Raw genomic sequence first — 72089 nt, forward strand, 5'->3', positions numbered from 1 at the left:
AGATTCCTATTTTGTTTCTCTCACTAAGAGCACTTCATATATTTTTTTCTACTGGTTAACACGTTACCAAACCATTTTTTTCGTTCCATTTCCAGGTTTCATTCACATGTGCTTGATCTAACACAAGCTTATATATTCTACCCAAAAGGTAACACTTCAAAGATTCTAGTGCCCACTTTACAGTTAAGCATTCACGCTCTATGATGGCATATTTTTTTCCACATGAATCAACGTCCTGCTCTAATATAGTACTTCTCCATTTATAGTATGAGGCAAGATGGCTCCCAACCTTGTGTCTGAGGTGTCTGCCTGAACCGAGAACTACTTTTTTAAAATGTGGTGTAATTAACATGGGTTGCTCACATGGCGCTGACTTAAGGCACTGAAAGTCTTTTTCCGCTTCAAGAGACCATGACACAATTACGGATTTTACGCCTCTTGTCAGGTCCATCAACAGTGCTATCCTTTAAGCAAAATTTGGTACGAATCTCCAATAGTAGCCGGTGATCCCTAAAAAAGCCTGCATTTGCTTCTTAGGTACTGGCCTAGGTCGACTCCGTATGGGCTCAACTTTATTAATTTGAGGTTTCATCCAGCCCCTTCCAATAACAAACCACCCCAGGTACTTGGATTCCTTTATCCCTAAGGCACATTTTTCCGGATTTATTGTAAGACCTGCCACACTGATGACATCTAGTACACCTTGCACTTTACACATATGGCTTCCCCAGTCTTCACTGAAGTCATAGAATCATAGAATCATAGAATCATAGAATCATAGAGTTGGAAGGGACCTCCTGGGCCATCTGGTCCAACCCCCTGCTCAAAGCAGGATTCGCTAAATCATCCCAGTCAGATGTTTGTCCAGCCTCTGTTTGAAGACTTCCATTGAAGGAGAACTCACCACTTCTCATGGCAGCCTGTTCCACTCATTGATCACTCTAACTGTCAAAAAGTTTTTTCTAATATCTAATCTGTGTCTCCTCCCATTCAGTTTCATCCCATTGCTTCTAGTCTTTCCTTGTGCAAATGAGAATAAAGTTGATCCTTCTACAATGTGACAGCCCTTTAGATATTTGTAGACAGCTATTAAGTCTCCTCTCAGCCTTCTCTTTTTCAAACTAAACATTCCCAAATCCTGCAACCTTTCCTCATAAGACAGGGTTTGCAGACCGGTCACCATTCTGGTCGCTCTTTTCTGAACTTGCTCCAGTTTGTTGATGTCTTTTTTAAAATGTGGTGCCCAAAACTGGACACAATATTCCAGATGAGGTCTGACCAAAGAGGAGTAGAGGGAAATAATGACTTCACGTGATCTAGACTGTATGCTTCTGTTAATACATCCTAGAATTGCATTTGCCTTTTTTGCTGCTGCATCACACTGTTGACTCATATTCAGTCTGTGATCTATTAGTACACCCAAGTCTTTTTCACATGTGCTGTCACTTAGCCCTATTCCTCCCATTCTATATATGCTTTTTTCATTTTTATTGCCCAGATGTAGTACTTTGCATTTCTCCCTGTTAAAAACCATTCTGTTAGTTGCTGCCCACTTCTCCAGTTTATTTAAATCTTTTTGAATCCTCTCTCTCTCTTCTCTAGTATTAGCTATCCCTCCTAGCTTTGTGTCATCAGCAAATTTAATCAGTTTACCCTCAATTCCTTCATCTAAATCGTTGATAAAGATGTTGAACAATACAGGGCGAATCAACCACATCATCTAGGTAAGCTGCTGCATAACTATTATGTGAACTCAAATTTAAATCCATCAATCTCTGAAAGGTTGCAGTCACGCTCTGTGTAGACCAAATGGCATGTTCTTGTATTTGTACAAACCCTTCTGGGTGGAAAAAGCAGTTTTCTCATTAGCCCTCTTTGTTAAAGAATTTGCCAATAACCATTGCAATTGTTATGTACCTGGCAATACCAAGTTTTTCAATGAATTCATCTACCCTGGGCAAGGAATATACATCAAATTTAGAGATTTAATTTCCAAAAATCATTGCAAAACCTGCAGGTCCCACAACCAGGCTAAACCATTTACTTCGGAACTCTTCGATCACTCCCAGATCCAATATACGTTTGACTTCAGTCGCAATTGCTTCTCGGCGTGCCTATGGTATTATATAGGGTTTAATGTTTATTTTCTTATCCAGTTCAGTAACTATATCATGTTTTATCAGATGAGTATTCTTAGGCAGGTCTGATAACTTTGTTTTCTTTGTAGGGAGGAAATGTTCAGCTTCCTGTTGTTGGGCAGTCGAGTATCCCCTAATTTCACCTAATTTCACTTGTTGTGGCTACATACTATAGTCACTTAGAACTGGCAGCGCCCTACGATTCCCTATCTTTCCAAGGTTTAAGCAGACTCACATGATACAGCTTTTACAGTTTACATCTTCCTGGTTGATGTACCTTATAATTTACTTCTCCAAAATTCTCTACTACCTCATGTGGACCCTACCACTTCACCAAAAACTTGACCAAGACTCTATCTCATGGGCTGACGTTCCCAATTTTGACCGCCCTATTATACACTTGGCTTTAGGCCTCTTGGGCCCTCTGCATGTGCTCTTTGAAAATTGGCAAAATTTTTTTGATTTGGTCCTTCATCTGCACAACGTGTTCAGTAACAATTTTATACAGGGTGGCCTCAGCATCCAATGTTTCTTTCACTATGTCAGGTAAAGTTCAGGGGAGCCTCCTAAACGCAAAATCAAAAGGGAGAAACTGATAGAAGCCTGAGGTATTTCTCTCACAGTGAACATTAAATATGGCAAAAGATAATCCCAATCGCAGCCATCGTTATCCACTACCTTTTTTAACATGTGTTTCAGCACGTTTAAGCGTCTCGATTAGTACATCGGTTTGGGGATGATATACCAAGGTACGTATGTGCACCTTCTTCAGCATTTGGCCCAGCACCTTTATTACCTTTAACATGAAGGATGTCTGTAAGGATTTCCTTTGGCATCCCCGTCCAAGAGAACATGAAAAAAATAAAAGGGTGATACTTTTGGACGCGGTATTTCTTAGCAGAACTGCTTCAGGATACCGGGTGGCATGATCTACTATGAGAAGGATAGACTGGTACCCCCAAGCTGATTTTACAATTGGTCCCACCAGATCCATCCCAATCGTCTCAAAGGGTATTTCAATGGTAGGCAGGGTTATTATTGGACTGCAAAAATGGGTCACGGGCAGAGTTATTTGGCATATGGGGCAATACCTAAAATAATCCTCAAAATCATTGTACATTCCTATCCAGACAAGCTCTGGAAAATCATCCCCCGGGTCTTCTCGATCCCCAGGTGTTCCCCTAGGACATGAATATGAGCCAGATGAACCACCCTTTCGTCGACAGGCGTTAGGGACCAGTAATTGCTCAAAGATTTCCAGCTCTTTCTTGATCACTCTATACAAGAGCTCATTATTCAAAGAAAAGTGGAAAAACCATTGGTCAGGACCTGGATATTGGAAATTCCATTGATGACAACAACATTCTCACTTGTATATAAGGGTGCCATCCTTCAGTTAAGCCATGCCAAACTTATCTTGTGTTTCCTCTACCTCCAGTATCGCTGAGGAATTAGGGAGAATTTTGTTATTCTCCAGAGAAGACCTGCAATAGAGAATTTGCAACCTCTTCCCTGGGGCCAGTACTTAGTCTACCTTCTGCTTCCATACATTTCCCCCACAACAAGGGAAAATTGCACCCCAAAATAATATTATGCATAAGGGCTTTTACTACCCCCACTTCATAGCCCACTATCCCATATGATGAACCTATTTTCCTGAGGGCCACAGGATACATTCTGGTGTCACCATGGATACACACACTTGTGAACCAGTCGGGTATATGACCCCCGGGTATGAGGCGGTCATGTACTAGTGTCACGAGACTACCTGAGTCGAGTAGGGAGGTGAAAGGGCAACGATTCAGCCACATTTTACACACTTGTGGCTCAGTCTTTAGTCTAGGTGTGGCGATACAGGAAGGAGCTGCAAACAGGGACTTGAGCAGGACAGCGACACATTCCTTAGGCTCTGGGTCTAATGGACATTGAGCCAGGATATGACTGAACTCCCTACACCTCCAACACTGGACCAGCCCGGGGGTTCTAAACATAGAGTCCCTACAACAGCTGAGATTTTTCCTGACAAACCTCTTCCATCATCTCTTCGACAGTGGGATGATTCTGAGCATGGGTCGACGGCTCCCTGTGAGTTACTGGTTGGGGGAAGCATCCTGGAGATTTCCCTCCTTAGCGACATCTCTCCACCATCTCTACTAGATGATCCATACCATGGGGGTTCGCCATAACCTACACAACACTGCATTTAATTGGAAAGACCCAGGGAAAAAAGACTGATGAACACCAACTCCACGATTTGTGCTGGCGTGCAGACATCAGGTTTCAGTCATTTATCAAATGACACAAATCAAACATCTGGGACTTGGGAGATTTGTCCGACGGAGATCCAGAGCCGTCTATCCCGCACCGCGGCCATAACTCCTAGGCAAGCAAGGCTCTCCACTTTCAGTTTAGCATACTGTGAAGGAAATAATTATTTGATCCCTTGCTGATTTTGTAAGTTTGACAACTGACAATGACATGAACAGTCTGAAATTTTAAGGGTAGGTTAATTTTAACACTGAGAGATAGAATATCAAAAATAAAATCCAGAAAATCACATTGTATAAATTATATACATTTATTTGCATTTTGCAGTGAGAAATAAGTATTTGCACGGCTCTCCAGCAACTCAGCATTTAGCACATTTAATCACCGTGCATATCCTCCTCCGAAGAAACACACCACATCAGTCAGGAGGCCATCTCTCTCTCTGAAGCATTTTTTTTTTTTCGTTTTTTCTAATGAGACAACCTCTCGCAGCTGAGCTGGCTAATTATTGGCTAAGTCTAACTACCTGTAATGAAGTGGGAGCGGGAGTGAGGAGTTCCCCTACCAAATCCTCCTCATCATTTCAATAAAAACCTGCCCAGAACTACCATGAATTAAATGGCTCAGCACCTAAGCTGCTGCACCAACCAGTACTACCCGGCTTTAATATCTCACCCAGCTTAACTTTCTGGGAGCGATATACACTCTGTCCAGGATCATCCCTGTCCGCCGCCTACAAGTGTCTAAAGAGACAATTTAGAAAAATGAAAAACTGCAATCTGATGTTAAATCAAGCTCATCTTTTTTTTTTGTTCATGTTTTTTTTTCCAATCTATTTCTAGTTAACACTCGTAGGTCGCATTGTAAAATTTTAATCATCTGACATGCGGCAGAGCTGCCATATGTCATTGCAGGATAAAATCTAAATATAAAAATATACTGTGTATATAAAAATGTAATAATACAATAAAAATAGAATATCTTTAACTGCTTGACGATGCAGCCTATTTTTGTTTTTGCAATTTCATTTTTTCCTTCCCTTCTTCCAAGAGCCATACATTTTTATGTTTGCACCTACATTGCTGCATGAGGGCGTTTTTTTGCAGGACGAGTTGTAGTTTTGGATGACACCATTCAATTTACATGTAATATACTGAAAAATGGGGGAAAAAATTCCTAAATCAGCCTGAGTACATGTACATTCAGTGGAGTACAGATGCAGTCTTTGAGTTTCTAATATCCATCCTCCACAGTGAGACGGGGCAGGAATAGGCGCAGCTCCTATGTAAGCCCCAAATGACTGCGCTGGGGACATGAAGGGGTTTTTTTATTTTGTTTTAAAATCAGGTGGGGAAGGATGGGATTGGTGGTTCAGGGATAGGGGAGGAGAGCTGGGGGTGGGGCGTTATATAGGGTCAAGAATGTGCGGTAACCCCTCACTTCGGCCGGAAGGACAGCAGGAGAAGACAGAAGGACAGCAAGTGAAGACAGACAGAATCAGAGCAGTCCTTACCATGGCGTCCGTGGATGCGCTGCTTGACAGGCTGCGTGACGTCGCCCGTTCCAGGAGGGGAGTGTGACGTCCGCCTGCGGGTCTGGGCTGCAGCCAGGCAACACCCCGAGAAACACTGATACCCTTTACCCCTATACAGGGATCTGGATTTATAGCAGAGCCCAGGAGGCGCTGTCTGAATAGGAGCAGTGACCAGAGCAGGACGGTCGCCAGAAAGGTGTTCCAATACAGGACACAAACGTGGAGATATGCGAGTCTAAACCAGTCGGGCAGCAATGGTACAAAAACGGTAGACAGAAGCAGAGTCAGATTCAGGCCGAGAGTCATAAACCAGGAGAGTAGCAGAGGTACAGAATCGTTAGGCAGAAGCAGAGTCAGATTCAGGCCGAGAGTCATAAACCAGGAGAGTAGCAGAGGTACAGAATCGTTAGGCAGAAGGAGAGTCAGAAGTCCAGGCCAAAGTCAGTCAGTCAGAAAGTAATTCACACAGCAACACACAGGGAAACCAAGAATATATCCGGCGGCTTGCAAGACCAGTCCCAAGGTATTTCAGGGATCAGGTCACCCCTCATAGGTTCCTGGACTGATGATGTCATCAGTACCGCCCCCAGGACCAGGCCAGATGGAGATGCAGTAAAATCTTGATGACTGACAGAGGGGTGGAGCCTGGGTCCACCAGATGCCTGCGCAGGTGCCCTTACTCTGTCAGCACCATAACTCCCGGGCGAGCCATGGCGCCTCCTAGTGACCGCGACAGGAGCAGCAGACCCAGAATTTAACGGCGACGTGACAGACCGGCGCCTCCTAGAGGCTAAAGCCGGGACAGTAGGCTCTGAGCCTGACGTGACAGAACCACGGCCCTGTCCAGTGGCCGAGGCAGGAACAGCCGTCCCTGAGTCTGACGATAAAGTGGCGGTCCGGCGCCTCCTAGAGGCCGCGACCGGAACAGCAGGCCCTAAGTCTGGCGGAAACGTGACAGTGAGGATGGCTGGAGGAGCAGCTCTCCTCCCTGCTAGGCGAAGCCGGGACCAGGGAGAGCGCGGGCAGGAGGAGGACCAGGCCATCGAAGAGGCAGTGACGCGCAGCCAGCACAGGCCAAGGAGCCCCTCCGGGACCCTGCGGGGGCTGGCAGCAGCAGCGCAGCTTCATCTCGCCCTGCGCCGCCCATCAGGAATCCACACAGCCGGCCGGCGGGCGCAGATCGGCGGGGAGAGGCGGCGGCTGAGGCCGCACCGGAAGCGAGGGCCACACCGGAAGTGCGGCCTGCAACATCGAGGAGTGCGGCACCCGGAGTCCACGGCACAGCAGGGAGGCAGGCAGCCTCCAGTGAGAGAGCGGGAGCAGCGGCAGTGCAGGCGCGCAGGCCGGGTAAGACAGCCAGCACCGCTACCTATGTGGCCCCCGGGCGCGCCACCGCAGCAGAGTCACCTGGCGGCGGCCCTAGCGGAGGGCCGGCAGAGAGGAGAACACGGGGGAGAGTTGCAGCGGACAGGCAGCAGCAGCATGACCCTATGTTGCCGGGCCCAAGCACCGATCTGCAGGCAGCTAGAGCGGCGGGCAGAGAAGAGGAGCTGCCTGGCAGGTCACGGGGCGTGGAGCGGACCGGGCTAATCGGCCTGGGTCTAGTGGGCCAGCGCAGTCGAGATCAAGGAGGAGGTCGTTGGTGAGGGGTGCTGCAGGAGCTCTGGCCCCCACTGGTGACGAGGAGGCCAGGGGCACGGGCCAGTGGTGCGGCACTGAAGATTCGGAGGATGACAGCGAACGGCAGCAGGATTCGGGACGTCCGGCTGGCGGGGACACAGCACCCGCGCAGCCATGTGAGTATGAGTCCATGTCTTGTTTGTCACCCACAGGGGCTATAGCACAAGGGGCTGGGGTAAGTCAGAGGTCAGGGTTTGATGGAAGGGAGATAGGCGGAGAAATTGGGGCGGAGACGCCAGGCTTGCGGGAGGTGTTGTGTAGTTTGTCCCAAGTTTTAAAAAGAATGGGGGGGCGTGAGCGAAACTGGGACGTCATCCGTGGGGGCTTGGCTTCTAGGTGTGGGGGTCGGTCCACCTTCGGTCGGGGAGGCATTGAGGCCAGTTGGAGAGATTGGGCCTATAGGAGGGGTATCGGTATCTGTTCAGACTGAGGATAAGGGAGATTCGGTAAAATTGGACCACAGGGCAAGAGGGGAAGTGTACGTGTGCTTTGAAGGACCTTTGGGGGCGCATTTAAAAAAGAGGTGAAGGAGAAAATTTGGCGGGATGAGTACCCCTGGAAAAGTTTAATTTGGATAGGGGGAAGAAAGGCGATAGTAAAAAAGAGGAGGAGGAAAAACAGAGGTGGCGGCTGATTCCGCAGACATTTGTGAACTGATTACAAGCATTTGCCATATTGACAAGTGTGATAGGGGAAAAGGCTCCCGAAAACTGTCCGGGTCTGTTTTGTTACCTCAATGCGATTGGCGAGGCGCACCGTACTTATGGAGGGCAGACATGGCTGCGCTATGCCGAACAGTTTAAGCAGAGGAAGGCGGTGAGGCTGGAGATTAGGTGGGATCAAAAGGACATTAGGCTCTGGTTGAAAGTGATGGCACCAGTCAGGTACGGGCAGTCCTTTCACGGGAGCGGAGGTAGTGGCAACCAGCAGGGGGGCTCGGAAGCAGTGGTCTGGGTGCGCAAGGAGGAAAAGAAAAATCAGGAACGTGCTGGCAATTCAATGAGGGGCAGTGCAAATATGGTAACACCTGTAAATTCAAACACGTGTGCTCCCATTGCAACGGTGGCTCACACGGGGCCTCAAAATGTTTTAGGAAAGCAAGAAGTAAGCCAGCAGTGGGTGCCAGTCAAGGGGGAGACGCCGGTGAGGCTTCAAAAGATGGCCCCCTTTCTAAGTAGATACCCGGATCAAGATAAGGCCAGGGTGATCCGGACGGGTTTCGCAGAGGGTTTTATGATACCCCCTCCCAGCCACGTAGTACCTTTTTCTATTAAAAATTTGAGGTTTGCTGATCTGCACTCTGAATTGGTTAGTGCAAAATTGCGTAAAGAAGTTGATTTGGGTAGGATGGCGGGGCCGTTTGCGACGCTACCAGTTGAAGGGGTGATTGTTTCCCCGTTGGGGGTGGTGCCAAAGAAGGAGCCTAATAAATTTAGGTTAATACAGCATCTATCTTACCCAAAGGGGTTGTCGGTCAACGATGGTATTGCTCAGGAGTTGTGTTCGGTAGTATACACATCTTTTGTCACGGCAGTACAATGGGTTCAGAAATACGGCACGGGGGCTTTGTTGGCAAAAACTGACATCGAGTCGGCCTTTAGATTGCTGCCAGTGCACCCGGATAGTATTCCGTTGTTGAGATGTTTTTGGAAAGGGGGGTATTTCTTGGATAGGTGTTTGCCGATGGGTTGCACAATCTCGTGTTCTTTGTTTGAAACGTTCAGTTCCTTTTTGGAAAGGGTGGTTAGGGATGTTTCTGGTGTTCCATCTGTCATTCATTACTTGGATCATTTTTTGTTTATAGGGCCACCCGAGTCGGTTTTATGTAGGAATACCTTGGCAGCCTTGGAATGGGTTGCAGAGACTTTTGGGGTGCCGTTGGCGAGGGAAAAGACCGAAGGCCCCTGTACGGTTTTGAGTTTTCTGGGCATACTGATTGATTCGGAAAGAATGGAGTGTCGGCTACCAAAGGATAAATTGTCCTTGTTGAAGCAGGAGGTTCTCAGGGTTAGGAGATTAAGGAAGGTGACATTGAAAAAGTTGCAGTTGTTGCTAGGCCGATTGAATTTTGCATGCAGGATAATGCCCATGGGCCGAATTTTTTGCCGCAGGTTGACTGGTGCGACGGCTGGGGTGCGATTGGCACATCACTTCATTTGGGTGACTAGGGAACACAGGGAGGATCTGGCGGTGTGGCAGCGATTTTTGGAAAATTACAATGATAGATCTTTGATTCAACAGGAATTTTTGAACAAATTTGATTGCGAGATTTATACGGACGCGGCAGGCGGGGTCGGTTATGGGGCCTATTGTAGGAGTCGGTGGAGCGTTGGCAAGTGGCCCGATCGGTGGCATCAGAGAGGCTTGACAGAAAACCTGGTTTTGCTAGAATTGTTCCCCATTTTGGTGGCAGTATGGATTTGGGGCTAGATGTTTGAGAATAGGAGAGTTAGGTTTCATTGTGGTAACATGAGCGTGGTGTCGGTGATTAACACTTTGTCCGCTTCCTCTCCCCCGGTGATTAACCTGGTGAGGGAATTGGTGGTACGGTGCCTGGAATTGAAAGCTTGGATTACTGCGGTGCATGTGCCTGGCGTGCAAAACTCTATAGCGGATGCTTTGTCTCGTTTGCAGTGGGAGCGCTTCCGGGAACTGGCACCAGACGCGGAGGCCTCAGGAGCGGAATGCCCTTTGCATTTCTGGCAGATTATTACGGACGTGCAGGAACATTGATCCGGTAGTCGGTTACGAGACAAACTTGGGCATCATACGAAGCAGCATGGAACATATGGCGGGCATGGGCGTCCCGTTGAGGAGCATTGGAGTCCAAAGAAGACAGGACATCAGCGGTGTTGTTTCTGGTTGGCAGGGTGGCTGAAATGGGCTGGTCAGTTACAAGGGTTAATAAATTCCTTGCTGACCTGGCTTTTGGTTTTAAGTTGGAAGGTTCGGTCTATGTCACGAAGAATTTCCTGGTTAGACAAGCGTTGAAAGGTTTTCAAAAAGGGACCCAGAGTTTTGACAGGCGTCGACCTATTTTGTTTAGCACGCTGGAAGGGTTGGGGAGAGTTCTGGAAAGGATTTGTAGTTCTCCGTTTGAGGTGGCATTGTTCAAATTGGCTTTTTCTTTAGCGTTTTTTGGGGCTATGCGGATAGGCGAAATAGTGTTGCGTAGTAGAGACAGGGCTGAAGGTTTGCTGGCGGAGGATTGTGAATTCTGGAATGGGGGGATTATTTTTTGGATTCAGCGTTCTAAAACTGATCAGTTGGGAAGGGGTAAGCGAGTGGTATTGGGGAGAGTGGAAGGGGCTGTGATGTGCCCGGAAAAGTGTTTGGAGTCATATTGGAGCTTGTGGTTGGGTTGAGTGGGACCCTTATTGTGCCACGAGGGCGGCGCATTTTTGTCTCGTTTTCAGTTTATTGCGGTTCTTAAGAAAGGTTTGAGGGAGTTGGGTCTCCCTTCTGGCTCATACAGGCTGCATTCTTTTAGGATTGGTGCTGCCTCTGAAGCACATAGTCTTTTGTTTGGGGGCGGACGAGATCAAGCGTATCGGTCGCTGTAATTCCGATCGATACTTGACATATGTGCGGCATTGATGGGGCTGGGCTGAACAGTTTGAGGGTGATTAACGATTGCTGTTTTGGTTATGTATTTCAGGTCCGGATCCATACTTGGCCTGGATTTTCGGACACTCGTTTGTGTATTGGGGGGCGCTTCGGGCGGATGTGAGGCCGGATGGTAGGCAATTGGGTTTTCGGAGGGATCGAGTTGTCGTTCGATGGTTGGGACTTCGAGGGATGGTCTGGAGCAGGGTTTTGTCGGAATTTTCTAGATTTGCTCATTTGGATAAGGCTCCCAACATTTTGGTTGTACATCTGGGAGGAAATGACTTGGGCGTCAAACCTGTCAGGTAGTTGATTAGGGACATTCGCTTTGATTTTTTGAGGTTGTGGGCATCGTTTCCTGGGGTGCTGATGGTTTGATCTGATATTGTTCCCAGACAGAAATGGAGGGTGGCCCGATCGTTAAAAGAGATTAACAGGGCCAGGGTGAAGTTGAACAGGGCCGTATCCAGTTTTGTTTCCAGAAATGGGGGTATCTGCATACGGCATTTTGAATTGGAATTGGGGGTTGGTAATTTTTGGAGGGACGATGGGGTTCATTTGAACGAGATCGGAATTGATTTATGGGCATTGGCGATACAAGGTGGAATCGAAATAGCACTGGTGGTGTTGGGGCACTCACGAGCCTGAGGTGGTCAGTGCTGTGCGGGGGTGGGGTTCTTGGAGTTAACGCTGAATCAGCGAAAAGGAATTGGAAGTTAAAATTCTGGACAGTTTAAAATTGTTTCGGTGGATCTGGCTTTTGGTTACGGCTCTGGATGGGGTTTTACCCGGGAGCTTTTGGTGGTTGGACTTCCCGAAATGGGATTTTTGGTGCCCTCGAGCTGGTGGTTTATGGCTGAGGGTAACGTGGAGTTTTTGAAGTTCTTGTGTTTTTGACAAATATTTAGCCAGAATTTTTGGGGCTCCAAGAACCCTCCCCTCAGGTCATATAAGATTGTGTACTTAATACTTGTTGTAAATGTTTATGTTATTTGTTAATAAACTGGCCGCTGTGGCCAAAATTACCCAAAGAAGATAATGTGTAGTGTTTTTATTCTAATAGGATGTGTGTTTTCCTAATACGGGAAGTGTATATTGGGGGTACAGGATGAGGGAAAACCCCCAGATTGGCCATACGCGGTCAAGACGGGGCAGGAATAGGCGCAGCTCCTATGTAAGCCCCACATGACTGCGCTGGGGACATGAAGGAGTTTTTTTATTTTGTTTTAAAATCAGGTGGGGAAGGATGGGATTGGTAGTTTAGGGATAGGGGAGGAGAGCTGGGGGTGGGGCGTTATATAGGGTCAAGAATGTGCGGGAACCCCTCACTTCGGCCGGAAGGACAGCAGGAGAAGACCCACCCTCCCCATTTTAATCGCACGGGGGTTGGTCGAGGTTGAGCTGGGAGCATGGTGAAGGCATATTAGCGGTGGTTCAAATGGAGGTTGTTTCGTCACAGTGGCAGAATTGGCGGGGGGTGGGGTTCTTGGAGTTAACACTGAATCAGCGAAAAGGAATTGGAAGTTAAAATTCTGGATAGTTTAAAATTGTTTCAGTGGATCTGGCTTTTGGTTACGGCTCTGGACGGGGTTTTACCCGGGAGCTTTTGGTGGTTGGACTTCCCGGAATGGGATTTTTGGTGCCCTCGAGCTGGTGGTTTACGGCTGAGGGTAACGTGGAGTTTTTAAGTTCTTGTGTTTTTGACAAATATTTAGCCAGAATTTTTTGGGCTCCAAGAACCCTCCCCTCAGGTCATATAAGATTGTGTATTTAATACTTATTGTAAATGTTTATGTTATTTGTTAATAAACTGGCCGCTGTCGCCAAAATTATCCAAAGAAGATAATGTGTAGTGTTTTCATTCTAATAGGATGGATGTTTTCCTAGTACGGGAAGTGTATATTGGGGGTACAGGATGAGGGAAAACCCCCAGATTGGCCATACGCTGTCATGTGCCTACTCAGGCAGGAGCTGTGATCTCTGCTCCTGTCCTCCATACTGAAAGGGGGTCTTTTGAGCAATTGGTGGGGAGGGGAGTCTCAGGACCTGAATCCTCACCTATCTGCTCAGAATTAAAGGGCCAGAAACATATAAAAAAAATACCAAAAGTTTAATTACATCTTTAAGAAAGCTTCTGGTTAGTCGAGGATGGAGGAGAACAGGAGTCCGGATGCAGAAGTGTCAGACAAGTCCAAGATTAAAGCATGTTCATAGACTTACCATGATTGCTGGCATTATGCCCCATTATTACAATCATTTATACAGAGTTTATGTAACCAAAATCTTGCCAAACCTACTAGTGCAACGTTACATACCCTTCTATACCAGGAGTGGCCACTACACCGTGCTCTGTTTACACCCGGTCATCAGCAGACCATATAACAGATGATTGGTGGGGGTGCCAGGTGATGGAACCCTAATGATCTGATGTCAATGACCTATCCAACAAATAGGTAAGCTTTTTAAGATTGAACTCCTCCCCTCCCACATACACCAGGGATATCTGGCGGCAAGTGAAGGTCTGACTGATCGAGCCAGCTGAGAGCTCCTGTGTTCTCCAAGAGAGAGCTGATGCCAGACATCTCTGGAGATGGCTCATCTCATGGAGAACAAAAGGATTGGCCATCCGAAATTGGATATGCTGGATCCTTATCTTCTCCTGCCATCATCTTTCAGGGGACCCAATACATAGTAGACTGTCCACTTAACCTGTCGATATCATCAGGTTCAGCTGACAATAGTCTAATGTACAGTGCCTTGCGAAAGTATTCGGCCCCCTGGAACTTTTCAACCTTTTCCCACATATCATGCTTCAAACATAAAGATACCAAATGTAAATTTTTGGTCAAGAATCAACAACAAGTGGGACACAATTGTGAAGATGAACGAAATTTATTGGTTATTTTAAATTTTTGTGGAAATTAAAATACTGAAAATTGGGGCGTGCAATATTATTCGGCCCCTTTACTTTCAGTGCAGCAAACTCACTCCAGAAGTTCATTGTGGATCTCTGAATGATCCAATGTTGTCCTAAATGATTAATGATGATAAATATAATCCACCTGTGTGTGATCAAGTCTCCGTATAAATGCACCTGCTCTGTGATAGTCTCAGGGTACCGTTTGAAGCACAGAGAGAATCATGAAGACCAAGGAACACTACAGGCAGGTGATACTGTTGTGGAGAAGTTTAAAGCCGGATTTGGATACAAAATGATTTCTAAAACTTTAAACATCCCAAGGAGCACTGTGCAAGCAATCATATTGAAATGGAAGGAGTATAATACCACTGCAAATCTACTAAGACCCGGCCGTCCCTCTAAACTTTCATCTCAAACAAGGAGAAGACTGATCAGAGATGCAGCCAAGAGGCCCATGATCACTCTGGATGAACTGCAGAGATCTACAGCTGAGGTGCGACAGCCTGTCCATAGGACAACAATCAGTCATACACTACACAAATCCGGCCTTTATGGAAGAGTGGCAAGAAGAAAGCCATTTCTCAAAGATATCCAAAAAAAAGTGTTGTTTAAAGTTTGCAACAAGCCACCTGGGAGACACACCAAACATGTGGAAGAAGGTGCTCTGGTCAGATGAAACCAAAATTGAACTTTTTGGCAACTATGCCAAATGATATGTTTGGCGTAAAGGCAACACAGCTCATCACCCTGAACACACCATACCCACCGTCAAACATGATGGTGGCAGCATCATGGTTTGGGCCTGCTATTCTTCAGCAGGGACAGGGAAGATGGTTAAAATTGATGGGAAGATGGATGGAGCCAAATACAGGACCATTCTTGAAGAAAACCTGTTGGAGTCTGCAAAAGACCTGAGACTGGGATGGAGATTTGTCTTCCAACAAGACAATGATCCCAAACATAAAGCAAAATCTACATTGGAATGGTTCACAAATAAACATATCCAGGTGTTAGAATGGCCAATTCAAAGTCCAGACCTGAATCCAATCGAGAATCTGTGGAAAGAGCTGAAAACCGCAGTTCACAAATGATCTCTATCAAACCTCACTGAGCTCGAGCTGTTCGCCAAGGAAGAATGGGCAATAATTTCAGTCTATCGATGTACAAAACTGATAGAGACATACCCCAAGCGACTTGCAGCTGTAATCGTAGCAAAAGGTGGGGCAACAAAGTACAGTATTAAGTTAAAGGGGCCGAATAATATTGCACGTCCCATGTTTCAGTTTTTGAATTTCCACCAAAATTTAAAATAACCAATAAATTTCGTTCAACTTCACAATTGTGTTCCACTTGTTGCTGATTCTTCACCAAAAATTTACATTTGGTATCTTTATGTTTGAAGCCTGATATGTGGGAGAAGCTTGAAAAGTTCCAGGGGGCCAAATACTTTTGCAAGGCACTGTATATGGGGGCCTTAATACTTAATATGCAGGTCCTAAACCCAAGACAGCTTGTAAAATATGCCAAAGGAACTAAAGAGGTGCAATTCCCCTAATAGGTGGTGCATCATTGACTGCCCGTATACTGCAAAGCCATAATATCCGCCAATTTCTAGGGTAACATAGTAAATTTGGCATGCTGCAGGTGACCCTGCAATTACGGTTAGGCCAACCCTCTTTTTTGAAAGGGGGTGGAAAAAGGGCATAAAGTTGCACAGTTTTGCAAAAACGTCTGTTTAACACCAGCGCAACATGACAAAATGCAGTGCCAACAAATTGGGTCTAGCTGTACATACACATGCAATCAATATCACAATGTAATGGGATCCCAAGATAGTCCTTTTTGAAGGTAGTGAAGAGTGTTCCATTCAACAAATAACTCTTTAGTATATTGAAGCCCTATGCAAGTGCAACATTTTGAAAAATAAGTGGTCTTTGCAAGTATCTCTAATAAAAGGTAACGTCCTGCTGAACTTAAAGAGAACCTGTCACGTTGCACAAGCACTTCCATCTGTGGACAGCAGGATACAGTGAAGAAGTGATCAGAATTAAATACAGGCCTTACTCAGTGATTGACACATATTTCTCCATCCCTAGTTATACAGGGAAGATTTTCAATCATTGAATAGGACCGCCCACTGGACTCATCGGCATGACATCCAAATATAATAAACAACACTGCTGGTACAATGAGGGAATCCTGCCACCCGGTGGTCATTAAGAGCAGTGATGTCCTAACGTCCCAGGAGAGGTGTGCACAACTCTGATTTATCTAGCACACCTGACTTAGTATTAGACTATGTTCACATGTCCTTTTGGGTTCAGATTTTAACGGATGCAGTTAAAAAAAAAAATATTCAAAAACAAAATCAAAAAACAAACTTTTTTAAAGTCTGGTGCATCAAAGTACTGAACATTTTTCTATATATCTAGGATTGAGATCTATTAGAGATGTTGCTGTGTTTCTGAGATCGCGGGGTGTCCTACTGCCGCAGCTGAGATACTGTGCGTTATTGATGGTGCGGCAATGCGCTTGGTGGCCGGTCTAATGCCAGACAGTGCCTGACCCCAGCACTAACGGTAGGACTGTTAGACCTTTGTCTACCGGCTATGCTGGTCGCTGCTTGTGGATCCTAAGAACGTTCTATGTCCACACCTTTGTATACCAGCCACTTTTGCCTTCTCTGTATTATATCCGATCGGCTCCCTTTTGTTGGTGGACTATTTCTGGTTTTAGGGCTCCTCCTGCTGCTGTGATCTGGTATGCAGCTTCAGATGTCTATGCACCTTATTATTGTGATTTTAGTGACACCTAGTGAATTTCGGTGTTATATTTTTTTTTATGCGAGTTTGTTTTTCATCTAGAATGGGAGTTATTGAAGGTAAGATGGCGTTTACTATCTTCTAATTGATTTTTTTATTTTATTTTTTTTTGCTTACTAGATGTCTTCTTTAACGAAGCAAGTGATCCAGGAAACCTTGATGGAGAATGTGTTCTCTCTGCAAGCAAGTTATCAGAAGGTTGGATTCTGGAAGTACAGTATGTGACTTGTGTGATCCTCCTGAAGGATCTGCAGTCCAATTGGAAGCAAGAAAATTCTTCAAATTGTAAACGCAACTTCAAGAAGATCAAAAGTTAACGTAAGACCTCAATAAAATGTAAAGCTCGCAATGACGGCCATGATTCTTCGCCCGATCGTTCAGCCAAGCACTTGTGTTATGAGAAAGCCAACGGCATTAGTCTAATGTGTATTGGGGATCATCAATAAAAGAAAAAAAACAAAGGAATGCTAATGGAAACAGGGTGAAGACATTGTGAAGGTAGTAATTTAGAATTTATATGCCCGGTGGAAAAACATATATATAACCCTGCAACCAAAAGAACAGGACAATAAAAAAACCTTACTCAGGACCATCGGGAAATACCACAGGGATAAACAAAAAAAGAAGAAACCAACATAGAAGTCCAAGATAGAGTATAATAAAATATAATATTTTATTAATTAATAATTAAAAATAAAAAATCAGGAGAATTATAATGGGAACAAAACCAGTATGTACTAAAACAGTTGATAAGAATTAAGGCGGCACATCCACACAATATTTGGTACAATGAAGATAAAATAAACTCAAACCACAATTGCGATGCCCAAATGAAATAATGATATGGTGAACGCAAAAAAAAATTAATATACGTTTACAAATCTTATTTACGAGTATTTAGTGTGATACACTAGTTGCAGGGCAATCAAATATAAAGTGCTTAGTGATGATGAAAATAAAAAACTAGGTGCCAAAATAACGTTATTGCAAAAAAAAATAGTGAAATCACAAGTGAGCATGCTGTGTGTGTGTACATTGGGAAAAGCAAATCTGGTATATAGATGTATTGGAAAAGACAATATTACAATGATGGAGAAGGGAGACAACCGAAAATGTGTAGGAACACAATATGAATGCAATCAATGAAAATATAAGGAGAAATGCTTACAGAAATAATGGGGTCTCACTCCCCAGGGATGGCGTGCCTTCCCAACGCGCGTTGCGGCTCATTGCCTTCGTCAGGCAACTAGTGTATCACACTCTATACTTGTAAATAAGATTTGCAAATGGGTCGCCCTCCCAGGGCCGTGGGGTACTCGGTACCGGGCCGGTATCGGTGGGATGTGTCACAGCGGCGGTGACCCGGACCGTGGCCCCGGGCGCCCAATGGATAGGGGGATGTGAATGGCGGAATGTAGTTAGATGAATAGTTCATGACGCCACCTGTGGTGTTCAGCAAGGGAGGTGTTAAGCCGGCGCTGCAGACAGATCCTCTGGGACAGATGGGGGGGTGCAGCAAGGATGGTATAGCCCTGCACAGGCAGCGCTGTTGTCCCAGGGCAGTGTAGATATGGAGACACTTAGATGGTGTAGTGTCCGGCGCAGGGGATGTAGCAGTGCCAGGTGGACGGACGCAGGAAGGAATGGAGGACACCAGGGCATGTAGTTCCAAAGCTTTACTCACAGTCTGTAGTGCCCACTTCTGTGCTGTGTCCTCCGGGTCAGGGACTCAGTCAACCTCCAGGCAAGATGGAAAGTTCCCTTCCACACTCCGCCAACTTATGTACCTTTCCTGAACGTCTCCTCTATAGCTCCTTTAAGAGTGAAGATCTCCTAGTACTGAATTACACTGGAGTTCCTCCTGATAGATGTTCCCAAGAACTCTACTTGCATGGCAGACAGCTGTAGCCTGCTTCGGGGACTCTCAACTCCTAAGTCCCGGCTCTCTATCCATGTTGCTGTTGTGCCCTCAAGTCTTAGATGGGAGTAGTGCATTTACAGCCCACTACTCCATCGGTGTCTGCTGCAGAGCCGTTAGTTTTCATACAACCTCGGGGACTGGGCCTCGGCCTTGCGCTTAGAACTTCTAGGCAGGGTTCTTCCTCTAACCCACGTCCTCTGTGTTCCCTTTTACTCCTACGTTCCATACTTGTCCTTTGCCTTCTATGGAATCTCAATGTCCTTCTCCTTCTTTCCTTTCCCGTGCCAGGTGGCTCAGGTCACTGAGGCAGCTGCAGCACTCCTTCCTCCATCCCTCTTCCAGGGATCCCCACTCCTCCCGAGTGGCTTCCTCTCCTACTCAACCTCCTGACTGAACTCACCTCAATCCTGGAACTGTCCCGCTCTTATATATATCTGAACTCCACCCACCTCCCAGCATCGTCTAGTGTTCCAAGCAGGGAACCACCAAAGGTGCTCTGCTTCTATCTAAGCAAGGAGCCGCAATGTGGTTTTGATGAACTACTGTATTGTGTGGGGTGCGAGTGTTGGAGCGTGGTCAGGAGCCTCCAACATACCTGGATGGTGGAGCACCACACCTTAGGAGAAGGTGCAGTACCTCTGTGGCGACTGAACCTCAGGGGTGCCACACAAACATATATCAATTTTGAGTTCACCATATCATTATTTCATTGGGGCATCGCAATTGTGGTTCGAGTTTATTTTATCTTCATTGTACCAAATATTGTGTAGATGTGCGGCCTTAATTCTTATCAACTGTTTTAGTACATACTGATTTTGTTCCCATTACGATTCCCCTGAGTTTTGATTTTTAATTATTAATGAATAAAATATTATATTTTGAACTGGTATATGTAGGTTTCTTTTTTTTGTGTTTAATGTGTATTGGGGGTCTTAAAGGGAAAATAACAGATTATGCATGCTGCCTGATCTAGAGGCAGCATGTATCAGCCATAGACTGCACGATTTCAGCTAGATCTGTTTGACTTTGAAACACTGCGGCATTTCAGAAAAAAACATGCTGTGAAAACCGCCTAGTCAGACTAAGACTAATCGGACAAGCAGGTCCCCAGCGGCTTCTCCCCTCCCACTGCATGGGACTGACAGGTCTCTTCCTACGTGCGTGTATAGGGAAAGACCCATCACTCCAGTGGAGCGGGCGACTTTCTCAAAGTAGTAAAATAGTCAGTGGATCTGAAGAGGTAAGGAAGGAACAAAAAGACAAAAAGAAAAAAGAAAACGGTAAGTGGCATCTACAGGGCACAGCAAGGAGGAGACAAGCCAGGTCCAGATAGGATAAAGCTGGCAAAAGAATAAGGAATGTGCAGTCACCAAGTTGATGAAAATAGAGTCCTTTATTCCATATTTCAGGACATGGACAGGGTATTCAGGAGATTTAGAGGGGTGCAGGGAAGAGAGTGTGGACAATGGCCGCTTTGCGTTATTCCAACACTTCTACGAGTCCAGAGTTGGCATGATCATTCCACTGTTGTGCATGGTTAGCACCACCTCATTAGGCGAGCACCATTCACACTGTTCTAATTCACTTATTTGATCGGTACACACACAAAGCGTTTTTCTTTGCTTTTCCTACTGGATTTGAAGAGTGACAGATAATCCAAAAAGCAGCAATTAATCTACTGTACTTCTCTAAGGGCCCTGTCACAGATAATGACTCACCAGCGATCCCGACAACGATATCAACATGTCAGGATCGCTGGTGAGTCGCTACATGATCACTGGTGAGCTGTCAAACGCGCGGCGGCGCTGTGTTCGTTAATTACCAGTGCTCTGATGCAGGGAGCTGGTAACTAACACACACATCGGGTATCCAAGGCACGTGCGTCCCTTAGATACCCGCTGTGTATGTTAGTTACCAGCTGATCGCTGGTCTCCCGCCTGTCACACGCAGCGATGCGTGCTGGACAGCGGGAGACCAGCGATCAAAGAAAAGTCCAGGGCTTTCCTACAGCGATCAGCGATACCGGCAGGGGGGCTGGTTGCTGATCGCTGTCACACACAGCGATCTCGCTGGTGAGATCGCTGTTGCGTCAGAAAACTTGTGACTCAGCAGCGATCTCGCTAGCGAGATCGCTATGTGTAACGGGGCCCTAAGAAGTCTAACAAAGTCTGTCCCAATCATTCTTTGCCTAAATATTTTTTTTTTAGTTAGATTGGTCAAAACCTGTGAGGAAGACAGGCCTAGGTCAGAGGTTCAGAATTATTTATTATTCATCCTTGCTAATGGACCCAATGGATAGTAAAACAGAATTTATTTTACTCATCACTAATGGCCACAGCTTCTTCTAGAAAAGCAGATCCTGGCTAAGGATTTGCAAGATGGAGTCTTAAGAATGAAAACCTTCAAGAATATTCCCAATCTTGAACTTGCTTTAGAGTTTCTAGTGGACTTTTCTTTGGATGTTCTTTCAACGAAGCTCTAAAAGCTTGGCGCTTTCTATGTCGGAAAGTTGAGCTCTGTGGCTGAAGGAGTTAGCAGGAGATAAGTCCTTGAAAAATCACTAAAGCCCCCGTTACATACTGCGATATCGCTAGCAATATCGCTGTAAAGTCACCGATTTTGTGACGTAGCAGCGATATTGCTAGCGATATTGCTACATGTGATACTTACCTCCGACCGGCTCCCCCGCTGCTGATCGCGCGAGAGCGTCCTGGATCATTTGGGGATGTCATCCGCTCAATGCCGACTTTTATTTCCCATTGATTTGCATTCGGGTCGGGTTTCGGACGAAACTCCAACTTTTTTTGTCCTAGTCGGACGAGTTTCATCCAACTCAAATTTTGTTTCATTCGGGTTTCACGAAACCCGATCCGACCAAAGTCGCTCAACTCTATATGGAATAGATCCTGGAAAGACCTAGACTGGTGGAAAAAGAACTTAACTTGCACTAAGGAGGACTAGAAGTGATAATTTCAATTAGATTATTTGTCTCAATGCAAATCTGTGTCTTGCCTTCCTATTTGGTTCTCACTGACGTATCCAAATAAGCCTGGTGAGTAAGTGAGCCAGAAATGGACTGCAAACAATTGTCATTCAATTGGAAAGAGCTCAAGGAGGTTCATTTAGATTTTAAATATTGCAAAATAGTAACAAAGCGTAACAGAGAGCTAATGAGACAATCTCCCATATGTTCTATTCAGGGGCAGACACAGACAGAAGAGGCCTCTGTGCATGAACAATATATGGGCCCTTTGAAGTCTCATCATAATGAAAAATTCCTTCTGTTTGGAGGTGGAAATTGGCCCCATTACCTCTGAGGTTCATGAGCGGCTGCACAGGTTGCTCCAATGGTATGTCTGCCCCTGGTTCTGTTTCAGTAAGCAAGTCAAGGTGCTTTAAAACAAGAAGCACACTGGTTCAGATGAAAAACTCTTTGTGTCTTTATACATTAGACTATTGTCATCCGATCCCGGCAATACGGTCAGAAAAAGCCGTCACCCTGTGATGGGGGCGCCAGCTGACTAATGATCAGAGAAGATTTCGATAGGGCATGTTCAATTTTGGACTGCCTACCACTTTTTTCTCATGGAGATAAGCCACCAATGGCTTTCTTACAGCAAACAGAGGCTGGGTGAGTCCTACTGTATATGGGAGACCTGGTCGAAATGGCTGTTGACCAAATGATCATCCAAAGAATCACTTATGCAGCAGCCAACAAATATGTATGGCCAGCTTGAGTTCAGACATATTCCATCAGATCACATTCAGACATAATGACAACCAGTCAGAACAAGAAAGTCAGTAGCTTCTGTTCTCTGGCCAAGCAATGGTATCCTGTTGGTTTTGACCATCTTTCAATCAGTTTGAAAAATCTAGTTCATCCGTCCTTTCTTTCCTCTGTCGTTACTCTCCGGGGCTCTCGGGAAGATCAAGGAGGAGGAAGTTTCACCGATAGCGCTCGTTCGGCATGGTTTCCGCTTATATTAGAAATTTTGAATGGAAAATTTAGGAAACTTCCTCTTAGAAAGGATCTGTTAATACAGAGAGGCTATGCAAATTTGTCATTTACCTCTTAGCAAAAATCATTTGTTTTCAAGAATGGAGGGATTTTTAATTCTATAGTTTACTGCTCGTGTCTGAGTGTACCCAAAAACACAAAATAAAGAATAAAGCTCTGTTGTAAATATCCTGTGTGTTTGTATAGAAGCACAATGTGTGTCAACTTGGTTTACTGTTGTGTTCGTTCATAGGAGATTCCTGTGAAGTCACAAGCCGCTCGTCTTGGCTACTTACTTCCTTTGTTCTGCTATTCATGATCCCTGCAGTAGATCCGGTTACCCATGGCTACAGTAAACAGACCGGCAAATGTGTTCACCTCTCCGTGGTTTTTACTTCATCCTCAGCAACACAACAAAAACTTCTCATCTCCACCTCAAGACTTCCAGCCTCGCAGTCCGACAGCCTTTAAGAAATTTCAAGACCTTTCCTCAAGATCTGAGTTTTGCATTCAAGATGGGCAGCAGGCAGATATCTATCAGGAGAGCCACCTCCGCTGGGTACAGGATGCCAGACAAAACAGCAACCAAAATTACATCCATGTCCTCAGTCTCTTTAAGTAAGACGCATCCTGGGACTCGACAAATACCGTCACAGTCTGAAAAGGAAAAGCAAACCTGGGGTGATGCCGTCAGGAAGGACCATGTCTGGAGAGAGTTCGTAGAAGCAGAAAGACGAGGAGAAAAACTGTGGTGAGTCCTTTGTTGTGGTGTTTTTTTTCCAGTTTTGAGTCATGAACTTTTGTCAAATTGTACTCATTTATAACAAACACACAAAAATGCAAAAATAAATGAGTTTACTCACTTGCTTATAAGATTATGGCTGTGAGCTGGTGTACTCTTATACCCAGAAGAGCCAAAAGTAAAAAATTTATGAAAACGAGACGCGCGGAACTTTAGAATTCACAATTTGATTTAAAAAATGCTTTTATATAAGACTGTTTATTAATTTTAAATGAATTAAAAAAAAAGTATGTGCAACAATATAATATAGCTATCATATATATAGATATATATATATACATAGTAACATAGTAACATAGTTAGCAAGGCCGAAAAAAGACATTAGTCCATCCAGTTCAGCCTATAAAATTCTGTCAGAATAAATCCCCAGATCTACGTCCTTCTAAAGAACCTAATAACTGTAAGATACAATATTGTTACGCTCCAGGAAGACATCCAGGCCTCTCTTGAAGCCTTCGACTGAGTTCGCCATCACCACCTCCTCAGGCAGGGAATTCCAGATTCTCACTGCCCTAACAGTAAAGAATCCTCTATGTTGGTGGAAAAACCTTCTCTCCTCCAGACGCAGAGAATGCCCCCCTTGTGACCGTCACCTTCCTTGGTATAAACAGATCCTCGGGGAGATATTTGTATTGTCCCCTTATATACTTATACATGGTTATTAGATCGCCCCTCAGTCGTCTTTTTTCTAGGCTAAATAATCCTAATTTTGCTAGTCTTTCTGGGTATTGTAGTTCCCCCATCCCCTTTATTAGTTTTGTTGCCCTCCTTTGTACCCTCTCTAGTTCCATTATATCCTTCCTGAGCACCGGTGCCAGGGGCATACATAGAAATCATGGGGCCCCATAGCAAAAGTCTGAATGGGCCCCCCCCAAAAAAAACAAAAAAAAACAAAATCAACAGGTGCTCTTAACTCCAGGCATGCATGTTATAGGTCAAACAATTAATTTTATAGCTAGTCTTTGATTTTTTTCTCTTTGAGTAAAAGAAAAAGTAAAACACTTACATCCAATTTGATATATTCCTTGTAAAAGTCAAAATGGAAGATTAAGCAGGACAACCTCGTTAAGCTGTCTACAATAAGACCAGCGATTATGGAATCTGTCGGCACAAAATGACTGCTCATACCAAATATGTCCTCAGTGCACCCTTGGCAGAGCTAGATAGAAAGCAGGCAGAAGGCGCCCTAGACTGGCCTCACCAAGGGTGCACTAAGCACCTGTACTTTCAGTCATTTTGTGTTCAGACTCCCTTTAAGTCCCCCCCCCAGAATCAGATTGAATGACAATAGGTCACTATGATGAGTGATACATAAAGGAATTTTAAAAGGCAAGAACTACACATTGTGTCTTCCCATCACCTCCCAGGGGTGTTCTAAACAGACAAAAGGCATGATCATCATATCTAGGATGCAAGTATACGTTTTGTCAGCGAGAAGGGGTTAAAGCATTCTTGCCCACACATTAATCCTCTATATGCCTTAGTTTCTTGCAAACATCTGTAATCCTGCCCCAGAGTCATAGCGCAGCACAGTGCTATCTCCTCTCCGGCAGCATCGCTCGTCTTCCATCCAATTAGTGTTTAATCGCCATTGCATTCTGTTGATTACAGCTCTTCGCTCATTACTCAGGAAAATCAGCTCATTTTCACATTTTTTTTCCCCTTCCTGATGTTTATTTTTTCACATTTGGTCCCATTTCTTGTACAGCTGGACGTACTGTAGCATTTAATGCTTAATTGCCTTCTTTATCTATGTTAGCATGTAATCTGGATCAGGATGCATCAGGATTGCTACGCATCACAACGCACCGTACCAAAACACTAGTGTGAACGCAGCCCCACTCGTGCAGCCCCTAACCAGGTGCCCCCATGTTATATACATGCTCCCAATACATTTTATTATCATTACCACACTGTAACATAGGGCACAAGCCCTTCTAGTGAGGCGGGAAAGATCCCTGTATGACAGAGCAGCATACAGACGTAGTCTACATTAGTCTGCAGTCTGTTCCCATACAGTGTCATCACTTTCCCATACAGCACATGCCTCGGTTCCGAGCATGCTCAGGGCCGCAAAACGGATCCCTGCACATGGATCCATGTTCTCCTGGATCCGTGCTCCATAGAGCTCCATGTTAATTCCAGACGTGTAGCCGCGGATCCGTGCGTCACCCTGCGCCTGCGTGTTTTTCAGATGACACAAAACTGCAACAAGTTGCGTTTTTGTGCATTTGAAAAAATATGCAGACACAGCGATCTGTGGGAAAACGGTGACAACTGGATGCACATGCAAGTCCCATCCGTCACCACTGAAAGTCAGAGGTGACGAAAACAGATCCGTGTGCAGCCAAGATATGCACGTGTGAGACCAGCTGAACTCTATATATTGACTGGAGCTGGACCTGATCTCTCCACAGGTTTTACCTAAAATCACTTTACATTACTTACCCTTAGGGCCAGCGTCTGACTGGAACACCTTGGGCCCACCAGAGAAAATCATTCTTGGGGCCCACTATGTAGCTGCATAGAGTTAAATACCAGACCACCAATTATGCGGTAAAACACGCTAATATCCGGGTATAATATAAGGTTGTACATGTCTTAATTATGTAGCAGGAGTTGGGGTAGCCCCCTCATAGAATATAAAGCAGCCCCCTCACATAGTATAATGCAGCCATCTCATAGAATATAATGCAGCCATCTCATAGAATATAATACTGCCCCCCTCATAGGGTATAATACTGCCCCCCTCATAGGGAATAATGCACCCCCTCATAGGGTATAATGCACCCCCTCATAGGGTATAATACTGCCCCCCTCATAGGGTATAATACTGCCCCCCTCATAGGTCATAGGGTATAATGCACCCCCTCATAGGGAATAATGCACCCCCTCATAGGAAATAATGCTGCCCCCTCATAGGGTATAATACTGCCCCCCCTCATAGGGTATAATACTGCCCCCCCTCATAGGGAATAATGCACCCCCTCATAGGGAATAATGCTGCCTCCTCATAGGGTATAATGCTGCCCCCTCATAGGGTATAATGCTGCCCTCCTCATAGGGTATAATGCTGCCCCCACATAGGGTATAATGCTGCCCTCCTCATAGGGTATAATGCTGCCCTCCTCATAGGGTATAATGCTGCCTCCTCATAGGGTATAATGCTGCCCCCTCATAGGGTATAATGCTGCCCCCTCATAGGGTATAATACTGCCCCCCTCATAGGGTATAACGCTGCCCCATCATAGGGTATAATGCTATATAGATATATAGATATAGAGTTAGATAGATATAGATAGAAAGATAGATGTAGAAATAGATAGATATAGAGATAGATAGTAGATAATGGATAGAAAGTAGATAATGGATAGATATAGATAGAAAGATTCATAGAGATAGATAGAGATAGATTGAGATAGATATAAAGATAGATATAGAAAGAAATATAGATAGATAGATCGATAGGTAGATAGATATAGAGATAGATAGAAAATAGATAATGGATAGATAGATAGATAGATATAGAGATAGATAGCTATAGATAGAAAGATATAGAGATAGATAGATATATAGATAGAGATAGATAATAGATAGAGATATACAGATATAATAATAATAATAATATAGACATATATAGATAGATAGAGATAAATATATATAGATAGATGGCTATAAATAAAAATAGATATAGATATATATATAGAGATAGATAGATAGATATAGAGATAATAGATATAGAGATAGATAGATAGATATAGAGATAGATATAGAGACAGATAAGATATAGAAAGATAGATATAGAGATAGATATAGAGATAATAGCTAGATATAGAGATATGTATAGAGATAGATATAGAGTTAGAAAGATAGATAGAGATAGCTAGATAGATAGATGGATAGATAGATATAGATAATAGAGTTAATAGATAGATATAATAGATAGATATAGAGATAGATGGATAGATCAATAGATAGATAGATAAAGAGAGAGAGATGGAGATAGAGATAGATAATGAGATATAGAGATAGATATAGAGATATAGTGTTAGATAGAAAGATAGATATAGAGATAGATAGATATAGAGATAGATATGGATATAGAGATAACAGATATAGAGATAGATAGATAGATAGATAGATATAGAGATAATATATAGATAGATATAGAGATAATATATAGATAGCTATAGAGAGAGAGATATATAGAGATAGATATAGAGAGAAACAGATATAGATATAGAGATAGATAGGTAGATATAGAGATAATAGATAGATATAGAGATAGATAGATAGATATAGATATAAAGATAGATAGAGACAGAGAGAGCGGTAGATAGAGAGAGAGATAGATACAGAGATCGATAAATAGATAGAGAGATAGATATAGATATAGATAATAGATAGAGATAGATAAAGATAGATAATAAATATAGAGATAACAGATAGAGTAAGATAGACAGATATAGAGATAGGTAGATATAGATAATAGAGATAGCTAGATAGATAGACATAATAGATAGATATAGATAGATATAGAGATAGATAGAAAGATAGATATAGAGATAGATGTAGAGATAGAAAGATAGATATAGAGATAGAGCGATAGATAGATAGAGATAGATATATATAATAGATAGAGATAAATAAATAGATAGATAGATAAAGATAGATAGATATAGAGATAGATATAGAGATAGAAAGATAGATATACAGAGAGATAGATATAGAGATAAATAGATAGATATAGAGAGAAATAGATATAGAGATAATAGATATATATAGAGATAGATAGATATAGATATAGAGAGAGATAGATACAGAGAAAAGATATAGAGATAAATAGATAGAGAAAGATAGATAGATATATAGATATAGAGATAGAAAGATAGATAGATATACAGAGAGATAGATATAGAGATAGATAGAGATATATAGATAGATAGCTATAGAGATAGATATAGAGAGAAATAGATATAGATATAGAGATAGAGATAGATATATAGATATAGATATAAAGATAGATATAGAGATAGAGCGATAGATAGCGAGAGATATAGATATAGAGATAGATAGATACAGAGAAAAGATATAGAGATAGATAACGGATAGATAAATAGATAGGTATAGAGATAGATAGATATAGATATTAGATAGAGATATATATAGATAAAGATAGATAGATATAGATGGTAGCTAGATAGATAATAAATAGAGAGATAATAGATATAGAGATAGATAGAGTAAGATAGACATAATAGATAGATATAGAGATATATATATAGAAAGATATAGAGATAGATAGATATAGAGATAGATGTAGAGATAGAAAGATAGATATAAAGATAGAGCGATAGATAGAGATAGATATAGAAATAGATAGATATAGATAATAGATAGAGATAGATAGATATAGATAATAGATAGAGATAGAAAGATAGATATGAGAGATAGAGAGAGAGATATATATAGAGATATATAGAGATATAGAGATAGATAGATAGATAGATAGATAGATAGAGAGAGCGAGAGATATAAAAAAAAAACAAAACACAATACTCACCTCTCCTCCTCGCTCCCACGCTGATCCCGGCTTCAGTGTCAGGAGCTGCCCCCTCTGCCAGACACACAGCGGGTGCGCGATGTAGTGACGTCATCGTGCACTGGCTGTGAGGCAGGAGCAGAGGGGACTGAGGGCAGCGCCGGCCCTGATGCAGAGCGGCTTACTGGGCTGGGGGCGGGGCCTCTGGGGGTGGAGACCTGAAATGATATTCACTGTTTCGCAGTGAATATTCATTTCTCTTTAGCAGCGGGGACAGGGGCTCCTGCCTCCTGACACCCGCTGCTACTCCGCTGGCAGGGGCCCCCATAGCAGCTGCATGGTGTGCGACACACCACTGGCTGGGGGCCCCTGGAGCAGCGGGGGCCCTAGGCAACTGCTGGCCCTGTATGCCAGCAGGTGCCAGGGCCCACCAGATGCCAGGGCCCACCAGAGAATCCACCGGTTCTCCGGTGGGCCAGTCCGACGCTGCTTAGGGCTCATACTCACTTGCGAGAGAGTCGTGTGTTTCTCGTCTGAGTCTCTCGCATGGAAACCTGGCACTCGGACCGGAGGGGGCGGCTGCATAGAAGTACATGTAACCGCAAGCTTCAGTCCCAGTGCTGGTAGTAGCGCCAGGTTTCCATGCGAGAGACTCAGACGAGAAACACACGACTCTCTCGCAAGTGAGTATGAGCCCTTAGCAGCAACAACTGACGTCGTCTATCCTCCTCCCTGTAGTGTTGTCCTGAATCCTCCTGGCCCTGCGTTCAACGGGATCCGTTACATAGCGGCACTAACGCACCCTTTGGCCACAGTGATACTAACGCATCCAAAATCGGCATAATGTGTTACTTCATGACGCACCCTGGAACGCGGTCTGCAGCATTTGGGGGTGCGCCATGAAGTAACGCATCATGTGTTTGGATGCGTTAGTATCACTGCGGCCAATGGGTACGTTAGTGCCGCTATGTAACGATCCCGTTGAACGCAGGGCCATTAAAGGGAATCTGTCACCCCTTTTTTGAGATATCATATAATGATATCATTCAATTGTGTGTCACATAAGGATTCTCTCAGTACTTTTGCTTCCCCCTGACCCCGCACCTTTCATGCATAAATACCTTTTTTATATCGGTTCAGATGCATGTAAACTGCCGCTGTCCGGTCCGCTGGGCGGGGCTTATTCAACTGCTCCCCCCTCCCTGTCTCGCTCTACACAAGAAGAAATGCATAGAGCAAGACAGGGAGGGGGGAGCAGTTGATTAAGCCCCGCCCAGCGGACCGGACAGCGGCAGTTTACATACATCTGAACCGATATAAAAAAAAGGGGTGACAGATTCCCTTTAACGCAATGTGAACCTGGCCTAACACTATGAGAAGATGATATACCAAACAATGTGCTGAGTCTCTCCTCCTACACATACCATATACTGTATGTATATGCCATGGATGAGGGGACAGTGAAGTGTATCTTTATTTGGGACTAAAGGTAACGCACCGGTCATTGCAGATGATGATGATGATGACAATGTGCTGAGTCCCTCCTACTACTACACAGTCACACACCATATATGCCATGGAGGAAGTGGCAGGATATATTTGGGACTGAAGGGTTAACTCATGTGCATTTATTTACAGCCCACAACTCCACATCTCCTCCTCTCCTGACCGCTCCTCCCCCCAGATGAGTCACAGTCAGGCTTCACTAAGCTGGAGCTGCCAGGCGCCAGAAAAAAAAAAAAAAGAACTCGGCTGTTCTCCCTGCAGAGCCGGCTCATTTCGTTCACAGCAGGGAGCCGGCTCTTTGAATAGGATCGTTCACAAACGACACATCACTACTGAAGACGCAATGTTATGTCACAATTCACAGGGAGGAAGTCAAAGTCCTTCACACACCTCATCCACCTCCTGAAAGACGGCTGGGTCTCCTCCCTCCTCACAAGGAGCAACATCTTAACTCCTTCTTGTGATCTCATGTTCTGCAGGGGGAACACACAGCGCTCTGCTACATCCTGACCAAGCACAGCCCACCACTGACAGACAGCCTACACGTGCAGACAGGACCCTTCATTATAACACATCAACTTGTACATGTAGCCCATCAGCACCAGAGACCCTTCCGCTTCCTGCAATGCACATGTGCACTTCAGCCAAGTGTCAGCACTGCACAGCTGCCAAACCGCAGCGGCCGTCGCAGGCCCCCTCACCCATCTGGGCCCCCTCACCTCTCCGGGCCCCATAGCAGCTGCGTGGTCTGCTACTATTGACTGTACGCCACTGACCGGTGCCCAAAACTGTACACAGTACTCCATGTGTGGTCTAACCAGAGATTTGTACAGAGGCAGTATAACGCTCTCATCATGTGATCCTGTTTGCCTTGGCAGCCGCTGCCTGGCACTGGCTGCTCCAGGTAAGTTTATCATTAAATAGGATCCCCAAGTCCTTCTCCAAGTCAGATTTACCCAGGGGTTTCCCGTTCAGTGTGTAATGGTGATATTGATTCCTTCTTCCCATGTGTATAACCTTACATTTATCATTGTTAAACTGCATCTGCCACCTTTCGGCCCAAGTTCCCAACTTATCCAGATCCATCTGTAGCAGAATACTATCTTCTCTTGTATTGACTGCTTTACATAGTTTTACATATATACACTCAGACTATATATATCACCATAAAATATTAGCCTCAAATGTTGTGTTGCTTGTGCATAATAACACAAGCATTTCCATCTTGGTCCAAATCAGGTTTTCAGATCAGGTATTGAAGTGTTTTTTTTTTACATCTTCAGTTTTTAATTAATGAAAAAACACTTCAAATAACCTTTGAAGCTTCCTATTAATTTTAATGGTAAACCCACCTCGACGTTCATACAGAGATTTTTTTGGAAGGAAATTAGGGAATCTTTTTCAGAACTGTGCAAATTAAAAAGCTGTAATTACAAATCGTAATGTTCGTGGTTTTTTTTCTCACAGGCATGAAAACTGGAGTTTCCTGAAGGATTATGATTCATTGGTAAGAAATCATCCTGTTTGACCTTTTAGAAACAGCCATCAGTTGCCGACATTGGCATTTCAATTGTAAGGCTATGTGCACACATAGTTGGAAGTGCTGCGGATTTTTCCGCACGGATTTTGAAAAATCAGCAGGTAAATCCGCAGGTCAAAATACCTGCGGTTTACCTGCGGATTAGCCTGCGGTTTAGCCCTGTGGTTTCACACCTCACAATGGTGAAGGTGTGAAACCGTAGCGGAATCCGCACAAAGAATTGACATGCTGCGAATTGGAACCCGCAGCAAATCCGCGCGGAAAAATCCGCAGCATGTGCACAGCGTTTTTGGCTTTACCATTGCAAAGAATGGTACTGTACAATGCAGCAGAATCCGCACCGTGTGCACATAGCCTTAGGTTGCCGGCGGCTGGGCTGCGCAGGAGATCGCCAATTTCACTTTATCTAGCAAAACTCTAGCATTAAACAAATGGAAGTTCAACTTCTCTAGGGGGCGAATAAATAATTTATTTTTTTTAATTATATAACATTTTAAAATCAATCCTTCTTATACCCATTCAGAAATTTAAAAAAACACATTTGGCATTGCCACATCTGTAAAAGTCTGTAGTATAAAAATATTAAAATAATAACAAGAAAGAAAATCATTTGACAGAACCGCCACCTTTCAATCACCACAACCCCCACCCAAAAAAAAAAAGCAAAAAAAGTGACCAAAATGTCAAACTGTAATGTATCCTAAAGCAGTCTCACGAGAAAGTACACTAGGTGAGGGAAAAGCCCTCACACGGCTCTATCAACTGAAAAGTTAAGAAAAAAAAGTTACTGGTCCCAAAAAATGTCAATACAAAGAAAAAATTTTTTTTTTTGCAAAATATTTTTTAAACCGTTTAAAAAAGTTTTTTTTTTCCTAAATACACTGAAAAAAATTGTGTTTGGGATAAATACCGTATATTTAGGAATTTGCTATTCCCACTGATAAAAGTAAGCTGAGCAGAAGGGCCACACAACATTGTAATTTCTGGCACTATTAAGGCGGGTGCAGACGACAGTATTTTTGGTCTAAGTGAAATCCGACAAAACATCGAATCTCACCCGCACCAATGTTAGTCTATGGGGCCATGAACATGTCCGATTTTTCCCTTGGACTGGAAACATGTTCGAGTTTGATTTGTTATTCGGGTCGCATTCGGCCATGCAAGTTAATGAGTCCATGGAATCCATTGGACTGCACTCGGATGATTTCCGCACATTGACAGAATGGAGAAGATGGAAAAATGTACTTCTCCATCTTCTCATAATAAGAGAGAATCGGATCACACTATGGGCAAATTGTCTCGTCAGAGAGGATGAGGACTAGAAATCTAGCGAGGTTGCAGTGCCCGGGGGGGAACCAGATGTTATAGGTGCCAGGGCCGGCCAATAATAAAGAAATTAGGAATGTCACAGGCGGCGTTGTGGCATGCTAGCCATGTGTCCCTCACACTGAGCCCTTACAGCCTCTTAGGGTACCGTTACACTTAGCGATGCACCAGCGATCCCGACAACGATATGGATCGCTGGTGCATCGCTAAGTGGTCGCTAGTGAGCTGCCACACAGGCAGATCTCACCAGCGACATCGCTGGAGTTGGGGGTCGCTACTTACCTGTCAGACGCGGCGATCCTGACGTCCTCCGGCCCGCCTCCACGCGTCGCTCGTCGGCGCCACAGGAAACCCAGCAGGAAGTGGCCGACGAGAAATGGTCCAGGACCTTTTCGCGCGACCAGTGATAATCAGCGGGGGAGCCGGTCGGAGGTAAGTATCACATGTAGCGATATCGCTAGCAATATCGCTGCTACGTCACAAAATCGGTGACTTTACAGCGATATTGCTAGCGATATCGCTATGTGTAACGGGGGCTTTAGTGTGTGTGCGCAGTATCAAGGATGAATGCTGACAAGGGTATTAACGTAATTAAAAGGGAGTCTTTACTGTATTCACTTCACAATGCATAGTCCATAGCCTTGGTATTACTGCCCTTCATACAAGCTTGAAATTTTAGGTCGCAAGAGATCTGGTCACCGTGACGTTTAAGATGGAATCTTCCCAGTTAATGGCTTGAATAAAGTGATCGTCTGACTGCCGGTTATACAGTATATCGGGAGACTGTCTCAATTCATACAGTCCTTCAGTTATATCATTACCAAGGATGGGCCTACAAAGTTTGGTTGACTGTGGAAATAGTGTTCACTGCTCACTCACGATTAAGTCCTGATATGGTTTCCTGTAGAAGATGCAGTACAAATGAGGCACTCACGCTGGCAGAACCATTAACCCCTTCACCCCCAAGGGTGGTTTGCACGTTCATGACCGGGCCAATTTTTACAATTCTGACCACTCTCCCTTTATGAGGTAATAACTCTGAAACGCTTCCATGGATCCCGGTGATTCTAACATTGTTTTCTCGTGACATATTGTACTTCATGTTAGTGGTAAAATTTCATTCAAATAACTTGCGTTTATTTGTGAAAAAAACAGAAATTTGGCGAAAATTTTGAAAATTTCGCAGTTTTCCAAATTTGAATTTTTATGCCCGTAAATCGCAGAGATACGGCACACAAAAAACTTGATAGGTAACATTTCCCACATGTTTCCTTTACATCAGCACAATTTTAGAACCAAAATTTTTTTTTGTTAGGAAGTTATAAGGGTTAAAAATTGACCAGCGATTTCTCATTTTTACAACACCATTTTATTTTTACGGACCACATCACAATTGAAGCCACTTTGAGGGGTCTATATGATAGAAAATACCCAAAAGTGACACCATTCTAAAAACTGCACCCCTTAAGGCCTCTTTCACACTTCCGTTCTTTCTTGTCAGTTAAAATCCGCCAAAATGGCGGAAAGCGGATCCATTTGTAACTGATGCAAACGGATGCCACAGGACCGTTTTTTTGACGGATCCATTGAATGCAGAATTTTAAAGGAACCGCAGTCCGGGACTAAAAAGAGAGAGAGAGGCCTAAGGTGTTCAAAACCTCATTCAAGAAGTTTATTAAGTGCGTCACAGGAATTTTTTGAATATTTAGAAAAAAATGAACATCTAACTTTTTTTCACAAAAGAAATACTTCAGGTTCAATTTTTTTTATTTTACCAAGGGTAACAGGAGAAATTGGACTGCAAAAGATATTGTGCAATTTGTCCTGAGTACGCTGATACCTGATATGTGGGGGGAACCACTGTTTCGGCGCATGGCAGAGCTCAGAAGGGAAGGAGCGCCGTTTGACTTTTTCAATGCAAAATTGGCTGGAATTCAGATCGGACGCCATGTCACGTTTGGAGAGCCCCTGATGTACCTAAACAGTGGAAACCCCCCACAAGTGACCCCGTTTTGGAAACTAGACCCCCCAAGGAACTTATCTAGATATGTGGTGAGAACTTTGAACCCACAAGGGCTTCACAGAAGTTTATAACGTACAGCGGTACAATTAAAAAATCATATTTTTTCCACAAAAATGATGTTTTCACCCTCAATTCTAATTTTCCAAGGGTAACAGGACCCTAAAAGTTATTGTGCAATTTGTCCTGAGTACGCTGATACCCCACATGTGGGGGTAAACCACTATTTGGGCGCATGGCAGAGCTCGGAAGGGAAGCAGCGCCATTTGACATTTTTGGCTGGAATTGAGATCTGACACCATGTAGCGTTTGGAAAGCCCCGGATGTACCAAAACAGTGGAAACCCCCCACAAACGACACCATTTTGGAAACTAGACCCCCCAAGGAACTTATCTAGATGTGTGGTGAGCACTTTGACCCCTCCAGTGCTTCACAGAAGTTTATAATGCCCGGGCATGAAAATAAAAAAATCGTATTTTTTCCACAAACATGATCAATTAGTCCCCAATTTTTTTAATTTCCCAAGGGTAAAAGGAGAAATTGAACCCCAAAAGTTGTTGTCCAATTTGTCCTGAGTACGCTGACACCCCATATGTGGGAGAAAACTACTGTATGGGTACACGTCGGGTCTCAGAAGGGAAGTAGTGACATTTTGGAATGCAGACTTTGATGGAATGGTCTGCGGGTGTCATTTTGCCTTTGGAGAGCCCCTAATGTACCTAAACAGTGGAAACCCTCCACAAATGACCCCATTTTGGAAACTAGACCCCCTAAGGAACTTATCTAGATGTGTGGTGAGCACTTTGAACCCCCAAGGGCTTCACAGAAGTTTATAATGCCCGGGCATGAAAATAAAAAAATCGTATTTTTTCCACAAACATGATCATTTAGTCCCCAATTTTTTTATTTTCCCAAGGGTAACAGGAGAAATTGGACCCCAAAAGTTGTTGTCCAATTTGTCCTGAGTACGCTAATACCCTATATGTGGGAGAAAACTATTGTATTGGCACACGTCGGGGCTTGGAAGGGAAGGAGTGACGTTTTGGAATGCAGACTTTGATGGAATGGTCTGAGGGTGTCATGTGCGTTTGGAGAGCCCCTGATGTACCTAAACTATTGAAACTCCCCACAAGTGACCCCATTTTGGCACTAGACCCCCCCCGGAACTTATCTAGATGTGTGGTGAGCACTTTGAACCCCGAAGTGCTTCACAGAAGTTTATAACGCCTGGGCGTGAAAATAAAAAAATCATTTTTTTCCACAAAAATGATATTTTTGCCCCCAATTTTTTATTTTCCTAAGGGTAACAGGAGAAATTGGACCCCAAAAGTTGTTTTGCAATCTGTCCTGAGTAGGCTGATACCCTACATGTAGGGGTAAAACACTGTTTGGGCACATGCCAGAGCTTGGAAGGGAAGGAGCACCATTTGACTGTTTCAACTCAGAATTGGCTGGAATTGAGATCAGACGCCATGTTGCATTTGGAGAGCCCCTGATGTGCCCAAACAGTGGAAACCCCCCCAATTATAACTCCAACCCTAACCCCAACAAACCCCTAACCCTAATCTCAGCCCTAACCCTAGCCCTAACCCTAGCCCTAGCCCTGGCCCTAACCCTAGCCCTAGCCCTAGCCCTAACCCTAATTGGAAAATGGAAATAAAAACATTTTCTTTTAATTTCATTATTTTCCCTAACTAAGGGGGTGATAACGGGGGGTTTGATTTACTATTTATGGCGGTTTTTATATTTGGCAGCTGTCATACGCTAAAAGACGCTTTTGATTGTAAAAATAGTTTTTGCATCACCACATATTGAGAGCTATAGTTTTTCCATATTTTGGCCCACCGAGTCATGTGAGGTCTTATTTTTTGCGGGACGAGTTGACGTTTTTATCGGTACCATTTTTGGGCACGTTACATTTTTTGATCGCTTTTTATTCCGATTTTTGGGACGCAGAAAGAACAAAAACCAGCATTTCATGAATTTCTTTTGGGGGGTACGTTTACACCGTTCCACGTGCGGTAAAATTGATAAAGCAGTTTTATTCTTCGGGTCAGTACGGTTACAGCGATACCTCATTTAGGTCTTTTTTTATGTTTTGTCGGTTTTATGCAATGAAAACTATTTTATATAAAAAATAATTATTTTTGCATCGCTTTATTCTGCGAGCTATAACTTTTTTATTTTTTCGCTGATGATGCTGTAATGTGGCTCGTTTTTTGCGGGACAAGATGACGTTTTCAGCGGTACCATGGATATTTATATGCGTCTTTTTAATCGCGCGTTATTGCACTTTTTGTTTGGTGGTATGATAATAAATCATTATTTTTTGCTTCGTTTTTTTATTTTTATTTTTTAAGTGGTTCGCTAAAGGGGTTAACTAATGGGACAGTTTTATATGGCAGGTCGTTACGGACGCGGCGATACCTAATATGTGTACTTTTATTGTTTTGTTTTTTTCATTTCCAAAAAATGGATTTATTGGGGAACATTTTTTTTTTTTCTAATTTATTTGGCGATTTTTTTTTAAATTATTTTAACACTTTATTTTCTTTTTTTTTTTACTTTATTACATAGTCCCAGGTGGGACATCACTGTCCTGTGACAGATCGCTGATCTGTCACATCACAGATCACTGTGACAGATCAGCGATCTGTCACAGGCACTGCTGCAGACTTCCTCATGCCTGCGCTTTGCAGACAGTGAGGAAGCCGGCTCCCTGCAGGCCCCTGTCGCCATCTTGGATTCGGGGGCCTGCAGGGAAGGAGCCCCCCGCAGCAGTGCTGCACATTGCGCTGCCGTGGGGGGCTCAGGGAAGCACGGAGGGAGCCCCCTCCCCGCCGATGCTTCCCTTTAACCCCTGGTACACCGCGATCATGTTTGATCGCGGTGTGCAGGGGGTTAACGTGTCGGGCTGAGATATTGTGCCGGGTGTCAGCTGTGATAATTAGCTGACACCCAGCCGCGATCAGCGGCGCTCACCACGTAGGCGCCGCTGATCGCTGAGATATACTATCCCTTCCATGGGCATAGGGGCCCGGGTCCTATGGATGGGATAGTACGTCTGATGTCAGGAAGGGGTTAAAAGCGTGGAGTGTAGCAGAAGATCCCTTGTACAGCTCTATCTCTTCTGTCTCTATGAAGATTAAAATTTAACATGCCCTCCTGTCGTAGGCTGTGGCAGTTTCGTGGCCGATTGAAGATGAAGGGAAGCGGGACCTAGGCTGCAGGCAGAGCAGCCTAGGAAGTAGACCTCTCCTCACGTCGCTCAGGCTGCTTCACCTAAAACATGGCTGTGGCCGCTCTCCCGCTCTCTCTCCTCACAGGCAGGAGAGAGCTTCTCCCCCAGCAGCTTCTAGAGGCTTCCGCAGCAAACCAGTCTGAGAGAGTATCATGTGACCAAAACTCTTGGACCTTTACACTTTGGACAGTAGATAGCAGTATAGGACAATTTGCCGAATAAACCTAACAGGACATAGGTTTTTGGTAACCACCCGACAACTATATTTTACAACAGATAGGAGGAGGTACTGGGACACTACAGTGCCACCTATAGGAAGTAGCAATCCTAAAAATTAATATTGACTCTCTAACGAGCCTTGTCACATGACTAAAGATAAAAGCCAAACCCAAAAACTCAATTTGCAGACACTATGTTTCGGTGTACTGCCCCTCATCAGTGCAAAGTGTGAGATCTGGTTTGGCTGTGTGAGAGGCGCCTGACCGGGTTCCAATGGATAACGTTTTTCCTCGCTAGAGTGACATGTCAAGCCTGACATGCCAAGGTGAGGAGCATTGCAGGTTTAAGAGTCTCCTCTTGGCATGTAACGCTTGACATGTCACTCTCGCAAGGGGAAACTATGATCAAACAAACACTAATCAAGAGTTTGATCAGAATATCAACACAGATAGCCCTCGGATTTCATTTGTGTGCGGTTTGTATTTTACCGTTTAATAGGCCGGGGAAGCTAAGATTTCTTTTCAATATGAGAAAAACAAAAATTGTAAAACCTGACACAGACGAAAATAAAAAAAAATTACAGAAAACAATTCCAATCATACCACATTAAAGGAGCTGTCCGGTCTTTTGATAAAAGTCTGCCGTCTTTGGATGTAACTGCAGACTTCTGAATCCTGACAGTGTGCGCACCAGACGTTGTCAGGATTCTCCTTTATAGAGGCAGAGAGCTGGCGATTACGTGACACAAGCATGTGAACTGCATACTTTCGGCCACATTCAGACTAGACGTGCTCAGCCTCGTTCAATTTACTTGGATTGAGCTCGTCTAGTCGGCATGTGACCGCATCTATGCAAAATTGCTCTCTGGCAACACCAGAAAATCCTGACAGCATGAGGTGCGCGCACTGTGAGGATTCAGAGGTCTGCAGTCACATAGAGCGACTGCAGACTTCCATCAAAAGATCAGACAACTCCTTTAGTGATCCTTACCGGCAGGGTACGTACAGCCTGATGTGAATGTTGTGGACAATCCCCAACAGCAAATCTGGACCAAAGTCAGTAAGAAAATGATGAATCAAATTATGAAATTAAAGAAATTCACAAATTGTGTTAACCATTACATAGCCAGCGATGGATTCACTAATGTCTCATCTGTTTCAGGGCAATAAGAAAGACGTAGAGACGTTACCTGACAATGTCCCTGTCTTCTCCGATCAAGTACCGAATACAACCAACCAAAGTATTGGGAGCAGGATAAACACAGATCTGGGGAAAACGCTGGTGTATATGGATTTCCTTCTCACCAGTGGAAATCAGAAGAAAAAACTAGGAAGCGATCTTCAGCCATGCTAGTCTCCATTACACCACAGGAGCAGCAATCACCCAGAAGACTCTTGTTGACTGAAGAAAAACATTTTTTTACATTTTGTTTTTCACAATATTCAGGGGAAGAGCAATGCTGTAAATGTATTTATTTAAAGAAGAGAAATTGATGCTTACAAGTGGATATCATTTAATAAATGTCAGCTAGTAATTACAGAGTGTTTAATTAATTTGATAGCAATAATCAAATATTCTAATGGATTAGGATATACATTTAAAGATTAAAAAAACTGGAAAAAAGTCACACACATCTTCCCAAATCCATCTCTCATACAGCTCAATTAAAGGGAATCTGTCTGCAGGTTTTGTAATCTGAGAGCAGCATTATGTAGGGGCAGAGACCCTGATTCCAGCGATGTGTCATTTACTGGGCTGCTTAATGTAGTTTTGATAGAATCTTTGTTTTCTCTGCTGTAGATGGAGCAGAATGCAGAGCTCTGTATAACCCCGCCCACACCATTGATTGGCAGTTTATTGTGTACACTGTGCATAGGCATAAAGCTGCTAACCAGCGGTGGGGATTGGGTCACACTGATTAGCTGGACTGCCTGGTACGTGATACATAGTTCTCTATTGATAATTTCCTGTTGATAAAATACTGATTGTATTGAAACTAAAGCAAACTGCCGATCAAGTGACTGTATCTTAGTTATTGTTAGGTTCTTTAGAAGGACGTAGATCTGGGGATTTATTCTGACAGAATTTTGTAGGCTGAACTGGATGGACTAATGTCTTTTTTCGGCCTTACTAACTATGTTACTATGTTACTATCCCTGGAATCAGGGGCTCTGCACCTACATTACGCTGTGCTCATATTAAATAGTAAAAACTTGCTGACGGCTTTCCTTTAAAACATACCTACATGGTTATGATGTCTTCATCCCCCAGTTAAAAATACTTTTGGATCACATATCAGTCTATATATAGTATCTATCCCAATTATCATGCTCAGTAACTTGCAATGTGCTCTTTTTCAATGGGTGGCTCGTTGTCATCAGCATTCTGCCAGCATTATAGGTGCTGGAAACGTTCTTTCCCCTTATTTCCCAGTAAGCTTTGCTCCTGACAAAGTCCAATGGCTTGTATGCCCCAAACTAAAACGCTGCGTCCCAACAGATGATGTTGGGTAGATAAGGATCTGGGATGTCTGATTTTGGAACGTAGAATAAAAACAAATGAGCAAATACCCTGCAGTAAGTAAATGGTAATAGTACATGTTAAAAATGAATCGCCCGCCAGGGCTGTAGCATACTCGGTACCGGGCCCGTTGGTTTCAATGGGAGTTGTCACAGTGGCAGTGACCCGGTCCGTGGCCCTGGGCGTCCATGTAAAAGAAATAGACTGGCTGATGATTAAAGTTTATAAATGGATGATTCGTGACGCCACCTGTGGTGTTCGGCAATGAAGATGTTAAGCCGACGCTGCAGACAGATCCTTTGGGACAGATGGTGTGGTGCAGCAATGATGTTGTGGCCCTCCACAGGTAGGGCTGTAGTCCCAGGGCAGTGTAGATGGAGAAGTAGTGAGGAGAGGAGAACGGTGTAGTGTTAAGCACAGAGATGTAGCAGTGCTGAGTGGGTTGGCGCAGGAATAAGCAGAGGACACCAGGGCATGTACTTCCAAAGCTTTACTCACAGTCTGTTGAGCATACAGGGGCCCGCATCCGTGCCGTGTCCTCCAGGTCAGGGCCTCAGCTAACCTCCAGGCAAGATGAAGTACTCCGTTCCAACACTCCGCCAACATATGTGCCTTTTCTGAACGTCTCCTTTCCAGCGCTTGTAATGAAGTACTTGTGGTTGTGTGTTAAACCCAAGTTCCTCCTGTAAGATGTTCCTTTGAACTCTACTTGTACGGCAGACTTGCTACCAATTCCCAGCTCACTCATGTTGCTGTTGTGCCCCTAAGGCTACTTTCACACTTCAGGTTTTCGGCGTCAGGCGCGATCCGGCGTCGTGCCGGAACGCCGGATCCGGCAAATGTTTAGTAAAACCGGATGTGACGGATCCGGTTTTCTGCCGGATCCGTCTTTTTCTTGACAGACAAAACCGGATCCGTCTCATCCGGTTCATCCGTTTTTCTATCCGTTTTTCGACGGATTACGCCGGATCCAGTTTTTAAAATTGACCCTTGTGGCCTTCCGAACGGGATTGGCTACTGGAAAACTATATATAGAGTGTTCCTACAGCCCTTCTTTGACAGGTTGGAGAGGAGAAAGTGCAGGTTGGAGAGAAGAGCAAGTTACTGGCGAAGATGGATGTTGTGATTGGAAATATTTTGAAGAATTTGGCGGATTTTACAGCGGAGGCAAATCGTTTGAGGGTGATTGTTCTGGAGAAGGAGAGAGCGAGACAGCAGCGCATCAGGCATCGTAGACGACGTTTGTGGATCCACCCCATCACAGCCAAGAGAATGACGCGTGGGGTCTATTCTACACTCTGCATGGACCTTCGACGAAACCCGGATAAATTTTTTGGATATGTTAGGATGAAAATGGAGAATTTTGATTACTTGGTGGAGTGCATTGCACACCTCATAAGAAAAGCGGACACCTATTGCCGCTTCTCTGTTTCACCCGCAGAGCGTCTGATGGTGACTTTAAGGTAAGCCACATTTATTGGATGTGATCGCATCAGAGCACACTTTCACTGCAATCTTGTTGGTGGTAGTTTGTATCTCCAAGTGTTATAGGTCAGTTTTGGTATGTAATGCTGTGATTTAAAACTAATTGATTGTTTTTTAATTCCCCACAGATTTCTTGCAACTGGAGAATCCCTTTCGTCACTGCATTTCCAGTACAGACTCGGGATTTCCACCATATCTGGAATTGTGAAGTACACATGCCGTGCACTGTGGGACTCCTTAGCTGAAGAGTTTTTACCAGAGCCCACAACAGAGAGGTGGATTGAAATTGCTGACAAGTTTCAACAGATATGTCAGTTTCCCAACTGCTTGGGCGCTGTGGACGGGAAACATATCCGCATTGTAAAGCCAGCTGGATCGGGATCGGAATATTTCAATTACAAGAAATATTTTTCAATTGTCCTCATGGCCATCGCTGACGCGGAATACAAATTTATTGCGGTTGATATTGGGGCCTATGGCCGCTCCAATGACTCTCAAGTTTTCAAACTGTCTGCCATGGGGCGTAAACTGTATGGAAACACCTTCCAGTTCCCACCACCTAGACCGCTGCCGCAAACATCTGGTCCACCTATGCCATTTGTCTGTGTAGGGGATGAAGCCTTCCAGCTGTCAGAACACCTTTTGAAACCGTACTCTAGCAGAGGATTGACAAGACCAAAACGCATTTTTAATTACCGCCTCACAAGAGCAAGAAGAATGGTTGAATGTACCTTTGGTATTCTGACAGCCAAATGGCGGGTCCTATTGACTGCGATCAACCTCAAGACAAAAAACTGTGGACGAGGTGATCAAAGCGTGCGTGGTACTCCACAATTTTGTTATCTGCAAGGAACCCATTTCCATTGAGGACACCTCTGAAGAAACCACCTTGCAAGATTACCATGACATTACCACTAGAAGTTCTGTGACGGTTTCAGTAAAGAGGGACAATTTTGCACTATACTTTATGTCACCTCAAGGCAGAGTACACTGGCAGGATGACAGAGTGTGAAAGATTTGTGCCCTAACCAAACTTGTGTACCTTCTGTACCAACAGTATATACCTTTGCCAACCAAAGTTGGCTATCTTGTCATGGTCTCTATTTTTAGCTTTAGGCCACAGGTGTGTACCTGGTTGTGTTTTATGCAAAGTATTTCACCTTTTAACAAAAGTTGTGTACATTGTTATGAAATCACCAACAATAAACACAACTTTTTAGGTGAAATACTTTGCTTCAAACACAACCAGGAACACAACTGTGGCAAAAAGCTAAAATTTACCCACAGTTATATACCTAGTTTTGAATACCATTTCACCTTTTAAATACCCTGTATTTAACCTTTTTCGCCGCAGAAAGAAATGACAGACAACCAGTGTAAAATAATTTAACTTTCATTGAAAAATTTTTTTTTAGTAAACTTTTTAAAATTTTAATAAACTTGTTTAATAAAGCTTTGAAACCATAAAACTGGTCATTTTTATTTAAATACACACATTATAAATCTGTGTAGTGTGTGGTGGAAATACTGCTGGAGGGGCTGCGGGACACTTCGACACTGGGAGTGTGGAGAGAGGACTGGGATCGTGGTGGGGAAGGAACAGTTAGAGGTGAAGGTGTGGAAAAAACTACAGAATGGGTGGACATGTGGGAAGCAGAAGAGGTGGTGGGTGGTGGAGTGGAGGGTTGGGCAGGGACTGTAGGAGCAGATGATGTTGATGGCAAGTTGTATGGGGAAGGAGTTTGGTACGGGGCAGGTTGCTGGAAGTGGGGAGATGTCTGGTGCGGGGCAGGTTGCTGGAAGTGGGGAGATGTCTGGTACGGGGCAGGTTGCTGGAAGTGGGTAGATGTCTGGTACGGGGCAGGTTGCTGGAAGTGGGGAGATGTCTGGTACTGGGGAGGTTGCTGGTACTGGGGAGTTTGCAGGTACTGGGGAGGTTGCTGGTACTGGGGATGTTGCTGGTACTGGGGAGGTTGCTGGTACTGGGGAGGTTGCTGGTGCTGGGGAGGTGGATGGTGCTGGGGAGGTGGATGGTGCTGGGGAGGTGGATGGTGCTGGGGAGGTTGCTGGTACTGGGGAGGTTGCTGGTGCTGGGGAGGTGGATGGTGCTGGGGAGGTGGATGGTGCTGGGGAGGTGGATGGTATGTAATAGGAGGGGGAGGATGGAAAGTGGCTGGAGGGGGTGTAGATGTAATAGGAGGGGGAGGATGGAAAGTGGCTGGAGGGGGTGTAGATGTAATAGGAGGGGGAGGATGGAAAGTGGCTGGAGGGGGTGCAGGTGGAGGAACTACTGTGGTGGGAGGAGGAGGTTGGGAGGTAACTTGCTGGAGAGCAGCGTGGCATGAATGCATTACATGCATCTGCTGGGCAGGAGAGAGCGTTTCCATGCGCTCCACAACAGACCTGAAAAAGGTGTGGTTTGGCGAAGATCTTGCTTCTGAATGCATGGTTTGCAGAAGTGTCTTCACCTCCAGAATGCTGGAGTTGATCTGCTGATAGCCTGCGGAGATTTGCTCTGACAAGACTTTTAGACAGTTCTGGAAAGATGCATTCAGATGCAAGAACTCTGGCGCATAAGTCTTTTCCTGACCCCTCTGCCGCTGCCGCCCAGTACCCGCAGGTGTACTAGAGGTGGCAGGGGCAGAAGGGTGGGGTAAAGGGAAAGCGATCTCCTCACCAGCAGCTTCATGTAATGTAGGCGGCCACGATGCTCCTGTGCTGGTGGATGGGACAGATGGGTCGAATGTGTGGGAAGGCTGGGAAGGTGCAGATGTACCGGGGCGGTCGAAGTGTCCCTCGGTGCCGGTCTCCTCAGGGATCGCCTCAGAAGGGTCCAATCGTGCAGGCTCCCGAGTGCTGCTCACCGTGCTGTGGAATAAAGTGAAAAAAAAACAATTAAAATAGTGACATGGTATGGCCCTGGCTGAAAAAAAAAAGTTACATCTAAACATTTTTTTGTCACATGTGGTGTGTAATATTTACCTTCTGGTGAGCATTGTCTCCCGGAGGAACGACAGGGCTCGTGCGTACTTGTATTTGCTCCTGCGTCCTCCAGATCCACTCGGGGCCCGCATCTCTTTATTGAACTCCTTCTTGAAACGATCCCTCACAGACCGCCACCGCTTCACAATTCTCTCCCCTGAAACGAGAAAGGACAAAGTGGTTAGTATACAACATCAGTGTTTCCCAAACTCCAGTCCTCATGGTCCCCAGGGGTCATGTTTTCAGGATTTCCAAAGTAAATAGAAATCCTGAACACATGATCCGTGGGGACCACGAGGACTGGAGTTCGGGAAACACTGGTTTAAATCAAGCAACCGGTACTGTATATACTTACGCTCTTTTATCTGGGCCCGAGCTTCGAGGTCCTCCCAGCGGTCCACAAGGAGCGAACAGATTTCCTCCCAGAGTCGTCGGGTAACGATCAGGTCAGCGTGGCGTCGGTCAGCCATATTCCAGAGCGGCTCCCTTTCTCTGACGAGATCGATGAGGCGGTCCACATCAATCCCTCCATCCTCACCGTCAGAGTCGGGAGCACGCTGTGAAGGCTGTTAAAGAAAAAGACAAAAATAACATAATTAGCCTCCACAAAAGAAATGAAATAAAAAGTGCAAAAAAAACAAAGCAAAAATATTTATACTTACACGCTGGTGACCGCCGCGTTGCTGTCGCCGACGACCCTGGGAGGCACTGCGAGGACCTCTTGGCCGAGCACCAGATTGGGAAGACTAGAGAAGAAAACAAAAAATGTTATGTCTTTGGATGTAGGCATTTGTTTGCTGTGTGTGGTCTGCAGAACATTGTTTTCTATGTGTTGTGTATAGTGTGATGTTGTGTTTCTGCGTTTGATGCAAAAATCTTACCAATTGTGAGCCCTCTCCAAGTGTCTGTCCACCCCTTCCTTCTTCTTCTGGGAGCTCCTCTTCATCTTGTGATTCCTGTTTTGAAATAAAAGGCAATGAATACACATATATTACAGAGATGATGGATTTTGGAAATAAAAACTTACCGTCAAACGCTGACGATGCGAGGGAGGGCTCCCAGAAGATGTGCTGTCTTCCTCATGGCCAGACTCCATGGCTGTGGGTGGTGTTTCTGCTGCTGCCATTGCTGCTGCTGCTGCTGCTGCATCTATTGGGCGGCTGTTGAATAAAGAGAAACAAAGGGCCAATGAATATCTTGATATTCCATAGCCCTAGTTTGGAGGAATGGGGGATTTGATAATTACCGTCTCTCATCTACTGCTGGACTCCCCTCCCGTTGTTCAGCATGCTGCTCCATTTGGGGTGGTGCTGATGGTGCTGCTGCTGCAGATGTCTGCTGCCTTCTCCTGCTCCTGGTTCTTGGCTTGGGTGGCATGTTGGGTGTGGCTGAGGGTCCCATTGTCTTGCTTTTATATATGTCCTGTGGGCAGAGCTACTGAGCATGCTCAGACCAAAGAAACCGGATCCCGCCGCCGGATCCGGCTGTCGCCGGATCCGGCGCATTGTGGCGCTCATAGGCTTTCATTGTATGAAAAAGCCGGACACGCCGGATTCGGCGTGTCCGGCTTTTTCGACGGATACAAAAAACGTTACAGTCTCCGTTTTTTCCAGACGCCGGATCGCGTCACATTGCCGGATCCGGCGAAAATCGGATGAAACGCATGGCCATCCGGCTCGATCCGGCTCTAATGCAAGTCAATGGGAGGGAAACCGGATCCGGCATTGCATTTCGACGGATCCGGTTTTAGTCAAAAGCGCCGGATCGCGCCTGAAGCCGAAAACCTGATGTGTGAAAGAGGCCTAAGTCTTGTGTGGGAATAAAGTGGTGACAACTTCTATTCCTCTGGTGTCTGCTGCAGGACTATTAGTATCCATACAACCTCGGGGACCGGACCCCGGCCATGCGCTTAGAACTTGAGGAAGGGTTCCACTCTGACCCAAGTCATTAGTTCTCTTCTCTTTACATTCCGTACAAATCTTTCTTCCTTATAGAGAATCAGGCTTTCTATATCTCTATTTCCAGTGCCATCAGCTCCAGGTCACAGGAGACTGCTGCAGCACCTCCTTCCATCCATCCCACTCAGGGGATCTCCTCTCACAGACTGACCTTTTCCTAATAATTTCCCGCTCTCTTGTGCAACTAAGCTCCACCCACCTCCCAGCACTCTTCGTGTTCCAAGCAGGGAGCCACCAAAGGTGCTTTGCTACACTACTATGTTGTGTGGGATGCAGGTGTTGGAGTGTGGTCAGGTGTCTCCACCTTACCTGGATGGTGGGGCACCACACCTCAGGAGGAGATGCAGCACCTCTGTGGTGACTGAACCCTCAGGGGCGCCACAATAACATAGGGGACTTAGAACTTAAAAGCCATCCCACCGCAACATGGTGTACCCAACAAGGGTGGTCCTTAACTCTTGTAGTTCACCTCGCTTAAGGTCCTGTTACACATAACGCTGTCCCAGCGATCCCACCAATGATCCGACATGGATGGGATCACTGGGACATCGTTAGGCTGATCGCTGGTGAGCTGTCACATAGACAGCCCCTCCAGCGATCAGGACCAGCGAGCAAGCTGGTTTCCAGCGTAAACATCGGGTAACTAAGAGCCGCGCGGCTCTTGGATACCCACTGTTTGTTTACCCTAGATACCAGTGTGCGCTGGTATCTAGGGTAAACAGCGGTTATCCAAGAGCCGTGCGGCTCTTAGTTACCCGATGTTTACGTTAGAAACCAGTGTCCAGCGTCGCTGATTGCTGGTCTCTCTCTGCCACACGCAGCGATGCGTGCTGGCCTGCGGGAGACCAATGATCAAAAAATGGCCTAGGACGATCCTGCACGATCAGAGATCCCCGTCACACACAGCGATATCGCTGGAGAGATCGCTGATGCGTCACAAAATCAGCGATCTCGCTAGCGATCTCGCTGTGTGTGACGGGGCCCTAAGTGCCAGCAAGCCTCAAAATAGACGGGTGCAGAGCAGGACTCCCGATGTTTTTGTTCTCGGTGAGATAAGCTGTAGCCAGAGGAGTCTGGCAGTGGCTCTTTGCAAAGAACACTAAAGCGCTGGACAGAGCGAGTGCTGCAGTGTGTGGAGGAATTGGGAGAGGACACTAATGAATGATCAGCCAAACTGTGTTCTGGGGCCTCTGAGAAGAGAGACAATTAGTGGCTGAAACTTTGATTTTTTTCGGGGGATAAACACAACATCATTTTAAATGAAGTGCTTTGCAGTTTGTCTATTTATCACCTTATCTATATCCGATAACAACTTATCCCATTACTAGTCCTAACCTGCGACACCACCAAAAAATGCACTAAAATCACATTTCTAGCACATAGTACGGCACTTATAAAGTTGTGGATGCAGACTTATCAAACCGTGCGAACCGCTGTGAAAACTGTGGAGCATCTTGTGTAGTCTAAGCTTGCATCATCTTATTACTGTAGCAGCTGTGTCCAGTCCATCCCCTACATGAAACAATACTCTTCTTCTCAGCATACCTGCATTTCCAGATTCAGCTTCACCCGGCACTTCCCAGGCCATAACGGTTCTTCTTCTAGGGGACCCCCACCAATGGAGACAGAGTCCGAGTCAACTTTAACACTTTCTTTACTTAGGATTTTGCATGTTACATCCACAGAAAGCTCCCATTATACTGTATCAAGCAATATTTGGGCCATTATACTGTATGAAGCAGTATATGGAGTCATTATACTGTATGGATCAATATACAGCCCATTATATAGTGTATATAGCATTATATGGGTCCATTATTCTGTATGGAGCAATATATGGGGCCATTATACTACATGGATGTATGGAGCAATATATGAGGTCATTATACTGTATGAGTGCTATATGGGCCATTGTACTGTATGGAGCAATATATGGGGCCCAATATAATGTTTGGAGCAATATATGGGGCCCATTATATACTGCATGGAGCAATACATAATACATATGGAGCAATATTATCGTAAGTCCCTGTACAGCATCCTCTCTCCCCATTCATTGTAATGCAAATAAACTAAAGGAACAAAAAGCGCAATAGGGTCTTATCCGGGTTATTGTTAGAAGAATAAATAAAAATTCACTCACCCTTTCCAGGAGAGGTTCAGGCATGTAAGATCCGTAGTCGGCTTGCTGCACGTCCAAAGGTCAACTCCGTGACTGCCAGAACTTCAGATTTTTATGGAATAAATTTATGGACTTCAGTGCGCTGCTTGACAAATTCACAAATCCAGATTATGAGAAAGATTAACTGTTTATTTTCCAACGTGTTTCGAAGTGTATACCACTTCTTCCTCAGGGGATGACATATCATATGTCATTCCCTGAGGAAGAAGTGGTATACACTTCGAAACGCGTTGGGAAACAAAACAGTTATTCTTTCTCATAACCTGGATTCGTGAATTTGTCAAGCAGCGCACTGAAGTCCATAAATTTATCCCATTCATTATAAGTCATGGTATACTGTCCTGCCCCCATTCATTATAAGTCCTTGTACAGCATCTTCTCTCCCCCCAATCATTATAAGTCCCTATATAGTATCCTGCCCCCATTCATTATAAGTCCCTGTATAGTGTCCTGCCCCCCATTCATTATAAGTCCCTGTATAGTGTCCTGCCCCCCATTCATTATAAGTCCCTGTATAGGGTCCTGCCCCTCATTCATTATATGTCCCTGTATAGTGTCCTGCCCCCCATTCATTAAAAGTCCCTGTATAGTGTCCTGCCCCCATTCATTATAAGTCCTTGTACAGCATCTTCTCTCCCCCCAATCATTATAAGTCCCTATATAGTATCCTGCCCCCATTCATTATAAGTCCCTGTATAGTGTCCTGCCCCCCATTCATTATAAGTCCCTGTATAGTGTCCTGCCCCCCATTCATTATAAGTCCCTGTGTAGTGTCCTGCCCCCCCATTCATTATAAGTCCCTGTATAGGGTCCTGCCCCCCATTCATTAAAAGTCCCTGTATAGTGTCCTGCCCCCCATTCATTATAAGTCCCTGTATAGTGTCCTCCTCCCCCATTTCAATATAAGTTTTTGTATTGCATCCTATCCTCCTCGACCCCTTATTGTGCTCCCCCCACTGTGTTTTAAGAAAAAAGAATAAAAGAAAATATTCACCACTCCAGATGATCGGCGGCGGCGGCATCGCTTCCTTCCTATTCTGAATGGCTACTTTCTAAATGACACAGGCAGCATGATAGGGGGGAGACACCAATAGGGTCTTATCTGCCTGAGAAATCATTCTAGGTGAGAGGTTTAGGAATTGCTCACCTTTTGGGGTTGTTTAACCCACAACTGAAGAATCAAGGTGTGTGTGACATCGGCGGCCGTGCCCGCCGATGCCCCTTTAGCGACGGCGCCCGCCGCAGCTCCCTCTCACCTGCGCCCTCCGGTTCGCGCGTTCCTCCGCGCTGCTTGCCGCTCTGCTGCGGGTGACCGCGGCGGCCTTAGGCCGCGCACGCGCGTTCCCCCGGCTTCTTCCGTTGGCAGGGGGCGTCGCTAGGGGAGGGTCTGTAGGGCGCACTTCCGGTCGCCGCATATATCAGGCGTCCGCTCTATTCTGAGGGCGCCTGATGATTGTTGTGACTCGCAGCACCCATCGGCCCTACCTTCTTCTGTGTACCCTGCCTACCCTTGCTGTTCCTTTGTCTGCCCTGTTCCTCGTCCGTGTCTGTCTGCCTGCCTCCTTCCTGTGGTCCTCGCTGTACCTTTCCTGTGGGCTTCCAGCCTCTTTCTTCTGGCCTCCACTTCGCTTCTCCTGCTCTGTCTGCCAGTCCTCCGAGTCGTCCCTGCTGGCTCCGGCTGTCGCGGTTCCGCCCCCTGCGGTCTTGCCCCTAACGATCCCTGTATAGGGGTCGGTCTTCACCAGGTGTGCTCGGCCCAGGGGCTCCGGATCCGCGATCCAGAGGGTCCACTCTTGGACGTAATAGCCAGAGGCGTCACAGTATCATCAGGCCATGGATCCCGCCGGTGCCGCAGCCGCCACACAAAAGGAATTGCTGTTCCTTCGTGAAAATCAGAACCGGATAATGTCCTTTATGAAGTCTATGGACACCCGGTTGTCCGCCCTGCAGACCTCTGACCCCGGGCACGCTCCTCTCTTAGTCAGCCTTCAACAGGAGCTCGCGCAGCAGCGCGACGCCCAATCCCACATCTTGGGTTACATGGCATCCGTGGATGACCGATTGCTGGCCCTGCAATCCTCTGCTGCCGCTGCAACTTCCTCCCCGGATGTAGCCCCTACTCCGGCTCCCCGTCTGGGTAAACCCCCCAGGTACGGCGGAGATCCCAAGTTATGCCGGGGTTTTTTAAATCAATGCAGGCTACATTTTGAGCTTGCCCCCCTTCAGTATCCTACTGACCGCGCCAAGGTGGCATTCGTTGTGTCCCATCTTGAGGGTGAGGCTCTGTCCTGGGTGAACCCCTTGTGGGAGAGAGATGACCCCGTAGTGCTAAATTTACAGACCTTCTTAGAAACCTTTCGCAAGGTATTCGATGAACCGGGTCGCTTAGCATCCTCCACTGAGGCCCTTTTTAACCTCCGCCAGGGTTCCCTCACAGTGGGGCAATACGCCATCCGCTTCCGGACCCTCTCTTCTGAGTTAGGGTGGAACAATGAGGCTCTAGTGGGAGCCTTTTGGAGAGGCCTCTCCAGCAAGATCAAGGATGAGCTTGCCGGGCGAGACACCCCCACCACTCTGGAGGACCTTATTTCGCTGGCCACTCGCATAGACCTACGCTTTCAGGAGCGCGCTAGAGAGGCAGTCGGAGAGAGAAGGTCCTTTAGGTTGTATCAGGCTCCTGTCCCCCGTTTCCCTGTATCTCCTGTTAGCGCCGCTCCTGAACCTATGCAGGTTGATCGGGTCAGACTGTCCGAGCAACGCCGCAGGGAGAGGATGACCAAGGGCCTCTGCCTGTACTGTGGAGGGGCCAACCATTTCGTGCGTTCCTGTCCAGAGAAGCCAGAGAGGTCGGGAAATGCCTCCACCTAGGTCAGGTAAGAGAGGACCCCCTAGGTGATCAAAATTCCTCTCTTCCCCTTACTCTTTCAGCTTTGCTAATTACAGGTCGGGGGCGTGGGTCTGTGGAGGCGTATGTGGACTCGGGTGCTGCCGGTAATTTCATCCGCCAGGAGGAGGTTGACAAATTCCAGATTCCGGTGTTGGTATTGAAGAACCCTCGCGCTATTTCCTCCGTTGATGGTAAACCTTTACCCGGACTCATCACCATGATTACCGTCGAAGTAGATCTTCAAATCGGAGCTCTCCACCTCGAAAAGATAGCCTTTTATGTCCTGCCACAATTAGCCCATGCGGTTCTCCTAGGACTGCCCTGGCTCAGACGGCACGAACCTGTGATTGACTGGCGCTCTGGGGAAGTTCTCCGTTGGGGGCACTCCTGCCAGGAGCACTGCCTACGGGCCCTCACGCGTCCTCGTCCATGCTCGAAGCCCGCCGACCTCCCGGGCTTACCCGCACCCTATCACACGTTTGCCGACGTGTTCAGCAAGAAGGAGGCGGATTCCTTACCCCCTCATCGCTCCTATGACTGCCCCATCGACCTAGTTCCTGGTGCCACTCCTCCCAGAGGGAGAACATATCCTTTGTCCCCAGCAGAGACCTCGGCTATGTCGGAATATATACAGGAAAATCTGGCCAAGGGGTTCATCCGAAAGTCCTCGTCCCCTGCGGGCGCAGGTTTCTTCTTCGTCCGGAAGAAAGATGGGTCCCTGCGACCCTGTATTGACTACCGGGGCCTGAACAACATCACGGTCAAAAACCGGTACCCGCTCCCGCTGATTCCTGAACTCTTCGACCGCCTGAGGGGGGCCAGAATCTTCACGAAGTTGGATCTGCGGGGAGCTTACAACTTAATCCAAATCCGAGCGGGGGACGAGTGGAAGACGGCCTTCAATACCCGGGACGGCCATTATGAATACATGGTCATGCCGTTCGGTCTCTGCAACGCTCCAGCGGTGTTTCAGGAATTCGTAAATGAGGTGTTCCGAGACCTACTCTATTCCTGCGTAGTGGTATATTTGGACGATATCCTCGTTTTCTCGACCGACCTCTCCTCCCACCGGAGAAGTGTACGCATGGTCCTGCAGCGCCTTCGAGAAAATCGTCTTTACGCCAAGATCGAGAAGTGCCTCTTCGAGCAAACAGCGTTACCCTTCTTGGGGTACATCATCACGGATTCCGGTCTTAAGATGGATCCGGACAAGCTGTCCGCGGTACTCCAGTGGCCTCGTCCGGTTGGCATAAAGGCCATCCAGCGTTTCCTCGGCTTCGCTAATTATTACCGGCAGTTTATACCCCACTTCTCTACAGTCACCAAGCCCATTGCGGTCCTGACCCGTAAGGGGACGAAGCCTAACGTCTGGCCCTCTGAAGCCGAGGACGCCTTTCTTGCCCTGAAACGCTCGTTTGCTTCTGCTCCGATTTTACACCGTCCTGTGGCCAGTAGGCCCTTCATTCTGGAAGTTGATGCTTCCTCCACTGGAGCTGGGGCGGTTCTCTCCCAACAGGCTCCATCTGGACGTCTTGTCCCCTGCGGGTTCTTCTCCAAAACCTTTTCTCCGGCGGAGTGCAACTACTCCATTGGGGACCGGGAATTATTGGCCATTAAAATGGCGCTGGAGGAATGGCGATATCTGCTCGAGGGGGCAGTGCACCCCTTTACTATCTTCACGGACCACAAGAACCTGGCCTACCTGCAATCTGCCCAGAGACTCAACTCCAGACAAGCCAGGTGGGCTCTGTACTTTTCCCGTTTTGAGTTCAAGCTCCATTTCCGGCCCGGCAGTAAGAACATCAAAGCCGATGCGCTTTCCAGGTCTTTGCAGCCTCCGGAGAGGGAGGAGGATCCATCGTATGTCATCGAGCCGGCTAAAGTTATCTCCGTGGCCCCCGTGAGTTTCTCTAACCCTCCGCCTGGCAAGACCTTCGTCCCTCCAAACAAACGCCTGGAAGTACTGCGCTGGGGACATTCTTCCAAGGTTGCTGGGCACGTTGGGATTAAGAAAACTCTTTTGCTTCTTTCCCGGTATTACTGGTGGCCCTCTCTCCACCAGGATGCTAAGGACTTTGTAGCCTCCTGCAGGTCTTGTGCTCAGAACAAGGTTCCAAGGACTCTCCCCTCCGGCCTCCTTCATCCGTTGCCTGTCCCAGAGGCTCCTTGGCAGCAAATCGCCATGGATTTCGTGACTGATCTCCCTCGCTCGGCTGGGTGTACTACCATCTTAGTCGTCGCTGACCGCTTTTCCAAGATGGCCCACTTTATTCCCTTGGTCGGACTGCCATCTGCCCCAAAGTTGGCCGAAATCTTTATCCACCACGTGTTCAGGCTACATGGCCTCCCTCTGCGAATCGTGACCGATCGAGGGGTCCAGTTTACTTCCCGATTCTGGAGGGCCCTCTGTCGGCTCCTGGGCACGTCTCTCGACTTCTCTTCAGCGTATCATCCTCAAACCAACGGCCAAGTGGAACGGATTAACCAAATTCTGACCACCTACCTACGCCACTTTTCTAACGCCCATCAGGATAATTGGGTCTCTCTTCTACCTTGGGCAGAATTCGCTCATAATAATCATTCCAGCGAATCAACGTCCAAGACACCGTTCTTTGTGGTAACTGGGCTAAATCCTGGGGTTCCATTGCCCTTTTCCGCATCGTCTGGAGTTCCTGCAGCAGACACTCTCGCCAAGGAGTTTTCGCAAATTTGGAAGGAGACCAGAGAGGCGCTCGAGCTAGCCAACGTCCGAATTAAGAAACACGCGGACAAAAGACGAAGGGATCTACCCCCGTACCAGCCCGGGGACAAAGTCTGGCTTTCTACCAAACATATTCGCCTGAAAGTCCCTGCTTACAAATTAAGTCCTCGGTACATCGGGCCTTTTGAAGTACTTGGGCGCATTAACAAGGTAGCCTACAAATTGAGGTTGCCGGCGTCACTCCGGGTCCCTAACGCCTTCCATATCTCGCTCCTTAAACCTGTGGTCTTGAATCGGTTCCAACCAACCTCCATGTCCCCTCCCTCGCCAATTTGTTCTGACAATGTCTTTGAAGTAAAGGACATCCTGGCTATGAAAAGGGTCAAAGGTAAGACTCTTTTTCTTATCGACTGGAAGGGTTTTGGCCCAGAGGAGAGGTCCTGGGAGCCCCGAGAGAATGTCGATGCCCCCCTTATCATGAAAAGATTTCTAACCAACCTCAGAAGGAGAGGGCATATGGGAGGGGGTACTGTGACATCGGCGGCCGTGCCCGCCGATGCCCCTTTAGCGACGGCGCCCGCCGCAGCTCCCTCTCACCTGCGCCCTCCGGTTCGCGCGTTCCTCCGCGCTGCTTGCCGCTCTGCTGCGGGTGACCGCGGCGGCCTTAGGCCGCGCACGCGCGTTCCCCCGGCTTCTTCCGTTGGCAGGGGGCGTCGCTAGGGGAGGGTCTGTAGGGCGCACTTCCGGTCGCCGCATATATCAGGCGTCCGCTCTATTCTGAGGGCGCCTGATGATTGTTGTGACTCGCAGCACCCATCGGCCCTACCTTCTTCTGTGTACCCTGCCTACCCTTGCTGTTCCTTTGTCTGCCCTGTTCCTCGTCCGTGTCTGTCTGCCTGCCTCCTTCCTGTGGTCCTCGCTGTACCTTTCCTGTGGGCTTCCAGCCTCTTTCTTCTGGCCTCCACTTCGCTTCTCCTGCTCTGTCTGCCAGTCCTCCGAGTCGTCCCTGCTGGCTCCGGCTGTCGCGGTTCCGTCCCCTGCGGTCTTGCCCCTAACGATCCCTGTATAGGGGTCGGTCTTCACCAGGTGTGCTCGGCCCAGGGGCTCCGGATCCGCGATCCAGAGGGTCCACTCTTGGACGTAATAGCCAGAGGCGTCACAGTGTGACAGCTGCTGCAGTACCCTCAGGTCAGGAAATCCATGTAGATCAATTGGTGGAGGATAGGAGTAGTAGTCTGCACTGCTGTGCTAGATTCAAGAAATCTGGAGGACGTGATGAGGGATTAGATCATGCGGTTTATTCTCAAGACGTTTCAAAGCAGACCCACTGTGGCTCTAGAGTGTATCACGCAAAATGGTGATTAGGTACACCGCTGTGAGGCGTATCGCACATAATGGGCATTAGATGTCTCTTGAGCATATCATGCTTAATGGGATTAGATACACGGCTCTGGGGTGTATCATGCATGATGGGATTAGATATACAACTCTGGGGCATATCATACTTAATGGGATTAGATGCATGGCTCTGGGGCATATTGCATATGATGGGATTAGATACATGGTTCTGGGGCGCATTGCTCATGATGGGATCAGATTCCTGGTTTTGGAGTTTATAGGGTGTGATGGGATTAGATACCCAGCTCTGCGGCATATAGCACAAAATGGGATTAGATACATGTCAATGGGGCATATAGCACATGATGGGATTAGATACATGGCTCTGGGGCATATTGAGCATGATGGGATTAGCTAAAGAGTTCTGGGATGTATTGCTCATGATGGGATTAGATACTCAGCTTTGGGGCGTATTACAAATGATGGGATTAGATACACGATTCTGGTACGTATTGCACATAATGGGATTAGATACACGGTTCTGGTACGTATTGCACATAACAAGATTAGATACATGGCTCTGGGGCGTATTGGGCATGCTGGGATCAGATATACGGCTTTGGGGCGTATTGCACATGATGGGATTAGATTAGTGATGAGCGCACGTGCTCGCCACTACTCAGTACTCGCCCGAGTATCACTGTGCTCGGTGTACTCGGCGAGCAGCGAGCACTTCCGGGATTACTCGTCGGGAACCCGGGTCTCCACCCAGCAATTTTGGCGGACTTTAGAGATCCAATCACGGTGTAGGGATTGTCTGCCAGGCCATGAAACACCGCAGCCATCTTTCTTGTGGTTGTGCAATGATTGGCTGACCGCACAGCATCATCAGGGGTATAAGGGACCGGACGCCGCCCTGCTCGGCGCATTCAGCTCCGGATTGAGTGTAGGGAGAGTGGCTGCCTTGATATGGTCAGAATTGGGCATTTCTTAGTCAGTGTGGGGTCTACCGTCCTAAATACTCACATCCAGCTAAACCAACAGTCCTTCTAAGGACTATTTCCAAAGTATATAGGTTCCAGTGTTAAGCAGTCAGGGGAGTGTACGTCGCTCTACACACATCAGTGCAAGGCCTGCAGGCACTGTATGTGTGTATATAGAGCATTGCATACATCAAGAGGGTCAATTCCCTTCCTGTGTTCTGGTGCTGCTGCTGCTATCTGTGGGATATATTAGGTGTATATAGCTAGCCCCAGGTGCAATTGGAATACAGGCCACACATTTTTTGGTGTGGTACCTCCGTTCCAGCTCATATCTGTGCGTGCTCAAACTTTGGCCAGTTTACGGCTGTTTTATTTTTTGGGGGCTGGCTGTCACTTTTGTTTAAATACAGCAGTATTTAGCCCTTTAAAAAAAAAAGGTCACGCATTCATTGTAGTGGTATCTCTGTGGCGGCTCGTATCTGTGTGTGCTCAAAGTTTGGCCAGTTTACTGTGCTTTTCTTTCTTTTTCCTGGGTGAAACTGTACTTACATACAGCACTAGTTAGGCCAAAACGCCCACCCCCGAAAAAACACACATATTTGTCATAGTGGTATCTCCATGGCAGCTCATATCTGGTGTGGTCAAAGTTTTGCCAGTTTACAGCGCTTTTTTTTATTTTATCTGGGTGAAACTGTACGTATATACAGCACTATGTTGCATTCTTTTAAAAAACAGGCCACATTTTAGAGTGGGGTCTATCTCTGACACGCCTCATACATCCGTGTGCCAAAAATTGAGGCGTTTTAGGCCTAAATTCCCTTTTTGGGCCAGTCTGTCACTCTTGTTATATACACGCAGTGCCTGGGCTGATAAACATTTCCCCATGGGGGGTACATTTTTTAAAAATATACTATGAGCATCATAGACACCCTTGTCAAAAATTGGACTGCCTGTAGCAGCACAGAACACGTTAACCCTGGTAATATAGTGGCGGAGAAAGAGGAGACAAATTGATAAAGCGTACTGAAATCAAACAAATAAATTAAAAAAAAAGACTCCAAAGGTATAGCCAAACACAGGTTCATAGATGTGAAGCCATAATGTGTCCAACAAGATATGTATGTCCCTAGCAACAGCTCAGAGACAGGGATATAAATTAAAATATGATATAATAGTGTTTAAATATTTTTCTTTTGGAGAGCTATACACTAGGTCCTAGGAGGATGATCCACAGATAGTAAAACTGGAAAATATAAGAATAAATGGGAAGAATATACGTACATCTCATTTGTATGACAGTTCCCCCCAGGGGGAGTAACATTTGTTGTGGTTTCAAATTTGTTACGGGCATCATAAAAACACCCTTGCACAAAAATTTAGTGACTTTTGCATCACGGAATACGTTCACCCATGTGTTCTACTGGTTGTGGATGATGAGGATGAGGATAAGGACGAGTATAACACCAAACAAACCAAATCAGAAAGCTGATACCCATATGTGGTTGTGAAGAGGTGCATCAGAATACTTCTCCACAAAAAAGACAATGTATTTAAGGTTATGTTTCGCTGCTTTCATTCGGTGGTGTACAGTAGTCTGTCCCAATCCAGGCCTTGTTCATTTTTATAAAAGTCATCCTGTCAGCATTGTCAGTTGACAGGAGGATGCGCTTATCTGTTGTAATTCCACCAGGCACTAAAAAACCCCCTCCGACAGAATGCTAGCAGTAGGGCAGGCCAGGACCTCCAAGGCGTAGAGAGCACGTTCATGCCACATGTCCAGCTTGGATACCCAATAATTAAAAGGCACAGAGGAATCCCGGCAGACTTTTGTACGATCTGCAAGGTACTCCCTCAGCATCTACCCAAACATTGCACTTCTTGTGCCAGCACCCCTTGCCTCTGTGCCGACACGATGAGAGGGTCTGAGAAAACTGTCCCAGTACTTTGCCATTGTTCCCCTGTCTGAGCTGGAATGTACTTCTGTCTTTCTCGCTTGGACTCCTTGGTTGTACAACAAACTCAGACGTCTGCTGCTAGCATTCTCACATGGGAAATTTTTGCAGTCATTCCGCTACAAGGGCCCTCTGGTACAGCAACATTTTTGTACACCTCTCTGCCTCTGGAAGAAGAGATTTAAAGTTATCCTTGTAGCGTGTGTCTAGTAGTGTCACTGACCCACCCCGGAGGCAGTAGGGTACTCGGTGCCGGGCCCGTTGATTTCAATGGGAGATGTCACAGTGGCAGTGACCCGGTCCGTGGCCTCAGGCAGTCAATGTAAAAGGGGTAGAGTGATGGGGATAAAGTTATTGAGATGATTCGTGACGCCACCTGAGGTTTCTGGTCAGTTTGACCAGCACTGCAGGGTTGCTTCTCTAGTACAGATAGTGTGGTGCGGCAATGATGTTGGAGCTCCCCACAGGTGGAGCTGTAGTCCCAGGGCAGTAGTAATAGGTGTAGAGGGAGAGGGTGCAGTGCTAGGCACAGAGATGTAACAGTGCTGAAGGGGTTGCAGGAAGAAGGCAATGACACAACAGGGTGCAGTTTCCTTTACCTTTACTGTGCTTTGTCAGTGCAGTCCAGGGTCCGATCACAGATGGAACAGGAGTTGATTAGCCTGGAAGCAACTTAGGAATCTCTCTATGCAGATGGGTTGTGTAGTCTCCTTTCTAGCGCTTATCTGAGGTACTTGCAGTACTGAGTTACACTGAAATCCCCCTTGCTTGCTCTCTTTAGAACGCCCCTCGTATGGCAGGCAGCCGTAGCCTTCTATCTCTTCTGGCTCACACACGTTACTGCTGTGTCTTAGTTGGGAACAGAGCATTTACAGCCTTCTGTTCCTCCGGTTTCTGCTGCAGGACCATCAGCATCCATACAACTTCGGATACCGGACTCCGAAACATACGCTTGAAGCCAGAAGTGGGCCTGAATTCCCCTCAATCCTCCAGCTCCTCTTCTCCACATCCACATTCTTTGCCCTCCTCACAGAACTGCCTTAACTTCCCCTTCCCGGCCCCCAGAGAGCAGCTCCTCCCCCAGTTTGGTTCAGAGCTCCCTCTGCTGGCCTAGAGTGGGAACTGTTCTGTGTGTTGTATTTTACTGATAGAGAGACCCTTCATTGTTTCCAAGCATGACATCACCCTCCCAAGGAGGAAGGCAATGCCACTGTGGCGACCATACTCCTTGGGGCGCCACATCACCAACCAGTAATGAGTGTCACCGAAAATGTTTATAATGCAAGGGTCACGGGAAATGCAGCGCGTCATAAAGTCAGCCAAATGCGTCCCAGACTGCTAACAGGCAACACTTCCATCTCCTCACTAATAGGACGACGGACCATGCTGTCCTCCTCCTCCTTGTCCTCATGCCTACAACACTTACAACGACCTTCAGTAAGATCATAGTACAAACATCATTGCAAATACCTTCTTGCAAATACACCCCTGTAGTCTTTCGCTCCCCCACCGCATTTTATTGTAAGTTGTCACGAGCAGGATTGTTTTGTTTGGTTTAAACTATTGTTATCGTTGTTAGTGTAGATTGTAAGTTGTCACACGCAGGATTTTTTTTTGCTTCAATTATTATTGTCGTTACTTAGTGTAGATTGTGAGCTGTCATGAGCAGGGTAGTTTTATTTGGGTTTCATTATTGGATTATTGTTATCATTGTTATTCAGGACTCTTGTGTTTGAAACTGTTAAACTGTAAATATGTTTTCGTTCTATAATAACTTTCAATAATCAAATTACAACACAGATAAGCTGGATGGAGACGTTAGTTATGTTGTCATTGATGTTCACCCTCTTGGTGGATTTCTCAATGTTTTGGAGGATGGTACACGTCAGACATCCATGTCCACACCTCAGATGTTATGTGTGAAGACAGAACTGAATACCGACAACCTTGTTGATGCTGGATACTAGATTAGTCACCAACTGCTCTCTTATGCTCAGAAATCCTTTTCTACATCTGCAGTGTAGAGTTCCAAGGCCAGGGGGCATCACACCCCAGTCGGTGAACCAGAAGCAGCAAGCGCTGCTGAATCACGGCAAGGGCGGTGAAGCTGTAGTTGACTTTCTAAAATGGGTATTGAGAGCATTGTATTTTTATCAGCAGATTTATCAGCTCTGTGTTGCTTTTCAAAAAACATTGACCAATTTGGTTAAACGCAAGAGCCAGACATGGCACGTGTGTGAGCTCGCCAAAGAGCAGCCACCAGGTTACACCCATTGTCACACACAAACATGCCTGACTGTGGGTTCACCGGTCTCATCCACCGATATGCCTGCTGTTTCATAGCTGTCCACAACTCTTCAGCATTGTGGCGTTTTCCACAGAACCATACTAGCTTCAGCACAGCCTGTTCCCTGTTGTGAATTCTCTTTCTGGGCTCCCTCTGGTGGTTACTGAGGGTAGTGGAGCTGATCAGATTGACAGAGGTGTTACAAGTTCTCGTTCTTGGCTCCCTCTGGTGGTTACTGGAGGTAGTGGAGCTGGTCAGACTGACAGAGGCTTGCCACCTGATAATGATGACTGGAGATCTGGGGTTTCTGACTGGAGTATTTAAGACAGCTGACTTCCTTCAATCCCTGCTGGTGATTTTCTTCCTGTGCCTTCTGAGGTCTAATGCCTCCTGCTCTGCTCCTGCATGGTTCAGCTAAGTGGTTCATTTGCTAATCTTTTGCATTTGATCTGGTTTTGTCTATCTCTGCTTTGTGCGGGTCAGCTTGCTTCTGCTGGGGCTGTGCTGGATCACCGCCCATATGTTACTGCTTGTGTCAGTTTTCTCTGTCCCCTGTTATATTGGTCTCTTTTTGCTTTGCTTTCAGTATATATCAGAGTGCTGATATAGTGGGGGCGAAGTCGTGTGACTTCAGTGGTTTTTTTTGAGCATCAGACGTGTTGGATTTTTCAGGGTTTTTTGTGTGATTGCAGACAGTGTCTTTCCTTTCCTGTCCTGTCTAGTCAGTCTGGGCCCCATCATTTGCTCAGTCTATTTTCCTGCCTGCGTTTGTGTTTTCATCTTGTCTCACAGACAATATATGTTTGGGGGCTGCTCCGGGGCAGTTTAGATTTCACCTTTCTTGCTTTAGGCTGAGTTAGCTCTCCGGCTGTGCCGAGGAGTCTAGGGCAGGGGTCCCCAACCGCCGGTCCGCGGCCCAGCACCGGGCCGCTGCAGTGCCCTTGCCGGTCCGCGGACACAAGGGGAGTCAGGGGCGGTCAGTGGCGTAGCGGGGGCTGGGGCGGCGTGTGTAGCGGCGGCAGGGAGCGATTCAAGCAGCTCCGCTGCCTGCAAGAGGGAATAGCAGGAGCGGAGCTGCAAGGACCCGTCCAGCTTCCTGCCCGCCGCCCGCGCTTCCTGTCTCTGACTGACACAGAGAGGAGAGCGCGGCCGCTGCTGTGTCAGAGCGAGGAAGTGCGGGCGGCGGGCAGTTGAGAGGACAGAGGTGGTGTGTGTGTGTGTACGTATAATATGTGTGTGTGTGTGTGTATGTATGTGTGTGTTGGTCTGTGTTTGTGTAGCCTGGCCCTGGAGGAGATGGGGACATGAGGAGAAGGCCATGAGGGGAGTGATGGAGAGACAGCAGTGATGGGGTGAAGGCAATGATGGGGAGAGGGGAGTGATGGGGTGAAGGTAATTATGGGGAGAGGGGAGTGATGGGGAGAAGGGAGTGATGGGGTGAAGGCAATGATGGGGAGAGGGGAGTGATGGGGTGAAGGCAATGATGGGGAGAGGGGAGTGATGGGCTGAAGGCAATGATGGGGAGAAGGGAGTGATGGGGTGAAGGCAATGATGGGGAGACGGCAGTGATGGAAAGAAGGGAGTGATGGGGTGAAGGTAATGATGGGGAGAGGGGAGTGATGGGGAGAAGGGAGTGATGGGGTGAAGGCAATGATGGGGAGAGGGGAGTGATGGGGAGAGGGGAGTGATGGGCTGAAGGCAATGATGGGGAGAAGGGAGTGATGGGGTGAAGGCAATGATGGGGAGACGGCAGTGATGGGGTGAAGGCAATGATTGGGAGAAGGGAGTGATGGGGTGAAGGCAATGATGGGGAGAAGGGAGTGATGGGGTGAAGGCAATGATGGGGTGAAGGCAATGATGGGGAGAGGGGAGTGATGGGGTGAAGGCAATGATGGGGAGAAGGGGGTGATGGAGCACTCATTCAAAACCTATGGTGAGTTGAGTCACATTATAAATGTTATTTAATTATAAGTATGCACTGCTACACTACAACCGTGTCCATAGCCCCGCCCCCTTATGACCAAAGCCCCGCCCCTGCCACACCTCCATCCCCGCCCTGCCGGGCCATGGAAGAATGGTCTTGCTTGAAACCGGTCCCTGGTGCAAAAAAGGTTGGGGACCACTGGTCTAGGGCATCGTAGGTACGCTACACGGCTACTGCTAGTTGTGTGGATAGGATCAGGGGTCTGCAATCCGCTTAGTTACCAACCTCTCTGGTTTCCAGGTGTCTTAGCCTGGTCCTGCTATCCTCCTCGGTGACCCATTCATAACAGTTCCCGCTTTGATTAGGCACTGCTGCAGTGATTCCAGCTTGTGACTGATGTGCTACCTTTTTGAGCTGGAAATCCACCATCTGGTAGCTAAATTAAAGCACCAAATCACAAGAGCATATTACCAAAAAATTAATGAAAAATCAGTTTATTTATAATACAATAAATATTATATAGATGAATTGTAATTATACACAGAGTACAGGAACAAAGAAAAAATGATGGATTGACTCCACCACAAGTTGCAAATGGGTCACCCTCCCAGAGCTGTGGGGTACTCGGTACCGGGCCGGTCTCTCAGAGGGGGTTGTCACAGCAGCGGTGACCCAGTCCATGGCCCTGGGCGCCCATGTAAAAGGTGTTGAGTTGGGAATAAAGTTTATAAGTGATTTGTGACGCCACCTGTGGTGTTCGGCAAGGGAGGTGTTAAGCCGAAGCTGCAGACAGATCCTCTGGGACAGATGGTGTAGTGCAGCAATGATGTTGTAGCCCTCCACAGGTAGGGCTGTTGGTCCCAGGGAAGTGTAGCGGAATGTTTAGGAAGAGGGTGCAGTGTTTGGCACAGAGATGTAGCAGTGCTGATGATGTTGCAGGAAGGAGGCAAGGACACAACAATGTGCAGTTTCTTTACCTTTACTTGGCAAACGCAGTCCAGGGTCCTGATTACAGATGGCACAGGAGCAGGCTAGCCTGGAAGCAACTCAGGAATCTCTCTATCAGATGGGTTGTGTAGTCTCCTTCCTAGCGCTGGCTTGAGGTACATGCAGTACTTTGTTACACTGAAGTTCCTCCTTCTTATCTTCTCTTAGAACTACCTCATATGGCAGACAGCTGTAGCCCTCTTTCTCTCTTGGCTCACCCGTTGCTGTTGTTCCTCCGAGTCTTAGTTGGGAATAGAGCATTTACAGCTTCCTATTCCTCTGGTTTCTGCTGCAGGACCTTCAGTATCCATACAACCGTGGAGACCAGGCTCCAGATCATGCGCTCTCACTGGGAGGGAGCTCTTTTCTCAGCTCAACCTCCAGCTTCTCTCCACATGTCTACACATGTGGCCCTCCTCACACTAACTATCTCCCCTCCTGGCCCTCAGAGAGCACTCCTCCCCCAATTCTGGTTCAGAGCTCCTTCTGCTGGCCTGGAGTGGGAACTATGTTGCATGACATGGTTAACTGTTAGAGAGACCCTTCATTGCTTCCAAGCATGACATCACCCTCCCTGGAGGAAGGCAATGCCATTGTGGCGACCATACTCCTGGGGGCGCCACATTCCCCCCTAGTGCAAGTCAGCACTCCTGGGCTGATGAAAAACATATGAATAACATATAAAACATGTAAACAGTATGAAGGTTACAAGATTTTGAAAAATGAAAAATGTACAAAAACCACAAGCTCCAAAACAGTCCTATGATGACAAGTCCAAGCATCAATGTCCATGGTCCATTCCTGGGCAAATGGTGAACTATATACAAATTGGTGACCACACAAGTCCTGTGGTACAATGGCCATAAAACAAAACTGGCAAATTCAAAGGAAACTCTTACAGATTACCTGTAGGCACAAACTTGAAAACAGTTACATATATACACAATTTCAACATTCACATAAACTTAGCTATATACGATATCTGATGGGTGGTATACCTTGTGTAGTACGGGTAGATCTGCACAACACTGGTGTGACTGGGGGTCTTACTGGTTGTCTAGTGCTCACTACTGGTGTAGTTAAACTAGGTAGTATTCTCCTACTGACTCTTAGTCTCACCACGGGTATGACAGATTCACCATTGGCAGGGCGAGGGTTCTCTGGCTTCACTGCTCATATGGCATCTGCTACCTGAACTTCCCGATTTTCTGAGTTCTCATGAGTCACTTCTTTTTGATGCTGGTAGTCTAGTCACCAACTGCCCTCTTCTGCTCACAAATCCTTTTCAACATCTACAGTGTTGAGTTCCAATGCCTGGGGACATCACACACCAGTCGGTGAGCCAGAAGCTGCAAGCACTGCTGAAACACGGCAAGGGCGGATGAACAATGAGGTTAAGTGCATGAGAGAGGCATGGCATGTGTGTGAGCTTACCTCACCACAGACCAGCCACCAAGTTCCAGCCATTGTCACACACAACCATGCCTGTTGGTTCAGCGGTGTCAGCCACAGATCTGCCAGCTCTTTCATAGCTGTCCACAACTCTTCATCATTGTGTTGTTTGTCACATAAGCATATTAGCTTCACCGCAGCCTGTTGCCGCTTTGATGAGGCAGTGCTGCAGTTCTTCAAGCTTGTTACTGAAGTGCTACTTTGGGAGATGGAGGCTGAAGAGGAAGCAAAGGAGGAGGAGGAGGTCCAAGGGCTGTAGACTGTGGGGCCAACCCAGATTGACGTAGGGCCCGCAATACTCTGGGTTGGGAGGACGTGCACCATACCAAGGTCAGTGTGGGTCCCGGCTTCCACTATGTTAACCCAGTGTGCCCTCAGTGAGATGTATCATCCCTGACCACAAGCACTTGTGCACGTGTTTGTGGTTAGGTGGACTTAACAAGTAATAGCATTGTGGAGAGTAATGTTGTGGGACACATGCCTGTGTAATGCCGGGTCGGCACACCGGGACAAATAGTCCGGCATGTTCGTTGCCTTGGGGTGATCCTCCACTCTGCCCTCTCTTTCAAGCTACATATCCAAGCCCTTGCCTCCTCCTGCCCACTACAACTGTTAAACATTTCCTAGATTTGTACATTCTAAGAAACTTCAAAAATGTTTGTGCACACCCTCATGATCTCCCGCCTTGACTATTGCAACCTTCTACTCTCTGGCTTCCCCTCTAGCACTTTTGCAACACTCAAATCTATCCTGAACTCTGCTACGAGAGTAATCCAACTGTCCCTCCGTTATTCCCCAGCCTCTCCTCTCTGCCAGGCCCTTCACTGCCTTCTTATTGCCCATAGGCTACAGTTCAAAAACCTAACTATGACATACAAAGCCTTGCAAAACCTGTCTCCTCCATACATCTGTGACATGGTCTCCCAATGTCCGACTGAGTGATTACTTCTTCCAAGCTAACCCAGTGTGCCGTCAGCGAAATGTACCATCCCTGTCCACAAGGACTTGTCCACGTGTCCGTGGTTAGGTGTGCTTTCCCTGTAACAGCATTGTTGAGGGCCCGGGTAATGTTGCGGGACACGTGCTTGCTTGCATAATGTCGTGATGGCATACCAGGAGAAAGAGTTGCGGGTGTGGACCGAGTACCTAGTCACGGTCTTCGCCATCGGGTTGCGGAAAGCTTCCATCTCCCATGAGCCTAAAATGCAACATTTCATGCGTGAGCAGATGAGAAATGTGTGAATTTAGTACTGTGGCGTTGTCTGCATATTTCCGCTTGCGTTCCAAGGACTGGGGTATGGACAACTGAACGCTGCCTTGGGACAAGGACATGGACGTGCTTGTTAATGGCGCTAGTTGAGTTTGTGTGCAACTAGAGATGCAGGGCAGGAGGCATCTTTCCATGCACCATGGACAGGCTTACATGCACAACAGCTGAAGAAACAGTGGTATCAAGTGCAGACACTGTTCATGGAGTCTGGTGTTCAACCAACAAAGTTGGGTGCTTTGCTGCCATGTGCCTGATCATGCTGGTGGTGGTAAGGCAGGTAGTTTTGCTACCCCTGCTGATGAGGGCATGGCCAGTGGTGCAAATGGCCTTTTTGGAGTTATTGGCTGAGTCTTTAAAAACCAACAAGACTGTTAGGGGGACATTCATTGTCTCCATCTCCCACGCCACCTCCTCACCTCGACACCTGTCTTTTGGTGTTCCCCAAGGCTCAGTTCTAGGACCCCTACTCTTCTCCATCTACACCTTCAGCCTGGGACAGCTGATGTAATGGCACAGTTTGCAATCTCATCACTACGCCGATGACACGCACATCTACCTATCTGTACCTGACATCACCTCCTTACTGACCAAAATCACATATCTTCCCGTCTAATCATCCTGTAGGCAGCACCTGATTATCACTTTTGCTTCCTTGCTAGACCTTCTTGGTGCCTGCATGGTGGCTCGTTGTTCTCAGGTCCACTACCTTGTACTCTGGCGTGCTTCCCAGCAGCACTCTGCTCTGTCTTGTACCCAGACGTTCTTCCCAGCACGCGCTCTGCTCTGTCTTGTACCCTGGCGTGTTTCACAGTACACATTCTGCACCATCCTGTACCCTGCGTGCCCCCGTATACACGTTCTATGCACTTCCGTACTCAGCGTGCCCCAAGTACACGCTTTACGTTTTCATGTACCCTGCGTGCCCCCGTCTTCACCCTGCTTAACACCGTCTCTCGTGACTCCTCGAGCCGGCCAGTTGGTTACAGCAGTCGTGGTACTTTACTCCCCTGGGCATGCCCCTGACGCTCCCTGTATAGGGGGAGGTCCTCACTAGGTCAGCTCGCCCGGGGTAGGTTGGTATCACGGCCCAGAGGGTCCACTCCAGGAGTCATCACATGAACAAGGGTGGGTGGTTTTGCTGGGCTTAAAATACTTGTTATGGAAAAGGTTGAGGTGTTCCCCACAAGGGAACAAGTTTGCCAGCTAACACACTTAGTGTATGGGCATTACAAGTCTAGGAGACCAGCTCCATTTTAATGGAACATTTTTTGTTAAGAGGCCCTCCTCCATGTTTATTCCAAGGGGGGATTGGGGTTATTGAGGTGCATATGACTTGGTAGCAGGGCAGGCCTTGCAGTAAATGCAACATTTTTTAAGGAAGCCCTCCTTGACATCTCGTGAAAGGGGTATTGGGGTGCGTCGTAAATCTTGGCAGCCCGTCCACTCACTGCATAGGCTATAACAGTTTAAGAGACCCACTGTTTAATAATGGCCATTTAAGCAGATTAATGCTGCCTGATGCCCCTGTAAAAATAGGCTCTGTGACTTTAACAGTCCCTCCATCAGAAATGAAACAAGATGTGTCTGCTTATGTGTCACACAACACATGGCCAGCTAGGGTTGTTAAAGGTTACAATGACATTTCACAGTGAATGCATTAGTACTGCTTGGAAAGCAATGTTAAAGTTGAAAAATGCTTCAAAAGCGCTGCGTCTGAACATAGCCCAAGTGAGGGAGGAATATTTTGGTCTGGGGTTAATTAAATTTCCAAGCAAAATCCGTTTTGGTTTTGTTTTGGTATGTTTTTTGGTGCACTGGTAAAAATGGCATGAAACTCTGAAAAAATTGTTTAAAGCTGTGAACTAGGACTCAGGAATGCTTCCAGGAGCGATCCCCATGATGTCCCCGTATCATTTGAGGAGTGTTTCCATCATTTTCAGCCTAAAAGAACCCCGGGGGGATCGTGGTAAAAATGCTTGGGTCTCCCATAGACTTACATTGGGCGTTGTTCTGTCCGAGTACCCAAATATTCCAATTTGCTCGACCCGAACAAGGAGCACCCGAGCATTTTAGTGCTCGCCCATCACTAGATTAGATACATGTTTCTTGGGCGTATTGCACATGATGGGATTAGATAAATGGTTCTGAGATGTATTGCACATGATGAGATTAGATATACTCTGTGGGGCATGCCACTCATGATGAGATTAGATGCACGTTCTGCTATCGCAGTATGTTTCCTTCAGAGAATTACAGCGTCACAGCAGAGTTGTGTCAGTGCTCAGAGCACAGCAGTATGATGATTACCTTGCTGTGCTCTGAACACTGCGGTGACAGCAGCGGGGAGCAGTGATCAGCAGCCTGCTATTATACTACTACTGTCAGGCTGCAATCACCGCTTACCGCCTCCGATACTCTCCTCATCCCAGAACTCCACATCCCAGCACCTCCTCTCCCTGACTGCTTGAACAGAGCACTGAGGCTGTAACGGAGGACTAACCATATCTGCGGGCTTCAGAAAGATGGCTCCTATCTCCTCCCACAGCTCTGACATAGATAGCCCAGGGTGTGTGCCCAAGTCACAGCTGGAGGCAGCTGCAGAGCAGATGTGGTCGGACACTGACCACGGTCTCCTATGTACAGAGGCTGCTGTATTTGTAAGTTTCATGCTCAGGCACTTACACACTAGAAAATGAAAATGGCCGCCCCCAGAGGCTGAAGAAAAAATGACTGAAAAAAAAAAATGTTAAAGTAGTGCATTAAATTTTATATTAAAATAATTGATTATATCAGTAATTATTAAAACAAAAATAAAAATTGTGGCACCTTCCCTCTAATATGGGGTCTACCACTAGATACATGGAGGGTGAAGTTAACAAGAGGCTCCCCTTTGTGACCGGGCCAAACTTTTATGTGGTAATAACTCTCGAACGCTTCAACAAATTCCAATGATTTTGATATTGTTTTTTCATCGCACATTATAATTTATGATAATGGTAAATTTAGGTCGATATGTTTTGTGTTTATTTATAAAAAAATTAGAAATTTGACAAAAATGTTAAAAAATTAGCAATTTTGAAACTTTGAGGCTATGTGCACACGTGTGGAATTGCCTCGGAAATTTCCGTGGCAATTCCGCAAATCCCTGCAAAAATACACGAGAAATCCGCATGCGTAATTCCAGTGAAAAACTAGCGTTTTGCAAGCGTAATTAGCTTGCAGAATGCTAGCATTTTCCAAGCGATCTGTAGCATCGCATGGAGAACTGATTGACAGGTTGGTCACACTCGTCAAACATGGTGTTTGACGAGTGTGACCAACTTTTTACTATTGATGCTGCCTATGCAGCATCAGTAGTAAAAAGATCTAATGTTAAAAATAATTAAAAAAAATAAAAAATCGTGATATTCTCACCTTCTGGAGCCCCAGCAGTGTCCCCAGGCCTCAGCGATGCTCCCAGCGAGTCCTGTTCCCAGCGATGCCTTGCGACAATGACCCCAGATGACGTAGCATCTCGCGAGATCGCTACGCCATCACAGGTCATTGTCGCAAGGCATCGCTGGGAACGGGACCTGCTAGGAGCGTCGCTGAGGCCCGAGGACGCTGCTGAGGACACCGGAAGGTGAGAATATCGCGATTTTTTATTTTAATTCTATTTTTTACAGGGATATGGTACCCAGGTCCTGGAGGACAGTCTCCTCTCCTCCAGACCCTGGGTACTATCCGCACATTTTCCGCTTACTTTGCGCATGGTGGGCATAGCCACATGCGGAAAGTAAGCGGAACAATGCATTCCTATGTACGGAATTCCCGCGATTGCATAAAAAGAATGAGCATGCTGCGTATTTTTCTTCTGCGATGCGATTCGGCCGCGAAAAAATGCACAGCATTAGCACAGCATGTGCGGAATGCCATTGAATACAATGGGTTGCTTATTTTATGCGTTTTCGCGGCAAAAAAATGCGGCAAAAACGCATAAAATCCACAGGAATTCCACACGTACGAGGGGCGATCCAAAAGTAATGATAATCAATAATAAACACAATGAATATAGTCAAAAAAATTTTTTATTTTTCTACATAGTCTCCTAACAAGTCTA

At 46.3% G+C, this 72089-nt stretch overlaps 1 protein-coding gene across 1 annotated transcript; it reads left to right on the top strand.

The window, feature by feature from the left end:
• The first annotated feature begins 23206 nt into the window (after positions 1–23206).
• On the top strand, positions 23207–40616 carry CIMIP5 (ciliary microtubule inner protein 5). The gene is made up of 3 exons (XM_073568106.1): positions 23207–23637; positions 32204–32243; positions 40244–40616. The coding sequence occupies exons 1-3, from the start codon at positions 23255–23257 to the stop codon at positions 40433–40435; spliced, it is 615 nt and encodes a 204-aa protein (XP_073424207.1). The 5' UTR covers positions 23207–23254; the 3' UTR covers positions 40436–40616.
• Positions 40617–72089: the final 31473 nt, after the last annotated feature.

This window comes from Dendrobates tinctorius, unplaced genomic scaffold, assembly GCF_039654945.1.
Source record: "Dendrobates tinctorius isolate UK_male_01 unplaced genomic scaffold, ASM3965494v1 ptg000021l, whole genome shotgun sequence".
Lineage (NCBI taxonomy): Eukaryota > Metazoa > Chordata > Amphibia > Anura > Dendrobatidae > Dendrobates > Dendrobates tinctorius.

What these genes read in the sequence shown, in the direction of transcription:
- CIMIP5 (XM_073568106.1), top strand. Translation starts at nt 23,255, where the DNA reads ATGTGTTCACCTCTCCGTGGTTTTTACTTCATCCTCAGCAACACAACA. An exon ending in AGACGAGGAGAAAAACTGTG is followed by an intron (nt 23,638 to 32,203) that starts GTGAGTCCTTTG and finishes TTTTTCTCACAG; the next exon opens with GCATGAAAACTGGAGTTTCC. An exon ending in TGAAGGATTATGATTCATTG is followed by an intron (nt 32,244 to 40,243) that starts GTAAGAAATCAT and finishes CATCTGTTTCAG; the next exon opens with GGCAATAAGAAAGACGTAGA.